The sequence below is a fragment of the Triticum aestivum genome, chromosome 6D (genome assembly GCF_018294505.1).
Source record: "Triticum aestivum cultivar Chinese Spring chromosome 6D, IWGSC CS RefSeq v2.1, whole genome shotgun sequence".
Classification (NCBI taxonomy): domain Eukaryota; kingdom Viridiplantae; phylum Streptophyta; class Magnoliopsida; order Poales; family Poaceae; genus Triticum; species Triticum aestivum.
Window position 1 is genome coordinate 248,094,453 of NC_057811.1, and position 72,089 is coordinate 248,166,541.

Sequence of the window (72,089 nt, forward strand, 5' to 3'; positions counted from 1 at the left end):
AAGATTAGTTTCTTCACATCTCTGCAAAACTCAATCAAGGTTGCTCAAGCAATCATCAAAAGAAGTTCCATATACGGAGAAATCATCCATGAAAATCTCAACAATCTTTTCACAAAAATCAGAGAATATAGCCATAATGCATCTTTGAAAGGTAGCAGGTGCATTGCATAAACCAAAAGGCATACGTCTATAAGCAAAGGTACCGAAAGGGCAAGTAAAAGTGGTCTTTTTTTGATCCTCTTTTGACACAGGTATTTGAGAGAAACCAGAATAACCATCTAGAAAGCAAAAATGCGTATGTTTGGATAACCTTTCTAGCATTTGATCAATAAAAGGTAAAGGGTAATGATCATTTTTAGTAGCTTTATTTAGTTTGCGGAAATCAATTACCATTCTATAACCTGTAACGATTCTTTGTCGGATCAATTCATCTTTATCATTAGGGACAACAGTAATGCCTCCCTTCTTAGGGACACAATGGACAGGACTTACCCACTGACTATCAGCAACGGGATAAATTATACCTGCCTCCATAAGCTTTAGTATTTCTTTTCTTACCACTTCTTTCATCTTAGGATTTAACCGTCGTTCGTGATCCACAATCGGTTAGCGTCTTTCTCCAATTTTATTTTGTGCTGACATAGAGTGGGACTAATGCCCTTAAGATCATCAAGAGTATATCCAATGGCAGCACGGTGCTTCTTCAGAGTTTTCAATAATTTCTTTTCTTCATGCTCTGAAAGGTTAGCACTAATAATAACAGGATATATATTTTTCTCATCAAGATAAGCATATTTAAGAGTATCAGGTAATGGTTTAAGATCAAACATGGGATCACCCTTGGGTGGAGGAGGATCCCCTAGGATTTCAACAGGCAAGTTGTGTTTCAAAATAGGTCCCTATTTAAAAAATACTTCATCTATTTCCCTTCTTTCATTCATAAACATATCATTTTCATAGTCGAGCAGATATTGTTCTAGCGGATCATTAGGAGGCACGACAATATAAGCAAGACCAATAATTTCATCTGTACTAGGCAATTCTTTATCATGGGGTTGTCTGTGAAATTTAGCAAAATTAAACTCATGAGACATATCCCCCAAACCAATAGTAACAACATCCTTTTTACAGTCTATCCTAGCATTAACAGTATTCTAGAAGGGTCTACCAAATATAATGGGACAAAAATTATCCTGTGGGGAAGCAAGAACAAGAAAATCAGCAGGATATTTAACTTTCCCACACAAGACTCCAACATCTCTAACAATCCCAACTAGTGAAATAGTGTCTCTATTGGCAAGCTTAATTGTAACATCAATTTCCTCTATCTCAGCAGGTGCAATATCATGCATAATTTCTTTGTATAAGGAATGAGGTATTGCACTTGCACTAGCACCCATATCACACAAGCCATGATAACAATGATCTCCTATTTTAACAGAAATAACAGGCATGCCTACAATAGGTCTATGTTTATTTTTAGTATCAGGTCTAGTAATTCTAGCAGCTTCATCACAGAAGTAAATAACATGCCCATCAATATTATCGGCCAAGAGATCTTTAACCATAGCAATACTAGGTTCAACTTTAATTTGCTCAGGGGGTGTAGGTGTTCTAGTGTTACTCTTACGAACCACAGTTGAAGCTTTAGCATGATCCTTTATTCTAACAGGGAAAGGTGATTTCTCAATATAAGCAGTAGGAACAACAGGATCAACATTATAAGTGATAGTCTTTACTTCAATGGGAGGATTATATTTAAACCACTTCTCCTTAGGGAGATCAACATGAGTAGCAAAGGATTCACAGAAAGAAGCTACTATCTCAGAGTCAAGTCCATATTTAGTGCTAAATTCACGGAAAACATCGGTATCCATAAAAGATTTAACATAATCAAACTTAGGTGTTATACCTAACTCCTTACCTTCGTCGAGATCCCAATCTTCAGAGTTGCATTTAATTCTTTCCAATAAATCCCATTTGAATTCAATAGTCTTCATCATAAAAGAACCAGTACAAGAAGTATCGAGCATGAAGCGATTATTGAGAGAAAGTCGAGCATAAAAAAATTGAATAATAATTTCTCTTGAGTGCTCATGATTGGGGCATGAGTATAACATTGACTTAAGCCTCCCCCAAGCTTGAGCGATGCTTTCTCCTTCGCGAGGCCAAAAATTATATATATAATTACGATCACGATGAACCAGATGCATAGGATAAAACTTCTGATGAAATTCCAATTTCAATCAGTTGTAGTTCCATGATCCCATATCATCACATAGCCTAAACCATGTCAATGCCTTTCCCTTCAAAGATAAAGGGAATACCTTCTTCTTGATAACATCCTCGGGCATACCTACAAGCTTAAATAATCCACAAACTTCATCCACATAGATTAGGTGCAAATCGGGATGCAATGTTCCATCTCCTGTAAAAGGATTGGATAGCAGTTTCTCTATCATACCCGAAGGAATTTCAAAGTAAACATTTTCAGTAGGTTCAGTAGGTTGAGGAGCAACTCTTTGCTCTACTCGTCGGGGTGAAGATACCCCGAACAAGCCCCTCAAAGGATTACTTTCCATATTAACAAATGACAGTAAATTTCAGCACACTATATAAATTTTTCCTTACCAAAGGCGCTTCACTCCCCGGCAACGGAGCCAGAAACTGCTTGATATCTACTACACAACCTTCTTCTTGTAGACGTTGTTGGGCCTCCAAGTGCAGAGGTTTGTAGGACAGTAGCAAATTTCCCTCAAGTGGATGACCTAAGGTTTATCAATCCGTGGGAAGCGTAGGTTGAAGATGGTCTCTCTCAAACAACCCTGCAACCAAATAACAAAGAGTCTCTTGTGTCCCCAACACACCCAATACAATGGTAAATTGTATATGTGCACTAGTTCGGCGAAGATATGGTGATACAAGTGCAATATGGATGGTAGATATAGGTTTTTGTAATCTGAAAACATAAAAACAGCAAGGTAACTAATGATAAAAGTGAGCACAAACGGTATTGCAATGTGTTGAAACAAGGCCTAGGGTTCATACTTTCACTAGTGCAAGTTCTCTCAACAATAATAACATAATTGGATCATATAACTATCCCTCAACATGCAACAAAGAGTCACTCCAAAGTCACTAATAGCGGAGAACAAACGAAGAGATTATGGTAGGGTACGAAACCACCTCAAAGTTATCCTTTCTGATCGATCTATTCAAGAGTCCGTAGTAAAATAACATAAAGTTATTCTTTCCGTTCAATCTATCCTAGAGTTCGTACTAGAATAACACCTCAATACGCAAATCAACCAAAACCCTAATGTCACCTAGATACTCCAATGTCACCACAAGTATCCGTGGGTATTATTATACGATATGCATCACACAATCTCAGATTCATCTATTCAACCAACACAAAGAACTTCAAAGAGTGCCCCAAAGTTTCTAACGGAGAGTCAAGACGAAAACGTGTGCCAACCCCTATGTATAGTTCACAAGGTCACTGAACCCGCAAGTTGATCACCAAAACATACATCAAGTAGATCACGTGATATCGCATTGTCACCACAGATAAGCACATGCAAGACATACATCAAGTGTTCTCAAATCCTTAAAGACTCAATCCGATAAGATAACTTCGAAGGGAAAACTCAATCCATTACAAGAGAGTAGCGGGGGAGAAACATCATAAGATCCAACTATAATAGCAAAGCTCGCGATACATCAAGATCGTGCCGAATCAAGAACACGAGAGAGAGAGAGAGAGAGAGAGAGAGAGAGAGAGAGAAAGAGAGATCAAACACATAGCTACTAGCACATACCCTCAGCCCCGAGGGTGAACTACTCCCTCCTCGTCATGGAGAGCGCCGGGATGATGAAGATGGCCACCGGTGAGGGATCCCCCCCTCCGGCAGGGTGCCAGAACAGGGTCCCGATTGGTTTTTGGTGGCTACAGATGCTTGCGACGGCGGAACTCCCGATCTAGGTTATTTTCTGGAGGTTTCTGTATTTATAGGAATTTTGGTGTAGGTCTCACGTCAGGGGGGGTCTCCGAGCCATCCACGAGATAGGGGGCGCGGGTAGGGCGCGCCCCCCACCCTCGTGGGCAGCCCGGGACTCTTCTGGCCCAACTCTTTTACTCCGGGGGCTTCTTTTGGTCCATAAAAAATCATCAAAAATTGGCACGTCAATTGGACTCCGTTTGGTATTCCTTTTCTGTAAAACTCAAAAACAAGGAAAAACAGAAACTGGCACTGGGCTCTAGGTTAATAGGTTAGTCCCAAAAATCATATAAAATAGCATATAAATGCATATAAAACATCCAAGATTGATAATATAATAGCATGGAACAATCAAAAATTATAGATACGTTGGAGACGTATCATGTGTGTGTGTGTTGGAATCATTTTGCTTACATCAAAGAAATTTACAGATGTCTGTGTTGCTGGTAAACAGTACCGACTTGTTACTTTAATACATTGTCGAGAACTTGTTAGTTTTACTAGTTCATGTGTAATTAAATACGTTGCCAAAACTGGTTAGTTTTACTAGTTTGATGTTAGTTTCTTATGGCTCTTGCAACACTTTATTTATGATTGCTAACATTCAAGTTTGTAGGATCCAACTAAAACTCCGTTGGCACAATAGGTATGTTTTCAGAAACTTTCTTGTTTACCTGGTTTGCTGCTGTAACTTGTTGCTATAATCATCTTACCAACTTCAAGTTTTCAGGATCCAATTGGAAGTCCAGTTACATAGCAGGTACATTTTCAAAAAATATATTTTTGTAATAGGTTTGCTGTTGTAACTTGTTGCTCTAATCAAGTTGCTGACTACTCAACCTTTCAGGATCTAAGAGAAACTCCAATGCTACAACAGGTTCCTTTTGCAAAACTTGTTTGTTGAACTGCTTTGTTGCTGCAACCGGTTGCTCTAATCACGTTACTGGCTACTCAACTTTTCAGGATCCAAGAGAAACTCCAATGCCACAACAGTACCTTTTGCAAAACTTGTTTGTTTAACTGCTTTGCTGCTGCAACCGGTTACATGATGTTAATAACTACTTTTCAGCATCCAATTGAAACTCTTTAATTCCTTGTTTGTTTGACAGGTTTGCTGTTCTAACTCTCAGTTGAGATGTTTTGCTAACTTCAACTTTTCGGAATCCAATTGGAACTTTAATGGCAAAACAGGTTAGCCCAAGATCAAAGTCCCCATGGACGTTGTATCATCCCACAGCAGTGGCACCGGCCAATCGTGCATCATGAATTGCCAACTTCTGATGCTCTAGAAGCTAAACTATTGGTAGAAAGAGATTCTGCTTCTGCACTTAGAGATGAAGTTGACATGTTGAGGAAGCAAACAGCATAATCACAAGCAGTACTCAAGACAACCATTAAATATTTGGTGGATTTCAAAACGAAGCAAGCTGAGACTGACCGCATTGTTAAGGTCCTAAAGGAAAAAAGGAAATTAAATTCCCACTTGGTAAATCATAGGTGAAATGTTTTTGCATCGTTGAATAACCTTTGTGTTGTTTGTTCATGTAATCGATCAAACCATTTGTTTTAGAGATCATGTAATAAATGTTTTTTTGTTTTTTGGTTTGTAATTTTTAGCACAAGTCTGTATTAATTGATAAGACTCTAAGACATTTCATTTTGATTGCTCTGCCAAACCTACAAATATGCCAATTGGGCTAAATGTGCATTCAGCAATAATAGTAGTATAGATGGTCCTTAAATGCCACGCATCTGAAAGGGCCAAGATGTTGTACTAGCTTCACTAAAAAATGATGCTCTTCTAGCAAAAAAAAGTACCCGCCTGGCTTATGTATGTTAGTTGATATTATTGATCCATATACTCTATAAGTGTTTATATGTCTGTTAGTTTTGTACATTATTGGTTGATTGACTCAGTATTTTGAACCTTGAGACATCGCTTGTGTACATATCTAAATGGGAGTACACATTATGCTGCGTGTGACACTTGAGTTGGACATAAAGTGGTTTCAAATATTCGAATTTACCTTAAACTGGATTCTAGCTTCTGAATTCGAGTATCGGCATTTGTAAATCATATTCATATATGACAATGGAATACATCTTTGGCATGCTTTTGAAGATATATAAAAACACATAGAATGATTTATAAAGATTCGTATAAGAATACAAAATGGATTCGAATTTAATTGCCAGGGTAAACGTGGATGCTTATTGTCCCAAAATTAGAAATAAGCGGCAAAATGTCCACTCCCACGTCGGCTACCCGAAGCCAGTGTTTGGGAGATGGAAATTACTGTCTACCCCTTACACGGACAATCCATTGGCCCAATTTCCACTGCTCTCAATAGGGCTAGGTTAGTAGCTTGTCACTTACTCCTGCGCTTCACTTTTATCCTATGAGTAAATTGTTGAATAAATTGAATATAATGAAGCTGAAATTATATGTTCATATCATGCCAAGTGGTAGCTTCACATTGGGTTTAGAAAGTGAAATCTTTTGAAGCTTGACAATCACAATATTGGTCATACAAGCAAGTCGTGAACGATAAATAGAAGGAAGAGAACTTTCACATGCAAATACACTATCTTGGAAATCTTTTGTGATTGTGAGCCCCCATCAAAATATTATATGCCAAAATTGTTGACGTTGGACAAGGAAAACAACGTAATGATTTATGTTTGTTCATATTCACATAGAAGTTATATTGCCATGGATCCTTCAACATGTGGTGCTTGCCCCCCATCTTTGCTAGCCAAAAATTCCGCACCAAGTAGAGATACTACTTGTGCATCCAAAAACCCTTAAACCCAAATCTTATTTTCAAGAGTCCACCATACCTACCTAGGGATTGAGCAAGATCCCTCAAGTAAGTTGTCATCGGTGCAATAAGGCAATAAAAATTGCTTCTAAAAGTGTTAGATCATTTAGTGTAAGAGAAATTGAGTGTTGTACGAACTTGTGATAGCAAAGAATAAAAGCGACAGACTGCATAATATAGGTTGCTATCATAAGGGGCAATATAACATGACGTTCTTTTGCACTAAGGCCTTGATCATACAAACAAATAAGCGCATGGCAACCTCTGCTTCCCTCTGCGAAGGGCTTATCTTTTACTTTAATGTATTTACTTTCATGCAAGAGTCAAAGTTTTTCTCTCTATTCCTTTTTATTTTTCTCTTTTGGCAAGCATCATGTGGTGAGGAAAGATCTAGGCGCATATATCCAGTCGGATATGGGTAGCATGAGTTACTATTGTTGACATCACCCTTGAGGTGAATACGTTGGGAGGCAAAACAATAAGCCCCTATCTTTCTATGTGCCTGGTTGAAACGTTTTGCTCATGTGTATGTGGTGAGTGTTAGAAATCATAGAAGACTATATGATGGTTGAGTATGTGGAGCTCTTACTTAGACTCTATTGAATAAGTTGAATTGCAATTGCTTGGTGACTGAGAACATAGGTTGTTGAGTTTCAAGAGAATTCATTGTTTGAACCTTAACATGTGAATTGGTTGCCACTTTAACATGAGAAGTTTTATAAGAAAGAATTGTTGTTATGATGCTAGGAAAAGTGATTGAAATTGTCATTGGTCAAACCTGTGCACTTTGCTAGCATTCACACTTCATAAATTATTTCTTTTATCATTTACCTACTCGAGGACGAGTAGGAATTAAGCTTGGGGATGCTGATACATCTCCAACATATCTATAATTTATGAAGTATTCATGCTATTATATTATCATTATTGGATGTTTTCCAATCATTTTATAGCAACTTTATATCATTTTTTGGGACTAACCTATTGACCCAGTGCCGAGTGCCAGTTGCTGTTTTTTGCTTATTTTTTACATCGCAGGAAATCAATATCAAACGGAGCCCAAACACCGCGAAACTTTTTGTGGATTTTTTGTGGACCAGAAGACATCCAGTGGGCCAGAGAAGCACCTGGGGTGCCCCGAGGGGGGCACAACCCACCAGGGCGCGCCTTGGGGCCCAGGCGCGCCTTGGGGCCCAGGCGCGCCCAGGTGGGTTATGCCCACCTCGGTGGCCACCCGCACCCCCTCTTTACCCTATAAATTCCCAAATATTCCAAAAATCCTCAGGGTTAACCTAGATCGGAAGTTCCGCCGCTGCAGGCCTCTGTAGCCACCAAAAACCAATCTATACCCTGTTCCGGCACTCCGCCGGAGATCATCACCGATGGTCATCTTCATCATCCCGGCGGCCACCACGATGAGGAGGGAGTAGTCCACCCTCGGGGCTGAGGGTTTGTACCAGTAGCTATGCGTTTAATCTCTCTCTCTCTCGTGTTCTTGAGATGTCATGATCTTGATGTATCGCGAGCTTTGTTAATATAGTCGGATCATATGGTGTTTTCCCCTCTCCATCTTGTTGTGAATTGAGTTTTTCCTTTGAGATTTCATTTTATCGGATTGAATACTTTTATGGATTTGAGAGCACTTGATATATGCCTTGCATATGAATACTCATGGTGATAATGGGTTATCGTATTGACTCACTTGATATATGTTTTGGCACTCAACTCGCGAATTCCCGAGGTGACATTAGGGTAATCTACGCATAGGGGGTTGATGCACGTTCTTGTCTTTGTTTCTCCGGTAGAAATCTTGGGGCACTATTTGAGGTTCTTTCTGTTGGATTGAGTATTATGAATCTGAAATTATTTGGTGTTATTTTAGTATGAACTCTTGGATAGATCGATTGGAAAGAATGGCTTCGAGGTGATTTCATACCCTACAAACGATTTCTTCTTATGTTCTCCGCTAGATAGGAACTTTGGAGTGATTCTTCATCGCACGTTGAGGGATGGTTACATGATCCGATTATATTAGCATTGTTGAGAGATTGCACTAGCGAAAGTATGGAGCCTAGGCCTCATTTTCAAGCATTGCAATACCGTTTGTGCTTCGCTTTATCAATTGCTACCTTGCTGTTTTTTATTGTTCTTATTACAAAAATCAATATCTGCTACCATATTACACTTGTATCACCATCTCTTCGCCGAACTAGTGCACCTATACAAATTACCATTGTATTTGGTGTGTTGGGGACACAAGAGACTTTTTATTATTTGGTTGCAGGGTTGTTTGAGAGAGACTATCTTCATCCTACACCTCCCATGGATTGATAAACCTTAGGTCATCCACTTGAGGGAAAATTGATATTGTCCTACAAAACTCTGCGCTTGGAGGCCCAACACGTGTCTACAAGCATAAAGTTGCATAGTAGACATCACCTGTCAGCCCCGTTCATACACCGTGGGCGCCAAAACACCCTCTCCTCGCCCGAAATCCCTCTGGGCAAATATTGGGGAGATGCGAGATCACCGTCCTATCCCCAACCAACGAGACATCCAAATTTTAAACGGGGGCTAATTTCATAACTTTCCCATATTTCAGACAGGCGTGCCCCAAAAACATGGTTCCCCGTACCTCTCCCTCCATTTTCCCATTCATACACCGTCCGCGCTAGAACAACATCCCCACACCGGCCTCATCCGTTCACCACACCATCCATCACCGCCGTCCTCCACCCCGTCCATCGTCACCGTCCTCCACCATGTCGGAGCGCCTACTAAGACCGTGTCGCCCACTGCTAGAGATGGACGTTTCTCGTCCACGACGACGGACCAGGAGCCTTGCATCGCGTCCTCTCACTTCATCGGCATCGTCGTCCTCTTTGTCGGGGCTGCTCACACGACCTTCTCATCCACCGCAACGGGACTTATCCCCCGATGCACCCATCTACCATCGTAGATCTTCTTCAACGCCACCGACAGCCATCGCACCCCCGATGCCTACATGGCGCCGCAAGAGAGGTGGTACTTCATGTCTGCTCAACTTTTTGATCTCAACCAGAAAATAGATCGTAACTTGGTTACTGTACTTTCTTTTCAGCTCTTAGAATTTAGTTATTAGTTCAAAGCAAACAATGGTTGCTAAATAGCATTTCTGCGGTTTGCAACGTCAAATCTGCCATGGCACAGTCACAATAGGGTTTAATTGATCATGTTGGTTCCCTGGTGGTTTCTTTAATAGAAATCGGAGGGGAAACCCTCTTTTGCTAAAAAAATGCTTAGGGTTTTCCCCCTTTTATGATCATTCTACGATCAACATACGTGCTTCGTGTCATAATAGCACTGCTCCACCCATCAAGCTAAACAAGCTTAGTTGTTCAAGTACGAATATGATATTATTAAAACAGAGTCGTTTAATTGGTCAGCTAAATGTTCCTAATTTAGTTCCAAAAATGCATGTACGCCACTCGGGTGTGTATCTACAGGGTGCCCACGGTGCGCCACGGCCCACCCCGGGATTTTGGGTCGACCTAGGCCCCGATTCCCATCTGTTCTCCTGCGCTTCCGATCTCTACTCGCCCCCAGTCGCCTGCCTCGCCGGCGTCTTGTCATCCTCAGACATCATGACTCTAGGAGGAGACGCCAGACTAACAGGAGGTTAGGAGTCGCTCGCCCAACAGCGTCACCGCTGCCCGGGCACGCCGCCGTGCCTACCTTCCCAGTCCATTCAGGGCTCAGGCGTGCAACAGCCACTAAGCCAACCCGATTTATCCTGAGATACGTCCTCAACACTCAGCAGCCACTCCTCATCACCCATTTTCTAATTGATTCATTACTCATTAGGAAGGACTGTCATTAAGGTTTGTTGTGTACTGAGTGCTACCTACACTTAATGGTTCAGATGTATTTCAGTAATCTTTAGTACCTATAAAGTTCACATGGTTTCAAAATTCCGGCCCGAGGAACAGACACTAGTCATTTTGGATTATTGATCATAGTGATATTGACCCAGATTACTACTGCAGGCCAGGTTTGTTGACAACTTTACTTGTCTTTCTTACTCATTCGATATGATATCCAATTATTCACGTTGATTAGTTGCAAACAATAAGTGCTAGACCAACTTGTTCAAATTTTGGACGGTCTCTTACTGCAGTTACAATTCTGCATACTTGTCCTAGTAAGCTCACTAGTAATGTTTGATTCACTACCTCTATGCTTGCCTTGTCATATTTGTTGTCAATATTCTTTTAGGGTGGACCACCCTGTTTTAAAATACTGGAACCACAGACACGAGTGAATAGTATTTCTCTGTGTGATCTCTTCCATCATGTGTGGGCAATGAACACTGCATTGTATAGAAAGAAAGTGTCATATCCACCTTTTATATAGACTACGATCTTTTACATGGAATACAATCTGCCTACTTGCTTTGTGTCGCACTACCAGCACTCCACCCTTGAAGCTAAACATTATGCCACTCATAATTCCTTAGTTTATTTGTTCAAATACGAATTTGATATGATTCTAATGTTCCTACTTCAGTTTCGAAATGTGTGTCTGCCTATTATAGAGACATAAGCTGTTTGTATTTCTTTGTGTGTTCTGGTCAGCACGGTTGGGGGTGAACTTTGTAAACATAGGGGTTTGTAGGGAGACACTCTTCGAGTTGAATCCGCAATGCATTCCATAAATAATCTGACTACTTTTTATGTTTTCATGAATCTCAGATATTGAACAACATCATAATGATTATGAGCTTGTGTGCATGAAAAGAATAAAGCAAAACAATGCCATGGCTGTCAAACTTGGCATTAAGGGACTGAAATCAAGTCTGGATGCAATGCAATGCAAACGCTCTCCACCTACAGATTCATGCTCAGAATATGATCCTAACAATGATTCTAAGCTAGATATAGGGAGACCTAAGTCAATGTAGCTCCCTAGTGGAGGAGTCCGAGACAAATGCCTATCTTATTCACCCATCAAGGTGCTTCTCTAACTTTCCAAGGTTATATTGGTCACACATATCTTGCAACCGATGCTTTGCATTGCTTCTACTTTGTTAAACTGCCATTAGCTTAGTTTACACATCGTCTATGTGAATACGCCCTGCCTATCCATTTTCAGTACATATTCCATCTGTCATCATACCATATTTATCCATTCAAATGTTGTTACTGTGTATCAGACGTTCAAAAGGAAGAGGGTGATTGCTGATCGCGGAGGATCACGAACAAAGTATTTGGAAAAGGTAGTGACACCTGATAAATCAAATAGCCCATTAGGTGTAGTTGCAATTTCACCAGACCCAGAAAACACGGCCACAACTTTAGCAGACTCTTTGATGACCCAACTCAGCAGACCCCAACTGCAGCAAACAGTATGATGATGCCAGTTGACATAGCACCAGCTCTACGACACAAAACCCCCATTCCAGCAAAGAGTACATCAAATCCAGTTGCCAAATCCCTTTTTGAACGAGAGAGAGCCCCAATTGCAGCAAATAGGACTCATGTTCCACTTCTTCCCAGTTTAGGAGACGAAGCTTATATTGTCGTCAGGAACTTTGTGCGCATCTTTCCTTCATGGAAAGATTATACCACAGACAAAGAACAATTTCCAATCTTCCTCCGCAACTTACACGTAAGTAATGTACTAATGTTATTCATGGTAATTACCACATATGTTTCTGCTGACAGAAAACACAAGATTTCATTCTTTTAAATAGGCAAGGACCAAACTGGATAATCAAGACGAGCAAGGGTTGGTTGCGCTTTTCAAGCACTCATTGATGAAGTATCGTTCCTACCTGAGGCAAGTGCACTTCCATGGCAAGCCTCTAAACGAAATTTCTGTAAAGTCTCCGGTGCTACATTTATCAGACAGTGACTGGAATAATCTTGTTACACATTGGTCTCATCTGTAGCGTAAGGTATTGTCTATGATATCACATCACAATTTGAACTACATTTCTACATGTGCCTTAACGTCTCACTTGTACGAAAACTGTTTGCAGAAGAACATTCATTCTCAAGGGACCACAGAATCTCGCAACTATACTGCACACTGCATTGCTCTTGTGAGTACCTCTTGCCCTGTATGGCCATACTTACTTTCATAGCTAGTTGATTATGTAGCATCACTGCACATGTTAGCCTTGTTATCCTCCATTTGGTGAACATTATAAGATCTATATCGACTCTTACATAAATTTAGAATCAACCCAATGCTTTCGAAGAGGTTTAGCTCTGCAGTCCTCTTGTAAGGACTGAATGTTGTCTATCACTGTACTTACATTAACAGCTACTCCCTCCATCCCATAATATAACAGCGTTTTGTATAGTAAACCAGTGTTCAAAACACTCTGATATTATGGGAAGAGAGATTGGTTCATTGTGTAGCATTCTGCATCTTATCTCCCTCTCCCACCATTTACTAAAAAAATATCAGATCTATATTTAATCTTACCAAAAAGTTGAATACATAGGCAATGGCAGTGCAGAAGTGTAGCCCATTGCTCTTGTCAGTACATTTTGTCTTGTAACACTTGTACTTCCATGGATTGATAGTTGATTATGTAGCATCAATCTACATCTTATCTTCATTATCCTCTATCCCTTCCAGTATTACCATATCTATAATTACTCTCTACAAAATGTAGAGTACATCCAATGCTTATGAAGAAGATTCTATGCTGAAATTCTTGAGTTATCCTTCCCTTGACATGGAGAATGGCATTATAAAGCCGGTGTTAACTATTAATGTATGTCAGTCCTTCTAAAGCCTTTATCCTCAACTGTTGTTTAATTTCCTCATACTCCCTATCGTCAACTGCTGTTTAGTTTATTGTTTCTATCAAAATGCATGTTCGCAACAACTGTAAGATCCAAGTTTTACTTGTGAAACCAAATTCCTTATTCATACCATGCACATTACTCAATACTCCCTATATGTATGCTTATTTTTGTGGATCTATAATCCAGTTTGTGGTGAAGCAGCCCACGTTTGCACGTTGTCATCTCCTGTTTTATCTTACTGATGTGGCTGATGGTATGAACAACATGCCATGCACATTAACCAAAATAGATACAACGATTGTGTTTGCCCTTCAGCTATGCTTGTTTTGTTGACATGCTAATCCAGTAGTGTGGTGAATCTCACTGCATTATGAACAATGCCAAATTATGTTATTGATATTTTGAACTTACTCTTTATTTTCTAATTTGAAACTGGATGGAATTGATAGCACAGTTACCATCTTTGTTTATACACGTGCAAAACCTGTCATCTCTCTGTTTGTTTTAGGGTGATATGCCTGATGGCATGCACAAGTTTGCCGAAGGCTGTGAGACAAACCCAACATATACAGCAAAGAAGGCAAAACATCTTGAAGATAGCAAGACAACCCCAAAGTCTTGTCTTGATGCAGTGTTCAAGTTACTTGAGACTAGCAGTCAGACAAGCTCACAGAATTCGCTGTCTGAATCAGTTCGATTTCTTCAGTCCCAAGTTCTAGTAGAAAGGCATTCTGTAACTCAACTTCGACTTGATGTCCTATCTCTAAGAAAGATTGCGGAGAACACCAATGAGAACCTCATTGCTAAACAGCTACACCTAGAAGCTATGACCGACATGCTAGGTCAATCTCACAGCCTTGCTCAGCAGCTTGCGTAGCAGTTCCCGCGCAAGGCTAACCTTTCTTGAACTGTTTTGGAAGTGGTCTTGGTTCAGTATTATTTTGTTATGCTGCAATGGCGCCCAGTTTTTGTAATCTGCTTCTTCGTTGCGCTTTATGATCACTGGTGGCAAACTTCGATGCCCAGTGGATGTAATATATCATAAATCCTTTATTGTATAGTGTAGGTTTATTCTAAGTTATTATGCCATAATTTCTTTATGGTATAGAGTAGGTTTGTTCTTAATTCCTACTAGTTACCGTATATGCCATCATTCTCTATCTGAAAAAACGTCAAAAATATGATGTAGTCGCCGGGCCGAAACATTCGCCTCTAACGGGCCTGCATTTTAGCGGGCCACAATTGGGCCGGCCTGGAACTTTCTTGGGCCTGAAAGGCCATTGGGGCCTTCACACTTTGCGCCAGGCCCATAACTTACACGGGCCTATATTCGACCCAAAGTTTAGTTGGGCCTTTAGTGGACCCTGCGCTTAGTTGGGCCCATGTAGCTTTGGGCCATTAACAGGCTGAATATTCTGCTGGCCTGTTACGGCCCAGAAGAAACCATGGGCCTTTAGCAGGCCGAAATGCATGTTGGGCCTCAATTTTCACTAGTCGTCGACGGGCCTTCAGCAGGCTGAAATGTAGACTGAGCCATTACTGGCCCAGTTATATGACGGGCCATTACCAGGCCGAAACATATCTCGGGCCTTAGTTGGCCCACTGATATCATGGGCCTTTAAGAGGCCCAAAGCTTAGTAGAGGCATCAACGGGCCGAATTATACGACAGGCCTTTAACAGGCCCAAAGTCACGTTGGGCTGAATTGTTGCCACCTTTATCACGAGCCGTTAGTGGGCCGGATGTCGCATCGGACCATATATGGCCCATGGGTAGCATGGGCCATTCCCGGGCCGAAAGACACACCGGGCTGAAATGGGCCCATGTCTACATCGGACCTCTAACAGGCTGAAATGTCACTGGGCCGTAATTGGGCCCAAATATTCGGTGAATAATGAATGGGCCAGATCTGGCTTCGGGCCGTAAATGGGCCATGTTTAAACAGGCCGTTATTGGGCTGGCCCATTAGTACCTGAGTAAATACTATGGGCCTTTGATTGGCCGGCCTTTTTAACCTATATGGGCCTCTGTTGGGCCCTGCCACGTGTTGACGTATCATAGGCATGTCTCCTTCATTGGACGGACGACATCTGGCCCACCGAGGAGCCGACACGTGTTTCCTCCAGCCAATGATGATTTTACACGTGGAAAATCCCCATTGGTTCGGGCTGTTAACGGGTTATCGGATCCAAATCGGAACTTGATAGCTTAACGGCGACCCATTACGGTGGATGCCACGTGTCGGTTATCCTTGACGAAAGCACTTCCATGACGCGCCATTTATCGTCATCGAAGTGGACACTTACGTGATGATAATTTTGATATTGTCATGGAACACTTCTACGACAACACATGTATGACTATCTTGATTCTGTCATAAAATCGTCATGGATGTACATGCATGACAAAAACGTGACCTATTGTGACAAACACGTATCATCACGTAAGTTGTTTTTTTAGTGAGTAAAACTAAAGGATTACACGTACAAGTCTCACAAAATAGAGAAAAAAATATATGGAGTAAAAATGATCACAAAATGGAGAAAAAATATGTGGAGTAAAAATGATCATAAGATGGAGAAAAAATATATGGAGTAAAAATGATCACAAAATGGAGTATTACACATACGGAGTAATTTCACATGGGATACACTCTGCACAAGTCTCATCTCAAGGAACTACAGACACTCCACATCTGAACAAGCCTCATGTCAAGCATATGAACAAGCCTCATCACAAGTAGCACAGTCTCATCACACGCAACGCAACCTCATCACAAGCATTCGAGCCTCAATACTCTCATCTTCCATTACTGAACCCTCTCAATTAGCCCTAAGTTGTGTAGGGCATTTTGCGTACACCTCTTGAGGGCATGATAGTCTTGGAGGTAGCTGCCCAGATTTTTTGTCCAAAAGGACCACCTGACTAGATGAATTGACAAAAAGGACTACCTGTGGATCAATTTGACAAAAAAGACCCCCTCAGCGGTGGCGGCAGGCGCGGTAGCCGACACATGGCGCCTGCCGCCATGGTAGGAGGCGGCGGGCCCTACCGCCATGCTGCAAGGCGGCCAGCAGCCCAGAACGTGTTTCCGTGGCCGGGACGGAACGGGCCAGAGCGTGTGGGCCACGCCGCCACAGGACGAGGCGGCCGCCACTATTGCTGCCGCGCCCAGGCCGACAACGCGTGCTGCACGCTGGCCGAGATCGCGGGCCATGCCGCCGCTCCACGAGGCGGCAACCCTGTTGCCGCTGCATGCGGTGCGACAAACTTTGCTGTGGCAAACGGCGATGATTCCCACGCGGACGACGCTGATTTCCACGGGCGGGAATCTGATGCTGTGAGGTGATTCATATGCCCCCGGTAATCACTCACTCTGCTGGCTTTTGCTTCAGTGGATGCGACCGCATCAGTCACTCAGCACTGCTTTTCTTCGGAGGACGCGACGGCACTGTGGGAATTAACTCACTCGGTGCGGGAATCCGAGGCTGCAGTAGGATGGGTTTTAACCTGATCTGCCAACACTACAGGGATCCTCTTCTTTTTATATGCCATGCTTCTGCTCCGTGCGCAAGCATACTCTCTGTGGCCTCATTCCTCTCCTTTGCTCTCTAAGTATCTAAGTACAGAGAGAAAGAAAAGCTCAGTAGGCACTTTCACTCGTGATTTAGGGCGATTTAGAGTTCGATTTTGAAGATGGCGAAGTTGAAGAAAAGTTAGATTAAGGTAAGATGTATCCATTTTTGTTGGTTTCGTTCGCATGCATGATGTTTTTGTTCTGTTTTATTAGTTCCTAAGTGTGTATTCTATGTTGTTTTAGGCATTATTTCAGCACTTGGAGGATTCATTTGGAGTTTCTGGAGTAGGATTTGCCGTACAAAGGGAAGTATGAAGGGGGAGATCAAGGTATGAGCTTTGCAATACTTGGATTTTTTTGTGCATGCACGGTGGTAATTAGTTAGTCTTTTAGCTCGTCATTAGCTATGCGATGTTAGTGCTTAGAGGTTAGAAAAAATTTCAGACGACACATACAACATTTATAATATTTTTTTAGAAGAGTAGGTTGAAGATGTTGTATCAATGTTAGTTGCGTCCATTAGTATTGACATGCGAGAAGCTCTTAATACGGTAATTAAGAAAAAATTGCAATGTAATTGTTCATTGCATGTGGTATGTTATTTCATGTGGTATGTTTATTAATAAGTCTATGGTTAGGAAACCGTAGGTCTACTTTGTTATGTCGCAGTAATCTAAATTTTATATGTTAAGATTTGGTGCTAATGCACTTAATGATATATGTAATTAGGTAAAGTAATTCATCTTCGTAGCAAACAAGGAGGAGATGACGTGATTGAAGAAATTGTGTTTCCATCTTCGCTGTCCCTTTCGAGGTGATGACCACATACATGCAAGTTCTATTTTCATACTTTTGATAGCAGAAAGAAAAATCCGTGTGTAATATTGATGTTCATGTGATAATAGGTTGACTCCGTTCATATAGTATTGGTGACGGATATTTATTCGAAATATTTTGACGCTTAATTGCATTCGCAAGCACATCCATATTGGAGCTAAGGTATAAAATGACGTCGTAATTCTGTTAATATTTTTTATATTGATGTACTGTTGTGAATAATGTGCATGCCGCTGCAAATATTATTATTTGTAAATAAATGATTGTTATCGTATGATATGAAAAAATTATATAAAGCCGGAAGAAATTAAATGTTTTATTCATATGATATTAAAATGTTATTATCGTACTATTATGTTTAGTGGTTGTTTGGATAGCGAGTAATTACCCTCGGTTTTGTCATAACCTGTTGTCAGAAAATTTTGTAGAAAACCAGTTTTTACTAATAGTCGTTTTTCCAAAAGCTCAGTTTTTGCATGTTACGAGAACCAGTTTAGGATATTTTTTGGGTAGTTAGAGAAAAGCAAACAGATTTTTAGTTTGTTACGCTCGTAGACGAGTTTGAGAAAAAATAGATCCCTAAATACCCGTTAACCAAACAACCCCTTAAAGTCTAAGCAAATGGTTCTAAAAACAAACCGAATATTTGTAATGAAAATACGGTTATTATTTTAGTCGTATGATATGTAAATGATGTCATCGTACAACTACTAAATGTTCAGTTACTAATTATTTGAAATGTAAACATGTATGTTGGTTAGGTATTGTGGAAAATTTAGTAGTGTATTGTGGGAACGTCTTACACGACAGTCCTTTTGGGGTGGATGTGTCCTTGTGCGAGTCGACTATAGTTGTAGTGAGAGACATGGTCAACGTGGATTACGCAGCAGTCAGAAGGTGCATCCGAGCGGTGTTTGGCCCAGGGATGCAGGGGGAAAAATGACAATGGAGGCCTTCGTCGTTGACGGAGGAAATGATGGGACAGTTACCCGTTGGGGTTGCGGCCTGTCACAGGTGATCAGTCGTGGGGGGTCATACATGAGGTTTGCAAGCAATCCCAATAACTCAATGTATGGTCAGCCGATGGTGTACGTGGACTTCATTTCAGTCACTGATGTTGCTGGATGCAGTAGCAGGGGTGGTGAGGTCGAGTTGGCAATCACATCAGCCACTAGCGTCGGCCCATCGGAACCGACGGGCGGCCAGCCTATGTATGACACAGGATATTGGTATGCGGCCGTTGACCTAAGCGAACACGTGGAGGGATTGCCGGAGGCGCTAGACGATGATGATCATTCTTCCGCGTCTTCGGACTCAAGCGAAGAAGAAGATGTTCCTCCTCAGAGGGCGGTCGCGGTGGCACTGCAACCTGGGTTTTTACAGGATATGAGCATCACCAATGAATTTCACTCTGTTTCTGGCCTAGGAGCGGGGAGCCTGGGGGTTGGGCAGGTTTTCCCAGACAAGAAGTCTGCTTACCAGGCAATAGATAGCTATGCAATCGCCCTCCACCACCAGCATAGAGTGAAGCAATCTGATAAAAAAGAGTTGAAGGTCATATGCATCCACTCCGCGAATGGTTGCCGCGGAAGAGTTCTCGCTAGACTGAAGCCTGGGGTATGTCAGTCATGGCATATCACAAAAATAGTGGAGCATAGCTGTGATCAAACTGGGGCTCTTTCAAATCACTGCAATGTGATAGCAAGATATGTGGCACAGACGATGGAAACGATTGTGCAGGGAAGTCTCAACGGTGTTAGGGCTTTGCAAAAAGATGCAGAAGATCAAATTGGCTTCCCTGTCAGCTACAGCAAGGCTAGGCGTGCGAAGGAAAATATATTCAAGAACTTGTATGGAACCTATGAGGAGGCCTATTCTTATGCCCCCAGAATGCTTCATCAGATAGCAAGTGCTAATAGGGGGGCTCAAGTTTGGCGGAGAGAACGTCCAAACCCAATGAACCCGGGTGAGCTAATCCTGGACCGCTTATTCTGGGCATTCGCCCAGACTATACAAGCCTTCAGGCACTGTCGCCCAGTATTATCAGTTGATGGTACCTTTCTCACTGGAAAGTACAAGGGCACACTATTGGTGGCAATTGCAGTGGATGCAAATAATCAGCTTCTTCCTATTGCATATGCACTAGTCGAGAGCGAGAACAAAGATAGCTGGTTGTGGTTCCTGAGTTGCACGAAGATGGGCGTCGTGAAAGAGCGTGAAGGTGTTTGCATCATCTCTGATCGCAACACTGGATTATTAAGCGCTCTTGACATAATTAAGGCGTCGGAAGAAGAGTGGGGCTGGCCTGATCTAGAGGGAAGGTGGTGCATGAGGCATTTGGCAGCAAACTTTTACTCCAAATTCAAAAACAAGGATTGGTTCAAGTTATTCAAGAGGATGTGCATGCAAAAAACTGAAGCCAAAATGAATGCAATCTGGGCAGGTATCAATGGTGAGATCGACCGTGCGGCCTTGCCGTAGAGAGAAGACCGGACGGGTCGTAGGACGCCCATAAATTTGAGCCAGTGGATCGGCGAGAGTTGCCCTCATTTGTACAAGTGGGCGCAGGCTCACGACACCGGGGCTCAGTATGGAATAATGAGCAGCAACATGTCAGAGGTGTACAATGGTGTTCTTAAAGGGGTGCGAGCACTGCCTATCACAGCCCTAATTGAGGAAACTTGGAACCGGGCCCTGTCATACTTTGCAGACAGGGTCACCGTCGCCAATGCACAAGTTGAATTGAACAAGCCATGGTCTGAGAAGATGCAAAGACATCTGGACGAGAAAGCAAAGAAGTCCCAAAGTCATGGCTGCAGGAAAGTGGACGCACTTAGGAATAAGCGGGAGGTCAATGTGTGAGCCAAGTGCGTTAAGGGTCACCACAGAGGATCAAAAAAGCAAGTTGTCACCCTCAGCCCAACGTCCTATGAGTGCACTTGTAATAAGCCCAAGCTTGAGGGCTACCCTTACAGTCATGTGCTCCGGGCGGCTGCTGATAAAAAAAATCAGTGTCGAGCCATACATATCGCCGTACTTCAACATGTACAATCTGTACAACACTTGGAACGGTGAGTTCTGGGCTTGGGGCATTGATATGAACTACAAAATGTTATGGCCAGATGGGTCGAAATGGGTTCCGGACGCCGACTTGATGAGAACCGCAAAGGAACGACGTCAGTCTAGGCGTCATCGCAATGACATGGACCATAGCTAGATGGGAGAACCAAGGCGATGCCGCATTTGCAGGTGTCCTGGACATTCACGCAGAGAATGCCCGTATCGAGCCAACAACACTGCATGATGTTGATATATCTGTACTCGCTATGTCTATTTATATTTGTACTCGTTATGTGTACTTATATTAAATTTAAATTGAATCTCTTTGTATTATTGTACTCATGATGTTAACTTCAGATAATTAATGTAAATTGTATCTCTTTGTATTTTTTAAGTTAATTTTGATTTGCATTTGTATTTGTATCTTCCTCATAATTTATATTTGTATGTTTGTGTGCAGGTTATGGCTGAAGTGCCAGTGCTTTTGCAGGGGCCCCATGACGCCGGCCACCGTTGCCACCTATTTTTGAACCCAAATACTAAGCATGATTATCGGACTTTCAGACTTCGAACCATAAAGAAAACATGGCCAATACACAATTCTTTCCTTGCTCACCATGACGCTTATGGACTACAAGGTTTTGCTAGGCTCACATCATGCGACAACTAATTACGTTCGAACCCATCCCTTTTGACATCCCTCATTGACCGGTGGAGACCTGAAACCCACACCTTTCACTTTCGTTGTGGGGAGCTTGCACCTACACTGAAAGATGTTTCTATGATCACTGCTCTACCAATTAGAGGTGAGTCGTTAGTCTCTCCACGAGTGTCTCCATCTTGGACATTAGATATAGCAGCTCGTCTTGGGATGGCAATGCCAGAATCACAACGTTCTAGTGGCCCTCGGGGCATCCCACTCGCCTGGCTTCGTGATAGCTTTCGTATTTTATCTAGCTTCGCCGATGATGAGACGAGAAAAAGACACTGTTTGCGTATTTGTTGTGGCTCCTCGGGACTCCGTTTCCAAATTCACACGGGGACGTAATTCTCCCTGGTCTCATCTACATTGCAGAGAATATGGTAGATGAACCTTTACCCGAGCAGCCAAAATACAACTTCGGTTCTGCCATGCTATGTCATACATATAGAGGCTTGTGTGATGCCACACAAAAAAATTCTTTCGCACAAAAAGCTCCGTTACTTTGTGTCGCCTACGAGTTTCTACAGTTGTGGTCCTGCGAATACCTCCCTGTAGGACGACCTCATATACTAAATCCTGTACACCCATACGACTTTAGCGAGGGCAGCAGTGCAACTATGGCCACCAGGTGGACAAAGGCACGGAAACGTTGGTCTCCAGATATTACGAAAAATTGTTACCCTATGTACCACCAGCAGTTTGAGATACTTGATGAGGCAGAAGTCACATGGAACTCGTGGACTCAGGACCAGATACAAATGGTCTTTGATATTCGACCCATCACAACAGGCATGTTGAGCGATAGTACATTCTGGCTGACTCGCTGCAACTTATTGTTCCTGTGGTATGTTGAGCCTTACAACCCAGAGCATGTAATGAGACAGTTCGGTCTCTATCAAGAGATTCCACGACCTTTTCCAAGACATATTGATGAGGAAACTCATAAGTAAGATGTGACATCCATAAATAGTTAGTGTCTTTTTTAATTTACTAAACTCACACTTTGTTACATAATTTGCAGGCTAACCAATATGGGCAGGGGTTGGAGTTTATACGATTGGAGGGAACACAACATTCAATGGGTACACAAGTGGGAAAATGAAGCGCTAGCTGATATAGTGCATCAACTTAGGTACATTTTATTTACATTATTTTATTACGATGACCATACGATGCGTGAAGATGCTTTGCTTTCATCACAACGGTTTATGTAATTAATTAATTTTGCAGACCGTACGATGGAAGTACAGATCAAGCGTACAAGCAGTGGTACTGCGTCAACACACGTACTAGCCTGGCCAGTTAGCCAGCTACTATACCAACACATCTCACACAGGAGGAGCAGGCGGAGAGACATATTGAGCTGCATGCAGCTTACTATCATGACCAGATGGTAATCACTTGTAACTTTTTTAGGTCCATCATTTCAACCAAATAACATCCAAATATTGTTCAGCTTGAAAGTTGCAACGAAGTAGGGCAGATGGCTGCGGAAAGCATGCCGGCTCGGGGCCCAGCTCGCAAGTCATTCCAGAAATGTTTTCAAGAATACATGGCAACAAAGTTCAGATGCGGTAGAGGCGACAATGTTGTCACTGGAGCGTACAACATGCCGGTAGCGAGGTCAGCCAGACCGAGTGCGGCGCCGTCGTCCAGACCGAGCGAGGCGCGTACGAGCCATGGGCAGTGGGGCGAGGGTCCGAGTATTAGAACGACATTGCCATGACATGACTCATCTCTGCCACTGCATCGCTCTTCTTCGGTGCAGCTTCATCAGGGGCAGACATCTCAGGACCATGGCACGGGCTTGGATTCGATGCCCGAGCAGACTCTTTCCCCTAACCCATATGCGTACACAGGATATGACGCATACACCCAAGGTGAGGGATCTCAGTCATATCTCTCCACGCGAGGGATCTCCATGCCCGAGGAGACTCGTGTACCAGATTTAAACAAGTACCACGTACAATGGCCAGACAGTACAGGCAAGGGATCTGATCAGGTAGTCATGTTTACATTTTAATGCATTTACAATCATATCATATATTATCCTCTAACAGTTTGTTTACAATGTTTCTATGTGCAGGACATACCTGATGTTAATTGGGACGATGAGGACACCGAACGTGGCCTCAACACAGGCATCCGGGGAGCATCACATGATCATGGCGACATGGTTACATCATTAGTTACAGAGTTCTTCGGAGGGGACGTTATTGGCCCATCTTTTATCCCCGCGGAGTCACAACCATACGCCTACAATTACGCTTCTGGTTCGCAACAAGGATTCCCGATTCCACCACCTACGCAGGAGTCGCAGACACATGAAGCCGAAGTGGAGTATGGCCGTGGTCTTCGTGTAACTCGGCCACCTAATTGCTTGTCGCTTTCGGTCGTAAGGAAAGGCCAGGTGGCCGTCGTCGACTAGGGTGATTCATCTATCCACGTGTGCGACCCATTCTATCTACATATGTCAGTATCAGACTTTCCGATTTAAACATATATGTATGCTGAATTAAAAATGCACCAGTCAGAAACAATTTTTCCCACCTATATCTCCCGCCATACTATCCCGCTTCACTCTTCGGCTTAAGTTAGGCCGAAATGATTTTTTTTAATTTTGGCTGATGAATACTGTGCAACCATTGCCCATCTTAGACATTGAAAAAATATATTTTCGCGCAACCCTTTCCCCTCAATATTTTCCCGCCAACTCTTTCGCTCCATATGTTCCCGCCACCCGTTTCCCGCCAACCCCTTCCCGCCATATATTCCCGCAACCCTTTCCCGCCATACCGCAATCGTTCTTTCCCGCCATTTTCTCCTCTCTACCTATAAAACCCCCTTCAGATGGAGGTGGATAAGCATTCGAGTGTAGTGTAGTCGAGATGTCCCATTATCCTTTCGATCGTAGTTTTCACCCTGAGATGAGCAGGACTCTTCTGAGGCTAGCTACCGATTTCAGGATGGACAATAGGATAGTTCCATGGGACAAACTCAGCGGTAGAGACACCATAATGAATGAGTTGGCTCACGAATTACGTAGGTCTGGGTGCCCTGAAAGGACCTATGAGGAGGTACGTAAAGAACTTCTTAGGTTGCATGCAAGGTGGAAGAAGGTAGTGGAGCCGAAGAGTGAAACTTTCAGAAGGACTGCAGCAAAGCATCCATTTTTATGGACCGACGACAGCGAGGACGAAGATGATATCTTCATGCCGCCGCTTCCGGGTTCTGCATCGTCAAAGGGCAAGAGTTCTGCATCGTCCAAGGGCAAGAGTACTGCATCCTCGAAGGGCAAGAGTTCTGCATCATCCAAGGGTAAGAGTTCTGCATCCTCGAAGGGCAAGAGTTCTGCATCGACGGAGGATGACGATGATGCCTTCATGTAGTTTTTAAGTTGTATTCCAGTTCTACCGTTTAATTCAGATGTACTTGCATTATTAGTTTGTACTCTCTTATTGTATGAGATTATGTTCTATCTTAATTTCATTTTGTAGTTGTTGCAGGATGTTCGATAATTAGTGGAGGGGAAGAAAATGCCACTAATTTATTCTAAAACTATATATTTTTTCATTACGACACGGTCCAACTGAAAATAAGATACATCGTACTATTGAAATAAAGCTACATTTAGCTACTGAAATAAAGCTACATTAAACTGCAGAAATTAAGATACAAACCATTGTGAAATTTAAAATACTACCACACGAATCTACTGAGTCCAGCGTGGATATTTTCCTTTTCCATCGCCAGCTTCTTCTGCTGCCTTGGCCTCACGAGCCCTTTCTTTCTTTCTCTGTCTCTCCGTCACCTCCTTCACCTTGCAAAGATCGCCACACCAACAACGCAGGACTGCCACCCCCGGAGGCAAACTTGCATTCTTCATTTTCGTTGGCCTAATGCTTTGATCCGAGCAAGACAAACTCATACCGACTGAAAGAATGTGTTACACACTTTGCGCAATGGCGATTTCGAGGTTGGCTGGACGAAGCCTCGGTGTCTCCTTTTATAGGCTCAGACAACAAATGATGGCGAGAAAATAAGCGCGAACAGGCAAAATTAGGCGGGAAATTTTAGGATCCCTGTAGTGTCGGCACAACAGGTTCCCGCAGCATGGGATTCTCGCAGCGAGCGACTGATTACCGCAGTGCCGTCGCATCCGCTCAAGCAATAGCCAGAGTGATTCTCACAGTGCCGTCGCATCAGCTGAGGCAAAAGTAGCAAAAGCAGGACTGATTCCCGGGCAAAAGAACCAAAAGCAGGGCATCATCGTCCATATTCCCGCGCGAGGGAGTCGCCGCCGTCAGCGTCGGAATCAGGGTCATCTCCGTTGCGTCTACCAGAGATGCCGCCTGCCGCAGTGGCAGCATGGCCCACCGGCTGGGCCCGCGAACAGCAGGGCTTGTCGGCCAGGAGCGGCAGCCACAGCGCTGGCCGCCTCGCCCGGTGGCGGCATGGCCCACTGCGCCTGGCCCATTCCGTCCCGGCTGCTGGCACTGTAAAAAAATTGTTATACACCGCGCGGCCGCCTCCTGCTGTGGCGGCAGGGCTCGCCACCTCCTGACGTGGCGGCAGGTGCCACGTGTCACCTGCCGCGCCTGCCGCCACGGCCGAGGGGGTCCTTTTTGGCAAATTCATCTGCAGGTGGTCCTTTTTGGCAATTCGTTCGCGCAGGTGGTCTCTTTCGACAAAAAATCAGCTGCCCAAGACCCTCAAGCCTTTCCTTGTTCACATGGGGTGTTTTATACCCATTGCCCCTTGCATGGTTCAGGATCTCAATCATGCACGCCTGCAGAGTTAGGAAAATTATGTTGAGCTTGTAAACCTGATAGCCTTCAAATTCCTCCAAAGCACTTAACTGAATTTTTATGCACATAGGTGCATATTAATTCAGCAAAGTGGTTTAAAAAACACTTAACTGAATTTTTATGCACATAGATGCATATTAACTCAGCAAAGTGGTTTAAAAAGCACTTAACTGATTTTTTATGCACATAGGTGCATATTAATTCGGTAAAGTGCTTTAAAAGCCCATTTCTGAATTTTTATGCACATAGGTGCATATAAATTCAGAAATGTGCTTAAAGCACTTGGAATTTTTATGCACATAGGTGCATATAAATTCAGTAATTGTGTAACTTAAGTTGATTTAAAATTTTACTCCATCTGTTGTATTTGTTGTATCGACTAGTATTTTTTTGTACTGCAGAAACCCAACTTCCTTACAAGTCTTAATTTGGAGTACAAGAGTTGCCTTGCTGTCCTTAACTAAAAAGCAAAACCAGCCCTAGTAGTATTATGCTGCACCTCTTTTTGCACAGTTGCTACTCATGGAATTCTAGTAGTGCAAGCCATGCCACTATAAATCTCTCTTTTGAGTGTTGCATTGTGTCAGCAATTACACATGTACAGTAAAATCTTGCACAGGTACAGTAAAATCTTGCATTGTGTCAGATGCCACTAGAAAACTCACTTTGTCTGTTCTTTTTGACACATTGGTCGTTCATACATATTCTGACAGAAACTATAGAAGTACATATCAGCACTACTCCTTTGGCATTTATCTGTATTCTTTGGAGTACTCCCACCTAGGAGTACTCAACATGTTTATCTCCCACCTAGGAGTACTCAGCAAAGCACCTAACTAAATTTGTTGCTTAAATTTTTTGCAAAGCACCTCACTGACCATATAAATTCAGCAGAGCACCTTACTGAACATATAAGTTTGACAATACCGTGTCAGTTGCCTTAAAAATGTGTAACTGTGTCAGTTGTTTTAAAAATGGAGTAAATCAACCATTTTTATACTGACCATACATTGCCTGTTGTGAACATTTTTAAACTGCCCATATATATCAAGTTAACAGTAAATCAAGAAATGTCAAGTTAACAGTAAATCAAGTTAAATGGAAAGCAAGTCACTGTGACAACAATACTGTTACTGAAAATGGAGCAACGCACCTACTCTTAATTTGTCAATTGATCTTGTTGTTGTTGCAGTTCACACAATTGACCTTTGCTGTTGTTGCTATTCCTGTGATTGATTTTCTGCTGTGGAACATTCAGAGTAACCGTTTGCTCGAGTGTGATCTTCAGAATCCGACCACAATTTACTTGATGAACCAGACAAGAGGAACAACAACAGAGGATAAAGTTGAAGAACCAAGTACTTCAATCAGCAGACCACTCCAATCAAACTGAAGTACTCCCTCTGTAAACTAATATAAGAGCGTTTAGATTACTAAAATAGTGACCTAAACGCTTTTATATTAGTTTACGGAGGGAGTACTAAGTATCTGTTCCTCCAATCACCCCAAACCAAGGTATCGAGCAGTAGAACCTGCAACAGTTACTCTCTTTTTGCACTTATGAGGGACGTGAAAACTTCAGTTTAAAATCACTTCAATCTTGTGGGATTTTCACACAAAAATTCAGGTCTCGAACCAGGCGAAAGGGACACTACAGGCAACAAGTGACGAGCACCATGTGCCGACAGGAGCAGCGGCGGACTTCGGGCTCAAGGCGAACAACAGAGGACCAGAGCCAAAATCAAGCAGCGGAGTAGCAGAGGATTGGAGCTGTGGATCAACTCGAGAGGAGCAGGGGAGCAGCAGAGGATTGGAGCTGTGGATCAATTTGAGAAGGACACTGGAGCTGTGGCGGACGGCGTAGGAGCGGCTGACCTCGGGCTCTCAATTGGAGCGAAGGAAGGCGGCCGGCGGATAGTTCGGTACTTTTTCCCGTTTTCACCTGGTCGGAGAAAATTCCGAGCGACAAATATATCGGAAGAGGGAGTAGTATGTTCCTCGTGCAACCGCCGCCTTATCTTCTTCCTCCACTTCGATCTCCTTTCTTTCTCGATCTAGCTCCCACTCAACCCATGACCAACATCTCCCCTGTCACTACCGAGCAAGATCGAGAGGGGAGCCGCACGGCGTTGCGCCGCCTTTGGCCCCGCCTTCTCTGCGCCGCACCGAATCTACTCATCGCGGTAGCCTGCTGGTCGAGCGCACATTTTGGGCACCACCTCCACCCCGTCTCTTCTGACTTGCGCCGCCCGTCGCGACCAGCCTAGGATCCGCGTCGCATCATCTCCACGGATGCCTCCCCGGCGCTGCAGTGCCTTCATGCCTCTAAGCGGGCTTGGCAGCAGCGCTTGTGGCGGAAGAGGGCACCGGCGGCTGCGAGGAGGATTGAACAAGAGAAACCGGAGATCTGGGAGCGATGGCATGACGGTTGACCTTACCTGCTACCTCTTGTGCCAATCTCCCCCTACCAGCGCCGCCCGGTCGAATCCTCCACTTCTCGTCCCCTATTTCTCCCTTTAATTGACTCATCTCTCATGTTAATGTGTTTAGTATGTGATCTGATGCACTCAAAGATTCTATGTGTTTTCATGAAAGAATTCGTCATTTGTTTTCATTCTTGAATTGTGTTGTTTTCTGTCATTTGGAGAACCCATGGAAATTAACTTCCACATGAATCTAATTCTGCCATGTTCTCTCAACCGTTGCCTGATGGCCATCTTATGTTTGGTGGCTTGGAGGAGTAGGCTTAGTTTTCTTAATCAGTTTTGGATTTCTCAAATTTTGGTGTGTGCATTTGGGCTTATGGAGTTAGCCATTTTGGTTGGTCTATTTTGATTACTGCAGGACTGGTTGTTCTAGAGTTGGAGCGGAGGGGTTGAGCAACTACTGAGCTTATTGTAATCACAGCTGAGTGATAAGATTCTAGAATTGGCTCTCCTTTAGTCTGTAGTAGTTTTGTACTTCAAAGAAACATGGACGGCTTACTATGATAGGCAATACTAATAATATTTGTACAAAATATTGTACAACTCTGGTCATGCTTTTCTAAAATGTTTATATCTAACTTTACATTATAATCAGGTTAAAAAGAATTTTATGTACAAGCTAGAATTCTATCCATGTCATCCCTAATATTCTGTTGTCTCTTCCGGCTCAAATGCTTGGCATCCAAAAGAGTAATATAGCCACAATACTGCACACCCGTGGATCCTTCTCTGTATCTAAATATAAGCACTGCCATCCAGTTAAGAACAGTGTTATTCTCCTTCTTAAATGGAAATAAATAAATGGCACCTTCTAACGGTTGTGTTAAAGATTTTGTTCTCTGCCCTTCTAAATTAGTTGTTGAATTCTCTACCTAATTGTTATGCATCCCTGCATATGATATTTAGGATTGGACTGGCAAGCGGACGCAAGAAGATCCTCTCTGTGTTTACATTCTTATATCTATATTTTCTATGCGGCCAGTCTACTATTTCTTATGCGAATAAATTCTGTCAAACATACTATTAAAGCTTCTTAATTGGGTGCTAAAACTTCGCAAATGCTTGGTACTAAATTTTCTGGAACTGAAACTGCATAACAGTTTAGATATGGTTTCCCTCTTGCCTTTTCATTTGCCAATGAGTTGCAAGAGTCAACTTGGCTCCTACTTTCTGTCTTTGGATCACTTACTTCTAATTGTTTAGAAAAAGAAACTTGCATGTTGGATCTGAATGGAAATAAGTTTTTAAATATACACCGCAATTAAGCGGCAGACTAATTAGTCTGTGAGATACAATTTCTTTTTTGAAATTTTGTGAGATACTCCCTCCATCCGGGAAAAGTTGTCCCCAGCTCAGTTCATTTCTAATTTTGCAAAAAAAACCTTCTGATTTTAAATCTCGTGCTAATCCCCCCTCACCTCTGCTTCTTCCTCCTTCGACCACGGCTGGACCAAGCGGCCGTCGGCAGCCGCCGTAGAAACAGCGGGCGCCCACCTGTGCCGCCACCCACCTGCGCCGCCACCCACCTGCTCCCCTGCCCCGCCGGCCACCTGCGCCGCCGCCCACCTGTGCCGCCGCCCACCAGCGTCGCTGCCCCGCCGCCCACCTGCGGCTGCTCCTCCAAGGCGACCACTTCGACGGGCGCCTCCTCCTCATCGCCCTCCTCGCATCCCTGACTAGTTCCTCGCACTCGCGGCAACCCCAGCCGCCGCTGCCAACCCCGGCCGTGCTGCTCCTTCTCTGCTCGTGCGCCCGTGCGGCTGCTTCTCCCCTGCCGCCGGAGGAGCTCTGCCCGTGCTGCCGCTGCTGCTGCTCCTCTTCCCGTGCTGCTGATGTTCCTCTTCCTCTGATCCAAGTGACTGTGCTGTGCTGCTGCTGATCAGAACAATTTTGCTTCTCTGCACTCTGAAAGAAGGTACTCCGTCAGAGTACTGTTCCTGAAAATTAGTGAGGTTGATTTACTGTTAACTGAATCATGACAATGCCAATCATGGAGTAAATTCAGTTGTTAACTTAAAATTCATGGAGTACATTAATTTTAATACAAAAACTGCTGCTGATCATTGTCAAAAAAAATTCATGGATTGCTGTTAACTGAAATTTAGTGAAAGAAACTGCTGCTGATCATTGTCAAAAAAAAATCATGGATTGCTGTTAACTGAAATTTAGTGAAAGAAACTGCTGCTGATCATTGTCAAAAAAAAAATCATGGATTGCTGTTAACTGAAATTTAGTGAAAGAAACTGCTGCTGATCATTGTCAAAAAAAAATCATGGATTGCTGTTAACTGAAATTTAGTGAAAGAAACTGCTGCTGATCATGGATTACTGTTAATTAAAAATAGAGCATCTAGCTTGTCTTATCATGGTGACGAGAACTGCTGCTGATCAGTGATTGTTTATTTTTAGTAGATAAAGTTTATCTTCAGTAAACAATGCCCAACTTTCTTCTCGGTACATCAAGTTTGTTTTCAGTAAATGTAGAGCTATTGCTAAAGGAACAACCATTAGAAAGAAGAAATGTAGAGCTATTTTCAGTAAATGATCTGTTTTGTTACTAGGAGTAGTCCTTATCAGAATAATTGTGAGCAAAAATGGGAGTAGTGCTCTAGATGGACCAGCACCACTATCCTACAGTTTAGTCTATTCAGTCAATATCCAGTGGAGTAGCAACCAACAGAAGATCATGTCACACAAATTCAAGTTTGTACATGTACAGTGGAGTAAACAGTAGATGCACAAAATTTAAGTTGCTGTACAGTGAAGTTTAAGTGAACAATCTTAGTTACATTTTGATTTTTGCGGGCAATTCGATGGATGGCTCGCTCACCTATTTGGACCACAGGGAACAACTTCTATCTATACATGGTCATGCAACAGAACAACTGAGAGAGGGAGCTGAAATCAGTGCAAGAGCAGCATAGGTGAGTGCAAGAGTAACGAAGTCAGGACATGGTGATATACTCCCAGTCTCTAGATAAATACAGTAACAAAGTCAAGAATATATTGAGCCATCAGTCAGTCTATGTAAATGCATATTCCAGCATGGTCATATAGCAGCACCACTTTATATAGCAGCAGAACTTAAATGATTCCTAGATGCACTAGTAATCATTTTGTTTAAAACTTAACAAGGTTCAGTAACAATTGAAACAACAGCTTCTGAAAACGGAGAGACAAGATGTAGGGTTTTTAGCTGCTGCCGGAACACAAAGTCTACAAATGCTGAAGTTGTCAGTATAAATCATTCAGAGTAGATGATGCAAGCAATCAACATTCAGTTTTGACCAAAACCGAGATGTAAAAGATGTTACTCCACACATTCAGTGTCATACAATTACAGAGCTGTTACTCCAACACACATAGCAGCACCGCATGCCTACTCCAGTGCAAATTTGGGAAAATGGCATTTGTGACTACTCCAGTGCTACAATCAGATTACTTTTTTCAGTGGAGAACACAACAGACATCACACCAAAGACTATTTTTTCAGTAAACACAACAGACATCAACACTAACACTGTAATGGAATGGGGGAAACAGTAGTGTTAGACCGTGGACTCGGTCTCCTCCACCTTCCCACGATCGAGCACACGATCGGCTCCACGACTCCTGTCTCGTTGCGCTGGCAACCTATATGTACCCCCACCCTTTGTACTTGAGACTCAACGAAAGCATCGTATCAAATTTCAAGTAGAACTGAACTGACCACATGCAGGAGGGGATGGAGCTGCGCGGGGGAGCGGTGGAGATGGGCACTGTGCTGACCATCGGTGGGACAGCGGCGCCAGCAATGTGAATTGGTCGACGGCGTAACCTTTAGTTAACAACAACTACTGTCAAAAATAATTCAGTGAATACAGTAATCTTCTTCTACTCTTACTACTCCTGTCAATATTGGCATTGGGGGCATAACCTTTAGTCAACAACAACTACTCCCAACTCTGAATTTTGACAGTAAGAATAAGAATGAAAATTCAGTGAGTAATTTAGATTACAGAATAAGAATAAGAACAAGGGCTTGAGGATGTTCCTCTGAATTTTGCTGTGTCGTGTTTCTTTAAGGAATGGCCATGCAGCAGAAGAACTGAGAGAGGGAGTATATGACTTCTCTCAATAAAATTCAATTAAATTATGGAGCTGAATCTGACCTCCAGCTCTACAAACTGAAAATTATGGAGCTGAAAATTATAGAGGCTGTCTCATACAGTAAAATTCAGTGAAATTTTACAAACTGAAAATTATGGAACTGGTTCTGATTTCCAATTCAGACTCGAGACACCACAGGCACCAAAATTGAGCAGGGAGCAGCGAGACCATTAAATTTAGCTAGACAAGATTTCATAGGAGAGAGCCTGTAGGGGTGTGCTCTGCACGTACCCTATGAAGAGGAGAGAGCCGCCTTCATATCCGCCGGAAAAGGAAAGGTGAGATTTTGCTCTTCCCAATTTGAAATTTTGCCGGTGGCTCCAACACCTACATCGAGGCGCTGGTGGAGGCCGACGGCGCCTTCCGCGCCGCCCACGACTGCCTCTTCCTCAGGCTGTACGCCGCGCCGGGGATGCTGGAGTGGTACACATTCGGCCTCGTCGCGGGCAGTGATAGGGAAAGGTGAGTATTTTAGGGAACAAATCGACGGGCAGGGATGGAGGGAGCGGTGGAGCTGCGGGTCACGCTGGCGCGGCGTGGTGGAGCTGCGGGTCGCGGCGGAGGGGCGTGGTGGAGCTGCGGGTCGCGGCGGCGCGGCGTGGTGGAGCTGCGCGGTGTCGCGGGGGAGCGGTGGAGCTGCACGAGCGGAGCTGTCGAAGGGGATGATGGACTGCGGGTTCGGTCGGAGTTGCTTCGAGGGGTTTTTTGCAAAAACTTCATGGGGACAACTTTTCCCGGACGGAGGGAATACATTTTAACTTGCAGTGCTTCTTTATTTTTCTCACCTTCATTATTTGATGAAAAATTATGTTATTTTATTTTTGCCGGGCCATACATTAAGCTATATACTCCCTCTGTAAACTAATATAAGAGCGTTTACATCACTATTTTAGTAATCCAAATGCTCTTATATTAGATTATGAAGGGAGTAAATGTTTAGTTTCTTATTTTTGTTATTCCTTATGGGTGGTACAAATGGCAAAGTGGCGGCCTTTCTTTTACATGGGTTTCTAATACGACCAGTTCAGCAACGACTCAACTGGCATTTTGATGTTTGTGGCTATAATTTCCGAAATTAAAGTTTACAAACAAATATATTTCTACTGCATTTGTCAACAGGTTTGGGGAAGATGTGCGTGCAATGGTACTTATAGTTATTTCTACTTAAAGACCAATGCGGTCTCTTCCATGCACTTAGTCACTTTTTGTTTCCAATATATAAATCAAGTTTATAAACGAGTAACGATCAGGTTCGTGGAAAAGGTGTGTAGAATCCTCGCCTACAGCTTTGCCTGCTTAAGCAAATCTATATCAGATTTCCTTATGCCCAGTTTTCTTCTTATGTCCAGTATCTGGCTTCAGTGTACAACCATGAGCCTTTTCTTCTTATGCACAAAAGGAAAAAAATCATTGAAGATTTTACCATGAAAAAAATTGAGAGCTATGTATTCTTGCGCACTCATAGATCATATTTTCATCTGTTGTTTAATACTCCCTCCATTCCATAATGTAGTGCGTCCACGCTTTTCGTGATTTAACTTTGACCATACATTTAACCAACATGGGCGACTGCAGCAGGAGCATCACAGATACCTTTGAATTTGTATTAGGAAGAAGTTTTCAAAGGATAAGTCTTCAGTAAAATGATTTATGTATTATTGGTCTAATTTATGGTCAAGGTTAAATCTCGAAAAGCGTGAGCGCACTACATTATGGAATGGAGGGAGTACCTTATTTTGACACCCCCACCCAAGCCATCAGCACATGATCCAGGATTGTGATCGTATGATTGTAATTTTCACGTCTATGGCGGGGGATGCAGGTTCAATAGAGTTCTATTTCCAATGGTTATGAGCATATCCTAATTAATCAGATATATCTTTTGGCTGCATCAGATTGGAGCTTTGGTTTTGTAATCCACCTTCCTTCCATTATGAAGGCATAATATTTTCTTATCACGTCATACTGCACTACAAATGGTTAAAACCCGCTGCCGGTTAGAGAAACAAAAATAATGGTGCAAATTTCAGATAGGCATAGTTCTTCATCACTGTGCATTTTACTGGTCTAAGAGTTGGAGCAAAATTTAATGGCCTTGGTTTGGCTCGAATGCATACTTCTTTTGGCAAATGTCAAGTAGCAGTGTCTGTTCTCTAGCTATGCTGCACTATCTAAGACTTCTCTATCTGGCTAGACTTCTCTTTTCTTCTCAGGAAGTGAACTCAGGCTAGAGGCTTCGTTGGTGGTTGCACTCTTCGGAGCGTCTTCATGCACTTCATAGATGTGAAGAAGAATTTCAAAAGTTATAATATCCTCATAGGAACACAACTGTATGAAATAAACAGTTGGTTCACACTTCTTGAAACAGGGTAACTTCGGAATATGCAGATTGATCTTACATATTTAGAGATTACCATACTTTCAAGCAAGTTATATACGCTCGAGTAGTTGCTTATTTCGACCAAAGTAAAACTTATGATTATTTTATCATTCATGGTTCTGTCAAGTCTGTATCATTTATCTTGAACAAACTGAAGGAGCAAATTCTCATGGACAAAATCAGGGTAAATCCATTAACAGAACTACTACAAATAACGTAAGCAAATTACAAATACAGATGCCTGTGAGATGATAGGGAGGTGGAAATTGTGCTTGTGAAAGAGACTAAATGATGCCTCAGTCAATGAACCGTATGATGTTTTGAACATTATGAAGTTGGGGCTTTAAAATCCTTCAAATTTCTGAATAGCTTGTTTTTTAACTGGTAGCTTGTTACATTTTCATTTTTGATCTGTTATTTAGGGATGTTTGTTTTCTTTGCTACCTGGTCTCTTTTACTCATGTAGAGGTACTCCCTTAGATCTCATAGGTTTTCATGTTTTGTTAAGCTTGGATATGAATTGCAACAGGCCTCCTTTTCTGATGCTTGTGTTGTGGTCCTTTTTGTTTTATCAAGTGGGAACTTACAAGCATTTTAAACCTCAGTACAAGTAGAGTGATTCATGTAAAACAAATTGTTTTGTCTATCCGGATGGTTTGGGGGAGAAGCACGTCTGTTGTTGGTATTTTAATGAATGCGTGGTAATTCTCGCGTTAGATTCTACTCCCTCCGTTCTTAAATATAAATCCTTTTAAAGATTTTAATATGGACTGCATATGGACATATTTTAGAGTGTAGATTCACTCATTTTGCTCCGTAGGTAGTTGTTCATATTGAAATCTGTAAAAAGACTTGTATTTAGAAACGAAGGGAGGGAGTAGTATACTGTTATGCTGCATGGGCCATGACCATCCGGTTTGTCGGTACACACATGTTTTTTTCATCAATACAGCCCGGTGTACAAGGCAGGCTTTCCGAATCCTTCCAACTCTGCTACGTATTATATACATGGATCAAGGAAAGCCTGACTCTCGGGACGTGGCACCGTGCGGCGGCAGCAGCGAGCCCGAGCCCGAGCCCGCGTTGGAGATCCCTGCAGGTCGCCTATGGTGGAGGTGTTTCTGTGCACGCACGACAGGCTCGATCTGGCGGTGAGGATGGCATGTCATTTCCTACCGCTGGTCAGTAATGGTTGCGGTTGGTCCTCTCCTTGTCGACGCGCGCTTTGCGCACCGCCGCCTGGATCTGCCGCTCGTGCTCCTTGAGCATCTCGTCCATGTTCCCTCCCGGCGGCACCAGCGGGCCGGAGTAGTTCATCCTCCGGTTCCGCCCTCCGTAACCCTGATGAATCACAAACACACCATCAGCGCGTGTCAAAGAATGCGTCGCGCTGCAGCAGCAGCAGCAAAATTAGACAGATACTCACAGGCACAGCTGAAGGGGCGTCCCTCGTGGGCATGGCGGTGTCTTTGTTGGCAGGGACGGGCCTGTCAAGCGCATTGGCGGGCTCGGCGACGTCGAGGCGGTTGTACTTGGAGTTGGTGTTCCTGGCCGCCGACGAGCTCGGGTGCAGGTCGGTGCCCCGGGACGTGGCGTAGGACCTCTGCGACGTCAGGTGCGCGGCGTGGTTCGACACCCTGACGGAGCTGGTCGTTCGCTGGACCCCGCGGCCGCGCTGGTCGTCTTTCCTGTACCACGTCGACCCGAACTGCCCGGCGTTCTGCATCGTCGACAGCTGCCCGGCGACTGCCCGCGGCTCCATGCGGAATCCCGACACGCTGTCCTCCAGCGTGCTGTAGTGGTGGCTGCTGCTCTTCGGGTTGTTACGCACCCGCCTCCTCTGCAAACATAAATAAATTATTATTATGTTATTACTGTATTATGTAGTGTGTGTGTATGTATGTATGTATGGACATTGAGTTCGTGCCTGATGTGGTAAAGTGGTCATATTGAGGCCAGATTTACAACCTAGAGATTGAGTTTGAGGATGAGAGCCTGTTCGCCGAGGCAACTACCGTGACTGAGGTTGATATGCACGAGGGTGATGACGGCGCGGGAGCTAAGGAGAATCCGGTCGCTGATCCTGGACGAGAGTTGTCCAAGGGACTGGGGTCTGTTGCTCAGACGACCGGGGACGGGACGGCTCCACCCTCCTCGGTGCCTTTGACCACTCTGAGGTTTGGGTCTCTCGAGCCTGCTTCTGCACCTCCGAGACTGTGGAGTGAGCGGGTGGAGTCTTTTGAGGCTTTTGAGCACACGTTACCCACTTTGGATTTTGAGGATGCTTCGTGTCTCGTCCTTGGGACTTCGCCGACCTCAGTCAGGGGAGAGGAGGAGGAGGCTCCTACCCATGTTGTTGTTCCTTCTCAGACTGAGGGTCCGGCCGTGGAGGTTTTTCATTCGGGAGGGGGTCTGGGGATGGTGTTCTCGGCTCCCTCTTCTTCTGTTGCGAGGACGGAGCTGCAGGTGGTGGTTCCGAGTTCTGAAGGGGGCTCGGGGCAGGTGACCTCGGCGCCCTCTTCTCCTTTCGCGCCGGACGAGGTATCCGCGATGGAGGCTTTATCTTCGGGAGGGGGTCCGGGGCAGGTGGCCTCGGCACCCTCTTCTCCTTTCGCTAGGACGGACCTGCAGGCGGCAGGTCCGGTCCATGGAGGGGGCTCGGGGCAGGTGGTCTCGGGGCCCTCTTCTCCCTCGGTGTCTAGGGTGGCCGGCCCTCTGTTGGCGCCGGTGAGCACCTCTTGCCGGCGGGCTGGGGTGGATGGGGAGCTTGGGCAGGCGGCCCATGCTACCCCATCAACCGACTCGGTGCCGTTTCCCTGCCGTGGGGACCGGCTGAGTGTTCGGGGTGAGGCAGGAGGTCCCTCCCCGGGCAACTTCACTCGGGAGGAGGTGATAGCGTTTGGCGGGATTCCGGGCCCGGTTTCTGAGGGGCGACGGTTGAGCTGCCGTCTTCAAGACCATCCGGAGGTGGACGATATGCAGCAGCGGTGCGCCATGAGGGTGACCAAGCTTCGTGACGTTGAAGTCACTACTGGTATGTCGATTAATACTTCTAAGTCCATCTTGCATTTTTCGAACGATGAGATTGTTGATAATGCAAACCAATTAGGGATTTCACTAGGTAGTAATGATGGTAAAATTTCAAATTCCGTTAATGATTTACTGGATTTAGAGGCCGAGAGGGCTTTAGATATGATTCGTAACTTAGCAGCCATCAAACCCATGAATGATTCCGATATTGATGCTTTGGGGGTCCGGGTGCTGGATAATTTTTGTGCGAATCTTGCTAATCCCCTCTCTGAACCTGAGGAGGAGGATGAGAGTGTCGAGATTGCTGTAGTAAGACCTCCTGAGCCTGGTTGTGAGGACCGGCTGGAGAGTAAGATCAGTCCTAATCGCAAATGGAAGCGGAAGATCTACCCGACGTCCGCAGTGCGTAGGAGTGCCAGGATCCGTACGGCTAAAAAATTCCATGACGAGATATGGAAGGAATCTTTTGGAATAGCAGAGGTCTCAAGGACTTGGCTAAAAAAAGGTTTCTTGCAGAAGCGTCTATCGAGCATAGATTGGACTTTATTGCTTTATCGGAAACTGGTAGAGATAATTTCTCGCTACAATTTCTCAATACTTTATCGGGTGGTATTGATTTCGACTGGCACTGTCTGCCGCCGCGAGGAAGATCGGGTGGGATCTTACTCGGTGTTAGATGCGAGTCTCTCGAAGTCCGAAGTGTGGTCATGGGAGATTTTGCTGTTAAGTTTAGGGTGCGGTCGAAGGCTGATGGATTTGATTGGGCTCTGGTGGCGGTTTATGGTGCTGCACAGCCAGAATTCAAACCGGATTTCTTGGCTGATCTAGTTAGGGTTTGCGGATCTGAGCAGCTCCCAATCCTGGTAGGGGGGACGTTAACATCATTAGGAGGCGTGTTGAGAAGAATAATGATAACTTTGACGGGAGATGGTCGTTCATGTTTAACACTATCATTGAAAGCTTGGATCTGAGAGAGATTGAGCTTTCGGGTAGGAAGTTCACATGGGCTAACGTAATGCCAAATCCAACGTTTGAAAAGTTGGATCGTGTACTGGCAAGTGTCGAATGGGAACAGAAGTTTCCCTTTGTAACAGTTCAGGCTCTCTCTCGTGGTATTTCTGACCACACGCCTTTATTTCCTGACTCTGGTGAGGCCTCCCACCTGGGCAACAAAAACTTATTCTCGTTCGAGCTTGCTTGGTTTGAAAGAGAAGGCTTCCTTGATCTCGTAGCCAGAGAGTGGGCTAAGGATGCAGGAGGTAGGACTGCGCTTGAGCGCTGGCAGAATAAGATTAGGCACCTGAGAAGTTTCCTACGTGGGTGGGCTAAGCATCTTAGTGGGATTTATAAGGTTGAAAAGGAACGGCTCCTTACCCTTATTCAGTCCTTAGATGTAAAAGCAGAAACCACGGTTCTGTCAGCCGCAGAGCTTCATGCCAAGCTTGACGCAGAGATGAGGCTGAAAGAACTTCTTCGTGAAGAAGAATTAAAGTGGGCTCTGCGGGCCAAGGTACGAAGAGTTGTCTAGGGGGACGCGAACAATCAATTCTTCCACATGATCGCCAATGGCAAACACAGGAAGAAGAGGATCTTTCAGCTTGAACAAGATGAGGGAACGATTATCGGCCAGGAGAACCTAAAGTTATACATTACTGAGTATTACAAGCAGTTGTTTGGACCCCCAGAGGATAACTGTGTGTCTCTGGATGAGTTTAGGGTTGAGGATGTGCCTCAACTTACTGCTGTTGAGAATGATATTTTAGCGCTCCTTTTTCTGAAAAGGAGGTGTTCGAGGCCATTTCGCAGATGAAAAATAATAAGGCTCCCGGCCCGGATGGATTCCCGGCTGAGTTTTATAAGAAGTGCTGGCATATTATTAAAGGGGACCTGTTGCCGATGTTCCATGATTTGTTCTCGGGACAACTTCAGCTTTTTCAGCTAAATTTTGGTACGATAACCCTGCTTCCTAAGAAAACAGAGGCTGTGAGAATCGAGCAATTCAGGCCCATCTGTCTTCTCAATGTTAGTTTCAAAATTTTTACCAAGGTCGGGACGATTAGGCTCACACAGATTGCGCATGCTGTGGTGCAGCCTACTCAAACTGCTTCCATGTCGGACAGGAACATCCTTGAAGGGGTTGTGGTCCTTCATGAAACACTCTATGAGATTCACACGAAAAAACTTGACGGAGTTATTTTCAAGGTGGATTTCGAGAAGGCGTACGATAAAGTCAAATGGCCGTTCCTTCAACAGGCCTTACACATGAAGAGTTTTGATGAAGCTTGGCGACGCCAGGTAGAATCTTTCACGTAAAAAGGGAGTGTTGGAATTAAAGTGAATGACGATATAGGTCATTATTTCCAGACACACAAAGGCCTGAGACAAGGTGATCCCATGTCTCCCATCTTGTTCAACATTGTGGTTGATATGTTGGCGATCCTGATAGGTAGGGCAAAGGAGGCCGGTCAGGTGGGTGGCTTGGTGCCTCATCTAGTTGATGGTGGTGTGTCCATCCTGCAGTACGCTGATGATACAATCTTCTTTATGGAGCACGACTTGGCAAAAGCGAGAAATATGAAGTTGGTGTTATGCTTATTTGAACAATTGACTGGATTGAAGATTAACTTTCATAAAAGCGAGTTGTTCTGCTTTGGTAGAGCCAAGGACGAACAAGAGGCTTATAGGCAATTGTTTGGATGTGAATTGGGGGCTTTACCTTTTACGTACCTAGGTATACCCATTCACCATCGTAAGCTAACAAACAGAGAGTGAAAGTGCATCGAGAATCGGTTTGAAAAGAAACTGAGTTGCTGGAAAGGAAAACTCATGTCTTATGGAGGCCGATTGATTCTTATTAATTCGGTGCTCACGAGTATGCCTATGTTTCTCTTATTCTTTTTTGAAGTCCCAGTTGGGGTTAGGAAAAGGCTGGACTTCTATCGATCCCGATTCTTCTGGCAGAGTGATGAACTTAAGAGAAAATACCGACTCGTCAAATGGGATATCATCTGTCGACCAAAGGACCAGGGGGCCTTGGTATTGAGAATCTTGAAGTCAAGAACAGATGTCTTCTCAGTAAGTGGCTGTATAAGTTGTCAGTTGAGACTGAGGCAACGTGGACGCAGATTCTCCGTAGTAAGTATCTGCAGTCCAAGACTTTGTCCCAGGTGACAGTGAGACCAATTGATTCGCCGTTTTGGAAGGGGCTTATGAGAGTCAAAACTGCCTTCTTTAATCGAACAAAGTTTATTCTCGGTAATGGCAACACCACTCGCTTCTGGGAGGATACGTGGCTTGGTGAAACGCCGTTGGCGCTCCAGTATCCGTCCATGTATCGTATTGTTCAGCGTCGTGATTCTCTTGTTGCAACGATTATGCAGTCCATTCCCCTTAATATTCAGTTTCGGAGGGTGCTTGTGGGCGAACGATGGGAAGCATGGCTTCATTTGGTGAGTAGACTGATGGAGGTTCAGCTAGCTCATCAGCCCGATCAGTTGTGTTGGAAGCTTACTAGGTCTGGAGAGTTCACAGTCAAGTCGATGTATATCGATGTCATTAACTCTAGTATTATTCCTAGTTCCAAACATGTTTGGAAAGTCAAAGTTCCTTTGAAGATTAAAGTGTTTATGTGGTTTGTGCATAAACAAGTAATTTTAACAAAGGATAATTTGGTTAAGCGCAACTGGACAGGATCTACTAGGTGTAGTTTTTGTGATCGGGACGAGACTATCAAGCACCTCTTTTTTTATTGCCCGTTGGCGGGAGTTTTGTGGCGCACTGTGCAAATTGCCTTTAATATTACTCCTCTGAATTTGCTCAGTGCATTATTTGGAACGTGGCTTGTTGGGATAGAGTCCGAAACAGTTAGACACATTCGTGTAGGAGCATGCGCGTTGTTATGGGCAATTTGGAACTGCAGAAATGATTTGGCTTTTAACAGAACAACAACTATTCATTTTTTGCAGGTTTTATTCCGGGCTACCGCGCTGATCCGTATGTGGTCCTTACTCACTTCGACGGAGGCCAGGGAGCGTTTGGTTACTGGATCTGTCCGGTGGGAGATGGTAGCGCGGGATATCTTCAACCGGTTTGGATGGCGGTCATGTAATAGGATAGGCGATTAGTTTACCTATCTTTTGTTTTGCCAGCCGGTTGTGGCTTTTTGGGCCTTTTGTTCTTGGCGTTGTGGCTCTGTATGAGCCTGCCGTTTTTTATTTGTTTCAAGACATTAAGACCTTGTTGAACCTCTTTTATCTATAAATGTGGCCGTATACATCGTTCTGATGCAGAGGCCGGAGAGTCTTTTTTCAAAAAAAATAATAATAATTTGAGTTCCTTTGACGCGCGCGCACGTCGTGAGACATGAGGGATGGGATGAGATGAGAAGAAATGAAATGAAGTACTAGTACGTACCTGGCTGCCTGCTCCAACGGCGTCTACTGGCTTGGGTTCGTCGTTTCTTCCCGGCTTCACGGACAGGGAGCCCTTACCTGCTATGGTTGCCGCCGCGTTTTGCCTTTCAACAACCAAAAAAAAAAAGTCAAAGTCACGTCGTAATTAAGGGCGGGAACCGTGGCGATCAATGCGAGTACCTCATGGCCTCCTTGCCGCGGAGCTTGGCGTCGTACTCTTTGCTTGGCGGGTACTTGGGCAAGCTCGACGGGTCACACGCCAACGGCTTGGTTCTGAAGAACTGATGAGATCCCATTTGCATTGCAGCAATGTGTCTGTCAGTCGCTGCAAAATCAGAGTATATAGCATAAAACTACCGGTTTTCAGGCAAGAGTGGGTTCTGTAGAATTTGGGGTTTTTTTCAAAGAAAAACCAAACCTAATTTGTGATAGGTACTCTATTCATGTAAAAAAGAAAGATAAAATGGTTGGTTCTACGGAGCCTTGCCTGAAAACCGGTACAAGTTGATGCTGCTGTGAGCGCGACGCTGGAAGAGAGAGGCTACTTACTTGGCTCTCGAGTGCCGAAGCTGCGGTGCCCCGGTCGGAGGGTTCGATGGCCAGCAGCGTGTCCACGAGGTCCAGCGCCGTGGGAGGGAAGTCCCTGAAGGTCTCGGCCGTCCGGCGCCTGTAGGGTCGCTGCGGCTTAAAGAGGGTCACGTCCGGCAGCTTCGCCTTGGCCCAGTACTCCTCGGACGGCGACCCGCAGAGTTTGAAGATCTTGTGCAGCTGCTCAATCTGCGCACTCACACAAGTGAGATCGAGTTTCATACTACACCACTAGAGAGTAAGTAGAGACCAAAATCAAATTACTACTAAGACGAGCTTAGCTAGGAACCTCGGTCTGTCCGGGCATGATGGGCTTTCCGGCGAGCAGCTCGGCGAGGATGCAGCCGGTGCTCCACAGGTCGACCGCGACCCCGTACTCGGTGGCTCCGAGCAGGAGCTCCGGCGGGCGGTACCACAGCGTGACGACCCTGCTCGTGAGGTGCTGCGTCTTGGCCGGGTCGAAGAAGGTGGCCAGCCCGAAGTCGGCGATCTTGAGCACGCCGTTGTCGTCGATGAGCAAGTTGGACCCCTTGATGTCCCTGTGGAGTACCCCGCGGCCGTGGCAATGGTGGAGCCCGGCCAGGATCTGCCTCATGAAGCACTTGACCTGCGGCTCGGTGAAGCGGAGGCCTGGGGTGGCGGCGAGGCCGGCGAGGTCGTGCTCCATGTACTCGAAGACGAGGTAGAGGCTGTGGGAGAGGCGTGACGTGACGATGCCCTCCAGCTTGATCACGTTGGGGTGGTCAAGCCGGCGCAGGATGTGGATCTCCCTCGCCATGAACCGCACGCTCTCCGGGTCCATGTTGACGAAGCGCACCCGCTTCAGCGCCACGATCTTGCCGCTCTGCAGGTCGCGCGCCATGTACACGTTGCTGTACGTGCCCTGCCCGATCTTGTCCAACCTCTCGAAGGTGTCGGCACGGCGGGGCAGCCACCCGTGGACCACCTCCCCGGCCACGGAGGTTAGCCAGGACGGCCAGCCGGCGATCACGTGCTCGCCGGAGAACCCCTGGGGCACGCCCTGCGGGATGGGGTCCGCTGCATCATGGTCGCCGGTGTCCACGGTGGGCCGCCGGTGGTGCGTGAGCCCGGCTGTGCTGTACGACTTGTTGAGAGAGGCGACGACGAGCACCGGAGCCTTCTTCTCGGGCGCGGTGGTAGGCTGCGCCTTGGGCTTGACGCTGGACTCGGACCTGCTGATGACGGCGTGCACGACCGGCGCGACGACCGCAGAATCCTCCTTGGCGGTGAGAGTGATGAGCTGCTTCAGGGATTGGCTGGGCGCCTTCTGCAGCCGCAACCTGTCCGGCACCGGCACCGGCACGTGTTCCTCCTCGACAACCTGCTCCTTGGAGCAAAGGCTGCCCATGATTGAGACGCCGTTCCGCCGGCCGGAGCCGGCTCCCCGTTTCTCCCCGACCGCCGGAACGCGCCTCAACAGCCGAGAGGACCGCGCGCGGCGGGGAAGACAGGCACGCGCCCGCAACAACCAGAGGTGTAGCTAGCTAGGCGGGGTACGGTCCTCCAAGAAGCGGTGGTCGTGGGAGCACGAATTTTGTAACGTGCATGCCACCCATCTCTACTACCCAACCCATACTTTTGATTTTCAAATTACAACATGTTTGAAACAGACAATCATATTTATTTTTTATTTTCATCTGGTTGACATGCCGTCCACTATATCAAATACTTCTTCGGTCCCAAAATAAGTGACTCTTATTGCAATACTACGGGGATTGTTAAGGTCGCCAGAGGGGAGGTCTCTGAGACGCAGATCGTGCAGAGGCTTCGGGAGCTTGCCCCTGGGGACTTCCAGTGGGACCTCGTCAGTCTCGCTGATAAGATGTTCAGAGTTGAGTTTCCTTCGGTTGAGGACCTGCAGAGATTGCTGAGTTTTGGGATGTGTAATGTACCGGGAACTGATGGCATCCTTGAGTTCCACGAGTGGAAGCTGGTGGAGCCTCAGGGTACGCCGCTTACTCAGGCGTGGTTGCGTTTCTCCGGGGCCTCATCCAAGCCTTTGCAGGATGCTCGGGTTGTGGCCAGCTTGGGTATTTTGATTGGGAAGCCTGAGCGAGTGGATATGGCGTTCACCAGAGCTCACGGGACTGCTCGGGTTTTGGTTAGTATTCTGAACATTGAGTATGTGCCGGAAGTGGTTAAGTGGGCTTATCGAGGCAGGATCTATGATCTGGTTATTGAGCTTGAGGATGAGAGCCTTTTGGTTGCGGCGGCTCACGGGTCCGATGTGGATATGCACGAGGGTGACGGCAGCGCAGGAGCGATGGAGCCGCCGGTCGAGGATTCTGGACGACAGATGTCCAAGGGCCCGGGGTCCGAGACTGCGATGACCGAGGAGGGAGCGGATCCACCCTCCTCGCTGCCTGTGACGTCACTGAGATTTGGGTCCTTCGAACCCGCTTCTGCACCCCCGAGGCTGTGGAGTGATCGGGTTGAGTTCGACGAGGCTTTTGAGCTCGCGTTGCCTGCTTTGGGGTTTGAGGATACAGACTGTTCTATGCCTGTGGTTACTGAGGTTTCGTCGATCTCGGGTAGCGGAGAGGTGGAGGTGAGTCGGCAGGTGGCCACTCTCTCTCCTGCTCAGCACGTTGTCCATCCTCAGGGCGTGGCGCCAGTGTTTGTGGATGGGTTGTCGGGAGGGACCCCGGGGCAGGCGGCCTCGGGTCGCTCTTCTCCGGCTGAGGTAGGGGACTCGGGGCAGGTGGCTCCCTTGTCCTTCTCTGCGTTGGGAGGGGGTCTGGGGCAGGTGGCCACGGATACCTCCTCTCCCGTCGCCTGTTCCTCTCTGCTGGTGGCGTCGGTGCCTTTGGGGGGGGGGCTCGGGGCAGGTGGCCTCGGGGCCTCCTTCTCCTAAGGCGCCCATGTTGGTGGCCTCTGCGGTGCTGGGGGGGGGGGAGTTAGGGCAGGCGACCCTTGCACTCCCTTCCCCCCGTTCGCCACCGGTGCCGTCCTGTGGGGAGAGCCAGTCCGTGCAGACGGACCGGCCTGGCGGTTGGGGTGAGGCAGGAGGCCTTACCCCGACCAGGATCTCTCGGGAGGAGGTGATTGCGTTTGGTGGGATCCCGGATCTGATGTCTGAGGGGCGGTGTGTGGCCGTCTCCAGACACAGCCGGATGTGGACGACATTAAGCAGCGGTGCGCCATGAGGGCGGCTAAGCTCCGTGACATTGAGGTCACTACCGGTATGTCGGTTAACACTTCTAATTCTATTCTGCATTTTTCTAATGATGAGATTATTGAAAATGCGAACCAATTAGGAGTTTCACTGGGTAGTAATGTTACTGAGATCTCTAATTCTGTTAATGATCTTCTCGATCTAGAGGCTGAGCGGGCCTTAGAGATGATTCGTAATTTAGCGGCCGTTAAACCCATGAGTGATTCTGAGGTTGATGCGTTGGGGGTCAAGGCTCTTGACAACTTTTGTGCGGATCTTATTCCCACCATTCCTGAGGCGGAAGAAGAGGATGATTCTTCTGAGCTGGTTATGGCTGGACCTTCTGAGACTGGTTGTGACGACCGGTTGCAGAGTCAAAATGTCTCTAAACGCAAGTGGAAACGGAAGGTGTACCCTGTGTCCGCAGTGCGTAGGAGTGCTAGGATGCGCACTGCTAAAAAATTCCATGATGATCTATGAAAGGCATCTTTTGGAATAGTAGAGGTCTAAAGGACTTGGCTAAAAGACGGTTTCTTGCTGAGGCGTCTATCGAGCATCGATTAGACTTTATCGCTCTATCGGAGACAGGTAGAGATAATTTTGCGCCTCAATTTCTAAATACGTTGTCAGGAGGTATTGATTTTGACTGGCATTGCTTGCCTCCGAGAGGAAGATCGGGTGGGATCTTACTCGGCGTTCGATGCGATGCGCTTGAGGTTCGAAGTGTGGTTATGGGTGATTTTGCAGTCAAGTTTCGGGTGCGTTCGAAGGATGATGGGTTTAATTGGGCTTTGGTTGCGGTATATGGTGCTGCACAGCCCGAACTCAAGCCCGAGTTTTTGGCTGATCTTGTTAGGATCTGCGGGTCCGAGCAGCTCCCTATCCTGGTGGGGGGTGATTTCAATATCATTAGGAGGCGTGAGGATAAGAATAATGATAATTTTGACGGCAGATGGTCGTTCATGTTTAATACCATCATTGAAAGTCTTGACCTGAGAGAAATTGAGCTCTCGGGTAGAAAATTCACATGGGCTAATGCGCTGCCAAATCCGACATATGAGAAGTTGGATCGAGTGTTGGCTTCTGTTGATTGGGAACAGAAGTTTCCGCTAGTCACAGTTCAGGCTTTGTCACGTGGAATTTCTGATCACACACCGTTACTCGTGGACTCTGGTGAGGCCACCCATCTGGGTAACAAAAACTCTTTCTCCTTTGAGCTGGCTTGGTTTGAGCGAGAAGGTTTCTTTGATCTCATAGCCAGAGAATGGGCTAAGGATGCAGGAGGGAAGACTGCGCTTCAGCGCTGGCAGAATAAGATTAGACATTTGCGAAGTTTTCTGCGTGGGTGGGCTAAGCATCTTAGCGGGATTTATAAGGTCGAAAAGGAAAGGCTCCTTTCCCTTATTCAGTCCCTAGATGTAAAAGCAGAAACCACGGTGCTGCCGGCCGCGGAGCTTCATGCCAAGCTTGACGCGGAGATGAGGCTGAAAGAACTTCTTCGAGAAGAGGAATTGAAGTGGGCGTCGCGGGCCAAGGTCCGGCGAGTAGTCCAGGGGGATGCGAACACCCAATTCTTTCATATGATTGCTAATGGTAAACATAGAAAGAAGAGGATCTTTCAGCTTGAGCAAGATGAAGGAGCAATCTTAGGACAGGAAAACCTAAAGTTGTATATTACAGAGTATTACAAGCAGTTATTTGGTCCTCCAGAGGATAACTATGTGTCTCTGGATGAGTCCCGGGTTGAGGATGTTCCTCAACTCACTGAGGTGGAGAATGATATTCTTGCGGCTCCTTTTTCTGAGAAAGAGGTTTTTGAGGCCATTTCGCAAATGAAAAATAACAAGGCGCCGGGACCCGATGGTTTTCCTGCCGAGTTTTATAAGAAGTGCTGGCATATTATTAAAGGGGATCTGTTGCCTATGTTCAATGATCTCTTTTCTGGGCAGCTTCAGCTTTTTCAGCTGAATTTTGGAACGATAACCCTTCTTCCTAAGAAAACAGAGGCTGTGAGAATTGAGCAATTCAGGCCCATCTGTCTTCTTAATGTAAGTTTCAAAATCTTTACCAAGGTCGGGACTAATAGGCTCACACAGATTGCGCATGCTGTGGTGCAGCCTACCCAATCTGCTTTCATGCCGGACAGGAACATCCTTGAAGGGGTTGTGGTCCTTCATGAAACGCTCCATGAGATCCACACGAAAAAGTTGGATGGGGTTGTTTTCAAAGTGGATTTCGAGAAAGCGTACGACAAGGTCAAATGGCCCTTCCTGCAACAGGCTTTACGCATGAAGGGTTTTGATGAAGCTTGGCGGCGCCAGGTAGAATCCTTCACGCAAAAAGGGAGTGTTGGAATTAAAGTGAATGACGATATAGGTCATTATTTCCAGACACACAAAGGTCTGAGGCAAGGTGATCCAATGTCCCCTATTTTGTTCAATATTGTGGTTGACATGTTGGCAATTCTCATAGGTAGGGCAAAGGAGACCGGCCAGGTGGGTGGCTTGGTGCCCCACCTAGTCGATGGGGGTATATCCATTTTACAGTACGCTGATGATACAATTATCTTCATGGAGCATGACTTGGCAAAGGCGAGAAATATGAAGCTGCTGCTATGCTTATTCGAACAATTGTCAGGATTAAAGATTAACTTTCATAAAAGCGAGCTGTTCTGCTTTGGTAGAGCCAAGGAGGAACAAGAGGCTTATAGGCAATTGTTTGGATGTGAATTAGGGGCCTTACCTTTTACTTACCTTGGTATACCCATTCACCATCGCAAGCTCTCAAACAAAGAGTGGAAATGCATCGAGGATCGGTTTGAGAAGAAACTTAGTTGCTGGAAGGGCAAACTTATGTCTTATGGAGGCCGATTGATCCTTATCAATTCGGTGCTCACGAGTATGCCGATGTTCCTACTATCTTTCTTTGAAGTTCCAGTTGGGGTTAGGAAAAGGCTGGACTTCTACCGATCAAGATTTTTTTGGCAGAGTGATGAACTAAAGAGAAAGTACCGACTAGCCAAGTGGGATGTAATCTGTAGACCAAAGGACCAAGGGGGTCTGGGTATTGAGAATCTTGAGGTCAAGAACAGATGCCTTCTCAGTAAGTGGCTGTATAAGTTATCTGTTGAGACTGACGCAACTTGGGCGCAGATTCTCCGTAACAAGTATCTGCAGTCCAAAACTTTGTCTCAGGTGACAGTGAGGCCAACTGATTCGCCATTTTGGAAGGGTCTTATGAGAGTTAAGACAGCCTTCTTTAATAGAACAAAGTTTATTGTCGGTGATGGCAACAATACCCGTTTCTGGGAGGATACTTGGCTTGGTGATACGCCACTGGCCCTCCAGTACCCGTCCCTGTACCGTATTGTTCAACGACGTGAAGCGTTAGTTGCAACGATTATGCAGTCCATTCCCCTTAATATCCAGTTTCGGAGGGTGCTTGTTGGTGATCGATGGGAAGCTTGGCTCCATTTGGTGAGTAGACTGATGGAGGTTCAGTTAGCTCATCAGCCCGATCAGTTGTGTTGGAAAATTACTAGGTCTGGAGAATTTACGGTCAAGTCGATGTACATCGACGTCATTAACTCCAGTGTCATTCCTAGTTCCAAATATGTTTGGAAAGTAAAAGTTCCTTTGAAGATCAAAGTGTTTATGTGGTTTGTACATAAACAAGTCATTTTAACAAAGGACAACTTGGTTAAGCGCAATTGGACAGGATCTACTAGGTGTAGTTTCTGTGATCGGGACGAGACCATTAAGCACCTCTTCTTTGAGTGCCCGCTGGCAAGAGTTTTGTGGCGCACCGTGCAAATTGCCTTTAACATCACTCCTCCGAATTCGGTGGGTACGTTATTTGGAACGTGGCTTGACGGGATTGAGCCCGACACAGCTAGACATATTCGTGTAGGAGTATGTGCGTTGTTATGGGCAATTTGGAACTGCAGAAATGATTTGACTTTTAACAGAACAACAACTATTCATATTTTGCAGGTTTTATTCTGAGCTACGGTGCTGCTCCGTATGTGGTCCTTACTCACTCCGATGGAGGCCAGGGAGCGTTTGGTTACTGGATCTGTCCGGTGGGAGATGGTAGCGCGGGATATCTTCAACCGGTTTGGATGGCGGCCATGTAATAGGATAGGCGATTAGTTTACCTATCTTTGTTTTGCCAGCCGGTTGTGGCTCTATGGCCTTTTTTGCAGCGTTGAGGCTCTTTGTGAGTTCGCCTTTATTTTGTTTTGTTTCCAGACTTTAAGATCTTGTTGAACCTTTTTACTTATTTATTAATGTGGCCGTATGCATCGTTCTGATGCGGAGGCCGGGGAATCCCCCCTTTTCGAAAAAAACTTATTATTGCAATACAACTGTCACCTACTCTAAAACTAATTGGTTTTGCACGACCGTGATAAACAAATTTTGCTTGTGGATCCATTTGAGCTAACAGTCCCATTACACGTCTTAGGGCACCCCCTTGAAATTATATTTGAAAGTAATTTTTCTTATTTTGTGAAATTAGACCCCTTCTAGCATATCCCCAATATAGTATTTTCTCATGTTATCATCTAGCTCAGATCACCAGCCCCTTATCCGAGATCCGCCGGTTTAAGCATTGACATTGATGGCCCACGCAGGTCCCACTGTTTGATCACGAGAGCTCGATGTCGAATTTTCGGATCAACGATAGCATCGTGTAGCACCCAATATGCGGTCCTATCATCAAGAAACTTGAAAGTCCCGCAAATGACAAAAGCGCATATCAAAGACGCTTCGCAAGGTGAATATCATTACAACATACCATGTACTGAATAGATGAGAATACCAGATAAAGGCTTACACTCGCCACAAGCTACAACATGAATACATCACTATTGCAGGATGGTCCTAACGCGAACATGTATCGGAGACCAATCGATGAAACTGTGTGTGATGCATGAATCACAAACGGTATGGTATTAAAACCGTCACCAATAAGACGAATTGTGTGCAATGGCGGATCCATCAAATAAGATTCAAAAAAGAGTTGCATGTGGGATACGTGGCATACAATTGATACATACAAACTGTTTGCGATGAGCCAAAACAATAGAAACATCAAGGTGTGTGCGATAGACGACATACATGCCAGTTGGATAAACTGTTTGTGATGAGCGGAAACAACACAAACGATTACCCCGGACAAGATGTGTGCGATAGAGGATATACATGTCACTTGGATGAACTGTTTGCGATGATCCAGAAGAACACAAACGATTCGGCTTAACAAGATGGGTCAGATGCGGCAAACATGTGAGTAATAAGAATTGTGTGCAAAAACCGATAATAACACAGACTATTCCTCCTAATAAGTTACGTGTGTTGTGGGGAAACGGTTGCTGGTAAAAAGTTGTCAGCAATTGAAGAAATCGTCACCAACGGGTTTTGTAGTTTAATTCGTACGCGATGTGATTTGCATAGTCTGCACAACATTTATGCTCTGTCTACAGAATAACAACATTTATACTTATAACAACATGATTGCATAACCAAATTAAACACCCAATTACATAAGTGACTACACACATAACAACATTCTAATTTTCAGGGTTTAGGGTTTGGATGCTCTTATCAAAATCCATTCATTATATTTGCGTGCGTGCTCTCATTGTAGTGAACTATGAGAGCATGAACGGGAAAATATGATCACATAGAAATATACTGCATTATGTACGAGTTAATCTTAAATGTCTTCAAGCCGATAGGTGGTCAACAAGAAAGTTCGTTTCGTACAAATGAATAACTTTGCCTTTTGGATCATCTCAATCCCATGTCATGCGGACGTCGTTCGCTTGCATCCGTAGTCAGACAGTACTCCACATGTATAACAACATGACATTTCAAAGAAAAAAGAACACAATGCCATTTCAAACATTGTATGAGAAATACCAGAAATATTGCACGGTTCAAATTCCAGCATTACAAGGCCCAAATTCAAAGATTACAAGGTTCAAACCGTTCTTAAAAATTAAATTCATCTTCCTTAGAATCCGAGTCATGCATTATTTCTCTGAAAGGATTAGCCACCGAGAAGTCATATATCGGCTCGATCATATGAAGTTCCAAACTGAAATTCAGCTTCTGCAGAGCCTTTTCCATTCAACTGTAGATGCCTGTGCTGATTAGCAAACCATTCACTTATGCGCACTAAATATAGGGCAAACCTAATTACCTCAAGCACACATGCTTTCTGAACATAGAACCTAGCGAATTTAATCTCTGGTGTGGTGCCTCGGTACTCGTTCAAATTAATTTGTGTGATATGAAGATCAAGGCATTCAATGGGATTGTTATATTGCGCCACATTTTCACTTTCGGCCCTGCTTGTATCTGCAAACGAAGACAACATATTGGTGCATAGCTACAGTTTTGAACACCACGGGCCTCTTTGATTTGCAGGATTTCTAAAATACACGAATATAGTGACATGCCATCTTCAATCGTTCATGATTAACATCTAAAAATGTATTGAAATCCTACAAATTTCCTTTAGAAATGATACTACATTTGTCATTGTAATCATGGGTAAAAGTAACAACAAATTGAACTCAATTTATAGCTTCTCCGTTTATGAAAAGCACCTAAGAAATATAACAACTTCATCCAGATCGGTGATAATCCACAAGTATAGGGGATCGTTTGTAACCTTTTTCGATACATAAGAGTGTCGAACCCAATGAGGAGCTAAAGGTAGAATTAATATTCTCTCAAATTCTATCGACCACCGATACAAATCTACGCACACCAATGTTTGCTTTACCTAGAAACAAGTAATAAAAGTAGAAGTACTTTGTAGTTCTAAAGGGATAGGTTTGTAAGATAATAAAGAGCGTGAAAATAAAAGTTACATGCTGTTTTACTAAAAGAACAATTTAGGTTAGTATAACGAGTGTGGAAAAGTGGTGGTAGGATTTGCGGAATTGTCCGTGGCCATGGATTTTGGAGGAGGGTTAGGATTAGTGGAACTGCTGTAATGTGAAAGGACGGGACGACTGGGAGTGAGCTACTATAATGTTAAAGGACGGGGATGGGTAGGAGCGAACTGCTAGCGGTTTTCTGATTGTAAAAATGTTGTGTGGGGTGTGCAAACGGCGGGGTAATGGCTTGCCCGATGGATAAATGGCTGCATGCATAGTACTATGGGGGCCCAATTAGATGTCATGTCTACTAGACCCACTTTGTAGGTCTGACAGTATAGCATCTGCGTGTTCACATGTCAACCGTCGGGAAAATTTCAGGTGATACGAAGCTTTCCATGATCGCATGATACAGGCTTCCGAGAGCCCTTGGATCTAAGATCAAACGGTTGCATGCAGTGATTCTAGACCTATGGGTGAATATCACAACCTGGAGGGCCTTTCTGCAAATGTTCAGCAACTTAGCATGCGACCGTTTGATCTCAGATCCAAGGGCTCTCAACAGCCCGTATCATGGACGCGCCTACCACGACCGTCGCCTCGCTCGAGTGGTCGCGCCCTTTGTGATTTCAGACGGCTATAAATGAGCAATTTTTTTGCCTACTTCACATGCATGAAACTACTTCCTCCGTCCAGGTGCATTAGGCTATTTGATGTTGGCATGTCATATATAGTCATCACTTATAGTCACTCATACAACAAGGTTAGCTATAAGGTTGGCTACAAGAGTGTTTTTTTACTTCTCTCTATCTCTTTATTCATAGTATTTATTGTATTTGCCAAGGAGTACGTAGTAAGTTGCTAGGGCCTTGCGTGAGAGCCCACTCCCACCATTTTTCCATGTCTCCCTCCTCCATATAAGCAAAAGTGCCATGCAAGCGGGTATAAGCCCATTATTGTAGAGTACTTTCTCTTAGCACCTGTATACCATGGAGGGGAAGTACAACCAACTGATGGCTATATGATATTGCCATGTCATCTATAGTCAAGGATATAGATGGTACGTACAATAGTTAGATGTAAAGATGTGCTACTTTATTAATACATGGCCCATGTCTCACTCTCACATAGTGCCTAGGAGAACGTGTTGCAGTTGGCTCTTATTCTGTAGCTGGCTCCTCTTCTCTTCCCTCCATGTGAACAGAAATATAATATTTTAACTCTCTTAATATTGTACTTGTTCTCAGCCGATCAGGGGAGACTCACCCCAGTCGTACCTCCTAAGTAATAATGATAATGGCCAGTCAAATCACAGGGTCCCAGCTGTCCAACAGTAACGAGCCATAAAATCACACAACCCTACATTTCCAGCAGTAAGTTGAATCCACTACTCCCTCATCTTCTCGCCTCTCTGTCGAACCGACTAGCCGAAACTGCCTCGCCAACCGCGCGGGAAAAGCCCCGCCCTCGAATTCTAAATATAATTTTGTATCCTTGGATTGCGTCGTGGAGAAAAGCTAGAAGAAAACGGTGGTACATGTATACAACACCCCTGTCGCATTCTCGTTGCACCCTAGACGGTCGGTCGGTCGGTCTGGCACTCCGCTCACCGAATGGAACGCGCACCATCATGCGTTTGCACACACATGTGGGACCTCAATCGAGCAACCGACCATAGGCACACTCCCCTGTCCCCGCAAGTCGGTTGAGTTAATAGAAGAGAGAGAGAGAGACGAGCGATAGTATTGGAGCAGTGTTGTACACACGCTGTTGCCTGGACGATCCCTACAAGACATAGGAGACCCAGTTTGTCCATGCATGTGACCAGACTCTAGCAGACGGCTGGATTGGCTATCGTCTACATATCGAGCAGGCTGTGTTGTACGAGGTTGTAGTTCTGATGAGAAATCTAAAAAAGGAGCACTAGGTATATTACATTACCAATAAAATTTGAATCCATTTTGGGTATAAATGCGAATCTAGTCCAGTCACCATAGGCGGCTAGGGCAACCTCTCCCCTCCATGCTTCACCGGTGAGCCCGTGGATTCACACCTCCCCTCTTCCCACCTCTCCATCGGCTGGCGGTGGGGAGGGGAATCCTGGTCCCTCCGCTCTGGTTATTAGTTTGTGTTAGGGTTTTTAGTCCTGGCACGCGCAGAGCTCATGTAGATGTCGGCGCTTCTTCTTCGAGTTTCTCTTTGGGATTTGATCGTCCTTGAGCTTGTTTGTCTACACATAGTCGATGGAACTCCCACATAGATTCTTGTCGTCTCCTTTGGGGCGGTTAGGTTAAGGTTTCTTGTCATCTTGCACGATTAGGTGTTATGTGCTTCGGATCACTGCGAGGGTTAAACAGCGACAACGGCGTTCCTCGAGGGCGTTGGTAATTGGGGGCACATGCATGAAGACTACTTGGCTGCCATCAAGGTCAACCCGGCTATGTTAATTAGGACATCGGTAACATTGATTGACGCCTTTTCTACGAGTTTTTCTTTAATTTGAGCTTCGATCCTTGTCTACTTTGTCCGTCGGGACGTACACTACTGCAGGATGCTGCTAACGCGACACTACGATCAGAGACCCTTCGACGAAACTGTGTGCGATGCAATAATCGCAGACGGTGGTGTAAAAGAACTATAAAAAAAGGTGCAAAACGTTTGTGATGGCGGAGCCATCAAACATGGTTCAGATTTTAGTTGCATGTGCGATCCAGGGCATACGGTTCAGTCCAATGAACTGTTTGCGATGAGCCGGAACAAAAGAAACGGGCAGCGTGATGAAGGCATGTGCAATATAGAGCATACGGTTCACTCGGATGAACTGTTTGTGATTAGGCAACACAAAAGAAACGGTCAGCCAGATCAAGGTGTGTGTGATTGAGGGCATATGCTTCAGAAGGATTAACTGTTTGTGATTAGGCAACAGAACAGAAATGGGTCAGCCAGATCAAAGTGTCTGCGATTGATGGCATACACTTCACATGGATGAACTGTCTGCGATTAGCCACAACAAACTGACATAGTTAGATAGATCAACGTGTGTGCGCTAGACGGGCACACACATTCTAATTAAAAGAAGCGTGCGCGATGGTAATAACGAGCGCGCACGGTTGTGCGTCCGCCAGGGCCAGCGTGAGTTCTGGGTCGAGAGATTGCCACCAGGGAGAGGCGAGCCTGGAAGAGGAAGCACGAGAGATGTCCCGCCTCGCCGCGAAAGCAGCCAACATGTCCCGCCGCACGGCCGTAGCAGCAGAGAGGTCCCGCCGCGCCGTTGAAGTAGCACGGAGGTCCCGCCATGCCGTCGATGCAGCAGACTGGTCCGGCCATGCCGCAGAAGCAGAAGAGATGTCTCGTCGTGCTGCGAATGCAGCAGAGGTGTCCTCCCGCGCCGCGGCGGCCTGGGAAAATGTCTCGCGAGCAGGCGAGGACTCTTACAGGCGCATGCGTGCCCTCGTCCTTAGGCAGATGGATTAGATCTCCAGGTGGGCGAGGTTGCAGGATGACCTGAAAGCCTCGTTTGAATAGTCTACTGGCGTCATCCGGCAACTAAATGAGAGCAATGCGAAGCTCCAGGCGGAGCGCGACCTGCTGAGGGCGAAGATCGTCGGAAGTGCGGAGTAGCAGGAGCGGACCACTGCCTTGTTGAAGAGGACCGGCGTCATCATCGAGAAACTTATGGACCAGAATGCCATGCTGCGCATCGAGCGTAGAAGGCTGGTGGAGGAATCCATGGATGCTCTCAACAAGCATCTTGAGGACAAGAAAGAGCTCATCGCCGCTCGCAGCGGAGACTAGTTCCCGCGGCCTGCAGCAACGCATCAACAAAGTAGAGATCAGCGAGCCAGATCGTTGTCTTCCTTCTTCTTTTGCCCTTGTGTATTTCGGGCGTTGCCGCATGTGGCTTTTTTAATTATGTTCCTAAATATGTAAGACAATTATTATACACTGTCATCGTCCTTATATTCATCATGCTTGCTATAAGTCGCAGTCAATGCTATATAGGTCCATCGGATCTTACATCAAGATCCGTGCAGAACTTTCTTTTCAGATTTTCATTTTTCTCTCTTAAATCTCAGTCCAGTGAGACATATAGCCACGCCGTAGAACATGTGCTCGGGCGCCATTAATGGGGACGTTGGGAGGGAGGTGCGCGGCGGGTAGCGGTCAAAGGGCTCTCCTCCCGATGAGCACGCGCAGGGGTCTGATCACACGCCTCCCGTACTCAAATAGCTACCCCGCACGACACCTCCTAGCCAATAAAAAAGGGGATGCGTGGCGACACGTAATTGGTAAGTAGAACACCCACGGTTTCAATAATACTTGTGTTTTCGATTTGTAACTTGACAACACTTGTTCCAAAAGACTTTGTTGATTGTTAATGTGTGCGCCTTGGCAAATCGGACAGAAAAATCACTACAGCGTGTTAGTGCCATGTCAAGACACCATGCCAAGTTTCTTGATTTCCAGGCGTGTTTTGGATTTACAGGACTTAAAAAACCAAGTTTCTCAATCTTTCCGGCCGAGCCACGACGCCCAAATGTTTGAATTTCATTCCCATCTCTTGCATAGGACCTAGAAATTCACCCAAGGACACACATGTGGTTTTTCAAAAAACTTTGGTGCACTAGAGCCTGTGCTTGTAGTTCAAATTTGAATTATGCACATTAAATGCGCAGAAACTCAAATAATGCATAAAAATGCCAAACGAACCCGGAATAATTCCAAAATTTAGCACGATACTTCTATTTGGTCTAATCTGCCCGTGTAAAAAATTAAGGCGGGAGAATACAGTGTACGTATGTCGTTTCGCACACGGAGGTGACACGTTCCCTCTCGGAACCACGAGTCTTCTTGAGGGAAGCTCCGGTTTGCAAGAAGCTTACACCAAAGCTTGTCCCAATTCGGCCAAAAAAATTACTGCAGCATGTTGGTGCCATGTCATGACACCATGCCAAGTTTCATGATTTTCAGGCGTGTTTTGGATTTACAGGAATTAAAAAACCAAGTTTCTCAATCTTTCCGGGCGAGCCACGACGCCTAGATGTTTGAATTTCATTCCCATATCTTGCATAGGACCTACAAATTCACCCAAGGACACACATGCGGGTTTTCAAACAACTTTGGTGCACTGGAGCCTGTGCTTGTAGTTCAAATTTGAATTATGCACATTAAAAGCGCAGAAACTCAATTAATGCATAAAAATGCCAAACAAACCCAGAATAATTTGAAAATTTAGCACGATACTTCTATTTGGTCTAATCTACCTGTGTAAAAAAATTAAGGCGGGAGAAGGCAGTGTACGCATGTCGTTTCGCACACGGAGGTGGCACGTTCCCTCTCGGAACCACGAGCCTTCTTGAGGGAAGCTCCGGTTTGCAAGAAGCTTACACCAAAGTTTGTCCCAATTCAGCCAAAAAAATTACCGCAGCATGTTGGTGCCATGTCATGACACCATGCCAAGTTTCATGATTTTCAAGCGTGTTTTGGATTTACAGGAATTAAAAAACCAAGTTTCTCAATCTTTCCAAGCGAGCCATGACGCCCAGATGTTTGAATTTCATTCCCATATCTTGCATGGGACCTACAAATTCACCCAAGGACACACATGTGATTTTTCAAACAACTTCAGTGCACTGGAGCCTGTGCTTGTAGTTCAAATTTGAATTATGCACATTAAATGCCCAGAAACTCAATTAATGCATAAAAATGCCAAACGAACCCGGAATAATTCCAAAATTTAGCACGATACTTCTATTTGGTCTAATCTGCATGTGTAAAAAAATTAAGGCGGGAGAAGGCAGTGTACGTATCTCGTTTCACACATGGAGGTGACACGTTCCCTCTCGGAACCACGAGCCTTCTTGAGGGAAGATCCGGTTTGCAAGAAGCTTACACCAAAGTTTGTCCCAATTCGGCCAAAAAAATTACCGCAGCATGTTGGTGCCATGTCATGACACCATGCGAAGTTTCATGATTTTCACGCGTGTTTTGGATTTACAGGAATTAAAAAACCAAGTTTCTCAATCTTTCCAAGCGAGCCACGATGCCCAGATGTTTGAATTTCATCCCCATATCTTGTATGGGACCTACAAATTCACCCAAGGACACACATGTGATTTTTCAAACAACTTCGGTGCACTGGAGCCTGTGCTTGTAGTTCAAATTTGAATTATGCACATTAAATGCCCAGAAACTCAATTAATGCATAAAAATGCCAAACGAACCCGGAATAATTCCAAAATTTAGCACGATACTTCTATTTGGTCTAATCTGCACGTGTAAAAAAGTTAAGGCGGGAGAAGGCAGTGTACGTATCTCATTTCGCACGCGGAGGTGACACGTTCCCTCTTGGAACCACGAGTCTTCTTGAGGGAAGCTCCGGTTTGCAAGAAGGTTACACCAAAGCTTGTCCCAATTCGGCCAAAAAATTTACCCCAGCATGTTGGTGCCATGTCATGACACCATGCCAAGTTTCATGATTTTCATGCGTGTTTTGGATTTACAGGAATTAAAAAACCAAGTTTCTCAATCTTTCCGGCTGAGCCACGACGCCCAGATGTTTGAATTTCACTCCCATCTCTTGCATGAGACCTAGAAATTCACCCAAGGACACACATGTGATTTTTCAAACAACTTTGGTGCACTGGAGCCTGTGCTTGTAGTTCAAATTTGAATTATGCACATTAAATGCACATAAACTCAATTAATGTATAAAAAGGCCAAACGAACACAGAATCATTCCAAAATTTAGCACAGTAATTCTATTTGGTCTAATCTGCCTGTGTAAAAAAATTAAGGCGGGAGAATGCAGTGTACGTATGTCGTTTCGCACACGGAGGTGGCACGTTCCCTCTCGGAACTACGAGCCTTCTTGGGGGGAGCTCCCGTTTGCAAGAAGCTTACACCAAAGCTTGTCCCAATTCAGCCAAAAAAATTACCGCAACATGTTGGTGCCGTGTCATGACACCATGCCAAGTTTCATGATTTTCAGGCTTCTTTTGGATTTACAGGAATTAAAAAACCAAGTTTCTCAATCTTTCCGGCCGATCCACGACGCCAGATGTTTGAATTTCACTCCCATCTCTTGCATGGGACCTAGAAATTCATCCAAGGACGCACATGTGATTTTTCAAACAACTTTGGTGCACAGGAGCATGTGCTTGTAGTTCAAATTTGAATTATGCACATTAAATGCGTAGAAACTCAATTAATGTATAAAAAAGGCCAAATGAACACGGAATAATTCCAAAATTTAGCCCAATACTTCTATTTGGTCTAATCTGCCAGTGTACAAAAATTAAGGCGGGAGAAGGTAGTGTACGTATGTCGTTTCGCACACGGAGGTGACACGTGCCCTCTCGGAACCAAGAGCCTTCTTGAGGGAAGCTCCGGTTTGCAAGAAGCTTACACCAAAGCTTGTCCCAATTCGGCCAAAAAATTTACTGCAGCATGTTGGTGCCATGTCATGACACCATGCCAAGTTTCATGATTTTCGGCCGTGTTCTGGATTTACAGGAATTAAAAAACCAAGTTTCTCAATCATTCCGGCCGAGCCACGACACCCAGATGTTTGAATTTTATTCCCATTTCTTGCATGGGACCTATAAATTCACCCAAAGACACACATGTGATTTTTCAGCAAACTTTGGTGCATTGGAGCATGTGCCTGTAGTTCAAATTCTAATTATGCACATTAAATGCCCAGAAACTCAATTAGTGCATAAAATGCCAAACGAACCCGGAATAATTCCAAATTTAAACACGACACTCATGTAATAGTTGCATGTTCACTGTACGTAAATGTTCTAGCAATTCAAACACCATCCCTTCCCTCCGTAACACCATTTTGTCTTTCAAAACATAATAAAAAATCAGGTATACCACAAACAGTTTACTAGAAAGAATCGTGTGGGATGCGATTGATGACCCACAAGTATAGGGGATCTATCGTAGTCCTTTCAATAAGTAAGAGTGTCGAACCCAACGAGGAGCAGAAGGAAATGATAAGCGGTTTTCAGCAAGGTATTCTCTGCAAGCACTGAAATTATCGGTAACAGATAGTTTTGTGATAAGGGAATTTGTAACGGGTAACAAGTAACAAGTGTAAATAAAGTGCAGCAAGATGGCCCAATCCTTTTTGTAGCAAAGGACAAGCCTGGACAAACTCTTATATAAAGAAAAGCGCTCCCGTGGACACATGGGAATTATCGTCAAGCTAGTTTTCATCACATTCATATGATTCGCGTTCGGTACTTTGATAATTTGATATGTGGGTGGACCGGTGCTTGGGTGCTGTCCTTAATTGGACAAGCATCCCACTTATGATTAACTCCTATTGCAAGCATCCACAACTACAAAAAAAGTATTAAGGTAAACCTAACCATAACATGAAACATATGGATCCAAATCAGCCCCTTACGAAGCAACACATAAACTAGGATTTAAGCTTCTGTCACTCTAGCAACCCATCATCTACTTATTACTTCCCAATGCCTTCCTCTAGGCCCAAATAATGGTGAAGTGTCATGTAGTCGACGTTCACATAACACCACTAGATGAGAGACAACATACATCTCATCAAAATATCGAACGAATACCAAATTCACATGACTACTAATAGCAAGACTTCTCCCATGTCCTCAGGAACAAACGTAACTACTCACAAAGCATATTCATGTTCATAATCAGAGGGGTATTAATATGCATAATGGATCTGAACATATGATCTTCCACCAAATAAACCAACTAGCATCAACTACAAGGAGTAATCAACACTACTAGCAACCCACAGGTACCAATCTGAGGCTTTGGGACAAAGATTGGATACAAGAGATGAACTAGGGTTTGAGAGGAGATGGTGCTGGTGAAGATGTTGATGGAGATTGGCCCCCTCCCGATGAGAGGAGAGTTGGTGATGATGATGGCGATGATTTCCCCCTCCAGGAGGGAAGTTTCCCCGGCAGAACAGCTCCACCGGAGCCCTAGATTGGTTCCGCCAAGGTTCCGCCTCGTGGCGGCGGAGTTTCTTCCTGAAAGCTTGCTTATGATTTTTTCTTGGACGAAAGACTTCATATAGCAGAAGATGAGCACCGGAGGGCCACCAGGGGGCCCACGAGGCAGGGGCGCGCCCAGGGGGTAGGGCGCGCCTCCCACCCTCGTGGCCAGGGTGTGGCCCCCCTCTGGTATTTTCTTCATCCAGTATTTTTTATTATTTCCAAAAATGACTTCCGTGAAGTTTCAGGACTTTTGGAGCTGTGCAGAATAGGTCTCTAATATTTTCTCCTTTTCCAGCCCAGAATTCCAGCTGCCGGCATTCTCCCTCTTCATGTAAACCTTGTAAAATAAGAGAGAATAGGCATAAGTATTGTGACATAATGTGTAATAACAGCCCATAATGCAATAAATATCAATATAAAAGCTTGATGCAAAATGGACGTATCAACTCCCCCAAGCTTAGACCTCGCTTGTCCTCAAGCGGAAGCCGATAACGATAAATATGTCCACATGTTTAGAGGTAGAGGTGTTGATAAAATAAAATACGGACATGAGAGCATCATGATCATTCTTATAACAGCAACATATATGGATATTGTCATATGATTTCTTATGCTCAAGTAATCGTCTATTCACAATGTCAAGTATGAATCAGAAACTTCATTGAGAACCAACAAACTATAATCTCAGTCATTGAAGCAATTGCAATTTATCATAACATCGGAAAGAGTCTATGTAAGAGCTTTTCAGCAAGTCCACATACTCAACTATCATTTAGTCTTTCACAATTGCTAACACTCATGCAATACTTGTGGTTACGGAGTTTTAATCGGACACAGAGAAAGATAGGGGCTTATAGTTTCGCCTCCCAACCTTTTACCTCAAGGGTAATGTCAACAATAATAGTTCATGCTAACTTACAACCAATTGGATATATGTATCAGGATCTTTCCAACACAGTGTGCTTGCCAGAGGATAAAATGTAAAAAGGAAAGGTGAAGATCACCATGACTCTTGCATAAGGGTAAGAGATAAAAGTAAAAGATAGGCCCTTCGCAGAGGGAAGCAGAGGTTGTCATGCGCTTTCATGGTTGGATGCACGAAATCTTATGCAAAAGAACGTCACTTTATATTGCCACTTGTGATATGGACCTTTATTATGCAGTCCGTCGCTTTTATTTCTTCCACATCAAAAGATCGTATAAAGCTTATTTCCCCCACACTAATAAATCATACATATTTAGAGAGAAATTTTTATTGCTTGCACCGATGACAACTTACTTGAAGGATCTTACTCAATCCATAGGTAGATATGGTGGACTCTCATGGCAAAACTGGGTTTAAGGGTATTTGGAAGCACAAGTAGTATCTCTACTTGTTGCAAAGAATTTGGCTAGCATGAGGGAGAAAGGCAAGCTCAACATGTTGGATGATCCATGACAATATACTTTATTTTAGATATAAGAAAACATAATCCATTACGTTGTCTTCCTTGTCCAACATCAACTCTTTAGCATGTCATATATTAATGAGTGCTCACAATCATAAAAGATGTCCAAGATGGTATATTTATATGTGAAACCTCTCTTTCTTTATTACTTCCTATTAATTGCAACGATGACCAAAGTTATGTTTGTCAACTCTCAACAACTTTTAATCATCATACTCTTTCTATGTGAAGTCATTACTCTCCATAAGATCAATATGATCTCTTTATTTCTTTTTATTCTTTCTCTTTTCTTTTATTCCCTCAAGATCATGGCAAAATAATCAAGCCCTTGACTCAACACTAATCTTTATTATATATAGCTCACGAACTCAATTACATAGAGGGATCATAAAGCAAAACTCAAAACTAGATCATACCAAAAACTTTATTCTACTAGAGCAAGATATTACTAAAAGGATCGAACTAAGAAAAACGGTAAAGATAGGAGTGTGATGGTGATACGATACCGGGGCACCTCCCCCAAGCTTGGCAGTTGCCAAGGGGAGTGCCCATACCCATGTGATTATATCTCCTTTGCTGGTGAAGAGGATGGTGGAGTTGTTGATGATGTGGGCTTGTCGTCCATCTTCCAAGGCATAGGCTCACCATCATAGAAGGATGATCGAGTCTCCGGGATCCTCAAATCTGCAGCCAAACCCATCCTCTTGAATCTATATTCATACTCACAATTTTGGTTTTGCAGGTCATAGATTTGGGCTTGGAGATGCTCGATCTTCTCGTGAAGCTTGAAGATGGTTTCCCCAATGTTATTGGCATCCAGCTTGTGGTTGTTGGTGAACTCCGCGATCATCATGTGGTTGGCGTTGAGTTCACGTTCCACCATCCCCTGGCACTTGAAAACTTGTTGTTCCATTGCTTCGAGCCTCGTCTCCACGCTTCCAGTCCTCCTTGGTCCCTCAACATCGTAGATGTGCAGCAACCCATCACGCATCTCAATGGTTTGAGGGTGTTGCAGCACCTCCGCGAGGTAGGGGTTGATGACCTTCTCGAAGAACTTGTCCTTGGGGGCGCTTGGAGACGTCATGGTGATCTAGATTTGTTAGAAAAACAACTCAAAACGAAAACAGAGGAGAATTGCGTGATATGGTGGTCAAAACCTTTGGGAGATTATATAATGCATTTTTACCGACCGAAAGAAGTAGCATGCAAGAAAACGGAGTCCGGAGAGCACACGAGGTGCCCACGAGGTAGGGGGGCGCGCCCAGGGGGTAGGGCGCGTCTCCCATCCTTGTGGAAGCCTCGTGTCCTTCCCGGACTGCTTCTTGTTTTCCTAATTTCTTGAATATTCCAAAATGGAGAAGAATTGCCATTAGAACTGTTTTGGAGTCGGTTTACTTACCGTACCACATACCTATTCCTTTTCGGAGTCTGAAACGTTCTGGAAAGTGTCTCTTATGTATTCCTCCGGCGTTACGGTTTCACTAACATTAGTTTCAACATTCATAGGATTACCTGAGATATAATGTTTGATTCTTTGACCGTTCACCACCTTCGGATTTGTGCCTTCGAAGTTGTTGATTTTTATGGCACCAGAACGATAGACCTCCTCGATAACGTAAGGACCTTCCCATTTAGAGAGAAGTTTTCCTGCAAAAAATCTTAAACAAGAGTTGAATAGCAACACATAATCACCTACATTAAACTCACGCTTTTGTATCCTTTTGTCATGCCATCTTTTAACTTTTTCTTTAAACAACTTGGCATTCTCATAGGCTTGGGTTCTCCATTCATCAAGTGAGCTAAGGTCAAATAACCTCTTCTCACCGGCAAGTTTGAAATCATAGTTGAGCTCTTTAATGGCCCAATATGCCTTATGTTCTAGTTCGAGAGGTAAGTGACATGCTTTTCCATAAACCATTTTATACGGAGACATACCCATAGGATTTTTATATGCAGTTCTATAGGCCCATAATGCATCATCAAGTTTCTTGGACCAATTCTTTCTAGATCTATTAACAGTCTTTTGCAAAATTAATTTGAGCTCTCTGTTACTCAATTCTACATGACCACTAGACTGTGGGTGATAAGGAGATGCAATTCTATGATTAATATCATACTTAGCAAGCATTTTACGAAAAGCACCATGAATAAAATGTGAACCACCATCAGTCATTAAATATCTAGGGACTCCAAACCTCGGAAAAATAACTTCTTTAAGCATCTTAATAGAGGTGTTATGATCAGCACTACTAGTTGGAATAGCTTCTACCCACTTAGTAACGGAATCAACAACAACTAAAATATGCGTATACCCATTAGAGGAAGGAAACGATCCCATCCAATCGAAGCCCCAAACATCAAATGGTTCAATAACAAGTGAATAATTCATAGGCATTTCTTGACGTCTACTAATATTACCAATTCTTTGACACTCATCACAAGACAAGACAAACTTACGAGCATCCTTGAAGAGAGTAGGCCAATAAAAACCGGATTGCAATACCTTATGTGCAGTTCTATCTCCAGCATGGTGCCCTCCATAGGCCTCAGAGTGACACTTGCGTAGGATCTATTCCTCTTCATGCTCAGGTATACAACGTCTAATAACACCATCTACTCCTTCTTTATAAAGATGTGGGTCATCCCAGAAGTAGTGTCTTAAATCATAGAAAACCTTTTTCTTTTGCTGGTATGTGAAACTAGGCGGTATAAATTTAGCAACAATGTAATTAGCATAATCAGCATACCATGGAGCAGTACGAGAAGCATTTATGACATTTAATTGTTCATCAGGAATGCTATCATCAATAGGTAGTGGGTCATCAAGAACATTCTCTAACCTAGACAAGTTGTATGCAACGGGGTTCTCAGCTCCCTTTCTATCAATAATATGCAAATCAAATTCTTGTAGCAAGAGAACCCATCTAATAAGTCTAGGTTTAGCATCTTTCTTTTCCATAAGATATTTAATAGCAGCATGATCAGTGTGAATAGTTACTTTAGAATCAACAATATAAGGTTTGAACTTATCACAAGCAAAAACAACTACTAAGAATTCTTTTTCAGTAGTAGCATAATTTCTCTGGGCATTGTCTAGAGTTTTACTAGCATATTGAATAACATTTAATTTATTATCAACTCTTTGCCCTAGAACAACACCTACAGCATAATCACTAGCATCACACATAATTTCAAAAGGTAAATTCCAATCAGGAGGTTGAACAATAGGTGCAGAAATCAATGCTTTCTTAAGTATTTCAAATGCTTCTACACAATCATCATCAAGACAAAAGGAATATCTTTTTGTAATAGATTAGTCAGAGGCCGAGAAATTTTTGAGAAGTCCTTAATGAACCTCCTATAAAAACCGGCATGACCAAGGAAACTTCTTATACCTTTGATGTCCTTGGGACACGGCATCTTTTCAATAACGTCAACTTTAGCTTTATCAACTTCAATACCTCTTACAGAAATTTTATGCCCCAAGACAATACCTTCATTAACCATAAAGTGGCACTTCTCCCAATTCAAGACAAGGTTAGTTTCTTCACATCTCTGCAAAACTCGATCAAGGTTGCTCAAGCAATCATCAAAAGAGGATCCATAAATGGAGAAATCATCCATGAAAACCTCACAAATCTTTTCACAAAAGTCAGAGAATATAGCCATCGTGCATCTTTGAAAGGTAGCAGGTGCATTACATAAACCAAAAGGCATACGTCTATAAGCAAAAGTACCGAAAGGGCAAGTAAAAGTGGTCTTTGCTTGATCATCAGCTGACACAGGTATTTGAGAGAAACCAGAATAACCATCTAGAAAGCAAAAATGTGTATGTTTGGATAATATTTCTAGCATTTTATCAATGAATGGCAAGGGGTAATGATCTTTTTTAGTAGCTTTATTTAATTTGCGGAAATCAATTACCATCCTATAACCTATAATAATTTTTTGCGGAATTAATTCATCTTTATCATTAGGAGCGACAGTAATACCTCCCTTCTTAGGGACACAATGGACATGACTTACCCACTGACTATCAGCAACGGGATAAATTATACCTGCCTCAAGAAGCTTTAATATTTCCTTTCTTACCACTTCTTTCATCTTAGGATTTAACCGTCGTTGATGATCAATAACTGGTTTAGTGTCTTTCTCCAAATTTATTTTGTGTTGACATAGAGTGGGACTAATGCCCTTAAGATCATCAAGAGTATATCCAATAGCAACACAGTGCTTCTTCAGAGTTTTCAATAAGTTTTCTTCCTCCTTCTCTGAAAGGTTAGCACTAATAATAACAGGATATATCTTCTTTTCGTCAAGATAAGCATATTTAAGAGTATCAGGCAATGGTTTAAGCTCAAACACGGGATCACCCTTGGGTGGAGGAGGATCCCCTAGGATTTCAACAGGCAAGTTGTGTTTCAGAATAGGTCCCTATTTAAAGAATACTTCATCTATTTCCCTTCTTTCATTCATAAACATATCATTTTCATGGTCTAGCAAATATTGTTCTAAAGGATCACTAGGAGGCACGGCAATAGAAGCAAGACCAATAATTTCATCCTTACTAGGCAATTCCTCATCACGGGGTTGTCTACGAAATTTAGAAAAATTAAACTCATGAGACATATCATCCAAATCAATAGTAACAGCATCCTTTTCGCAGTCTATCTTAGCATTAACAGTGTTCAAGAAGGGTCTACCAAATATAATGGGACAAAAGCTATCTTGTGGGGAACCTAGAACAAGAAAATCAGCAGGATATTTAAATTTCCCACACAAGACTTCAACATCTCTAACAATCCCAATTGGTGATATAGTATCTCTATTGGCAAGCTTAATTGTAACATCTATATCTTCTATCTCAGCAGGTGCAATATCATGCATAATTTCTTTGTATAAAGAAATAGGTATTGCACTAGCACTAGCAGCCATATCACACAAGCCATGATAACAATGATCTCCTATTTTAACAGAAATAACAGGCATGCCTACCATAGGTCCATGTTTATCTTTAGCACCAGGTTTAGCAATTCTAGCAGTCTCATCACAGAAGTAAATAACATGCCCATCAATGTTATCTGCCAAGAGATCTTTAACAATAGCAATATTAGGTTCAACTTTAACTTGCTTAGGAGGTGTATAGGTTCTAATATTGGTTTTACGAACCACAGTTGAAGCTTTAGCATGATCCTTTATCCTAACAGGGAAAGGTGGTTTCTCAACATAAGCAGTAGGAACAATAGGATCATTATAAGTGATAGTCTTTTCTTCAACTTTAATAGGTTCAACTACCTTTACTTCTATGGGAGGATGATATTTAAACCACTTCTCCTTAGGGAGATCAATATGAGCAGCAAAAGATTCACAAAAAGAAGCTACTATCTCAGAGTCAAGTCCATATTTAGTGCTAAATTTACGAAAAACATCGGTATCCATAAAAGATTTGACACAATCAAACTTAGGTGTTATACCTGACTCCTTACTTTCATCGAGATCCCAATCTTCAGAGTTGCGTTTAATTCTTTCCAATAGAACCCATTTGAATTCAATAGTCTTCATCATAAAAGAACCAGTACAAGAAGTATCGAGCATGGAGCGATTGTTGTCAGAAAGACGAGCATAAATTTTTTGAATAATCATTTCTCTTGAGAGCTCATGATTGGGGCATGAATATAACATTGACTTAAGCCTCCCCCAAGCTTGAGCGATGCTTTCTCCTTCGCGAGGCCAAAAATTATATATATAATTACGATCACGATGAACAAGATGCATAGGATAAAATTTCTGATGAAATTCTATACCATGTCAATGCATCTCCCTTCAAAGATAAGGGAAGACCTTCTTAATAACATCATCGGGCGTACTGATAACCCAAAAGTATAGGGGATCAATTGTAGCCTCTTTCGGTAAGTAAGAGTGTCGAACCCAACGAGGAGCTAAAGGTAGAACAAATATTCCCTCAAGTTCTATCGACCACCGATACAACTCTACGCACGCTTAACATTCGCTTTACCTAGAACAAGTATGAAACTAGAAGTACTTTGTAGGTGTTGTTGGATAGGTTTGCAAGAATAGTAAAGAGCACGTACATAAAAGCTAGGGGCTGATTAGATAAAGAAGCAATAAATTAAATATAGCGAGTGTAGAAAAGTGGTGGTAGGAGTTGCGGAATTGTCCCTAAGCAATTGACTACTTTACTAGACCGATAGCAAGTTTTATGTGGGAGAGGCCACTGCTAGCATGTCATCCCTGACTTGGAATTCTATGCACTTATGATTGGAACTATTAGCAAGCATCCACAACTACTAACGTTCATTAAGGTAAAACCCAACCATAGCATTAAGTTATATTGGTCCCCCTTCAATCCCGTATGCATCAATTTCTATGCTAGGTTGAAGCTTCTGTCACTCTTGCCCTCCAATACATAGTCCTATCAACATACAAATAACCCTATGGTGTGATCCACGCGCGCGCTCATATGATGGGCACCAAAGGACAGCAACATAACCACAAGCAAATTAAATCAATCATAGCAATTCATCAACCACCGATAGGACAACGAAAATCTACTCAGACATCATAGGATGGCAACACATCATTGGATAATAATATGAAGCATAAAGAACCATGTTCAAGTAGAGGGTACAGCGGGTTGCGGGAGAGTGGACCGCTATAGATAGAGGGGGGAAGGTGATGGAGATGTTGGTGAAGATGGCGGAGGTGTTGGTGAAGATCGCGGTGATGATGATGATGACCACGGCGGTGTTCCGGCGCCACCGGAAGAGAGGGGGAGAGGGGCCCCCTTCTTCTTCTTCTTCCTTGACCTCCTCCCTAGATGGGAGAAGGGTTTCCCCTCTGGTCCTTGGCCTCCATGGCATGGGAGGGGCGAGAGCCCCTCCGGGATTGGATCTGTCTCTCTGTCTCTCTCTGTTTCTGCGTTCTGGTGTTCTGCCCTTTCACTGTTTCGTATATATATGGAGATCCGTAACTCCGATTGGATTGAAACCTTCGCCGAGATTATTTTTTCTGAAAATTAGTTTTCTTGCGGCCGAAGAAGAGAAGCAACTGCCTTATGGGGGGCCCACGAGGGGGGCAGGCGCGCCCCCCTGCCTCGTGGCCCCCTCGGACACCGTCTCGTGTTGATTCTTCTTCCCATATTCTCCAAATATTCCAAAAATATTTTCCGTCCGTTTTTACCCCGTTTGGACTCCGTTTGATATGGGGTTTCTGCGAAACATAAAACATGCAACAAACAGGAACTGGCACTGGGCACTGGATCAATTTGTTAGTCCCAAAAATAGTATAAAAAGTTGCCAAAAGTGTATGAAAGTTGAATAATATTGGCATGGAACAATAAAAAATTATAGATACGACGGAGACGTATCAGCATCCCCAAGCTTAATTCCTGCTCGTCCTCGAGTAGGTAAATGATATAAAAGATAATTTTTGATGTGGAATGCTACCTAGCATAATCTTGATCATGTATTTAATCATGGCATGAATATTAAGACATGAGTGATTCAAGGCAATAGTCTATCATTTGACATAAAAACAATAATACTTCAAGCCTAATAATAAAGCAATCATGTCTTTTCAAAATAACATGGCCAAAGAAGTTATCCCTACAAAATCATATAGTCTGGCTATGCTCCATCTTCACCACACAAAATATTCACATCATGCACAACCCCGATGACAAGCCGAGCAATTGGTTCATACTTTTTAACGCGCTTCAGCTTTTTCATCCCTCACGCAATACATGAGTGCAAGCCATGGATATAGCACTATGGGTGGAATAGAATATGATGATGGAGGTTGTGTGGAGAAGACAAAAAAGGAGAAAGTCTCACATAGACGCGGCTAATCAACGGGCTATGGAGATGCCCATAAATTGATGTCAATATGAGGAGTAGGGATTTCCATG

General features: G+C 44.2%; 1 protein-coding gene across 7 annotated transcripts; it reads right to left on the bottom strand.

Moving 5' to 3' along the window:
* Nucleotides 1-27,274: 27,274 nt before the first annotated feature.
* Nucleotides 27,275-45,160, bottom strand: LOC123144554 (probable serine/threonine-protein kinase At1g54610). 7 transcript variants are annotated; one of them, XR_006471682.1, is made up of 7 exons: nt 43,941-45,160; nt 43,613-43,840; nt 43,244-43,344; nt 43,065-43,167; nt 32,802-32,909; nt 31,923-32,725; nt 30,962-31,030 (listed from the first exon to the last, which is right to left on the bottom strand). XR_006471682.1 is itself a non-coding variant. In XM_044563762.1 (6 exons), exons 1-6 carry the CDS (start codon nt 45,018-45,020, stop codon nt 30,285-30,287), a joined length of 2,334 nt encoding a protein of 777 aa, XP_044419697.1. In that variant the 5' UTR covers nt 45,021-45,160; the 3' UTR covers nt 27,275-30,284. The 7 variants fall into 7 exon arrangements, 4 of the variants coding, with proteins under 4 accessions (XP_044419697.1, XP_044419699.1, XP_044419700.1 ...); XM_044563762.1 differs by lacking the exon at nt 31,923-32,725 and having other exon boundaries at nt 27,275-30,998; XM_044563764.1 differs by lacking the exon at nt 31,923-32,725 and having other exon boundaries at nt 30,497-31,030.
* Nucleotides 45,161-72,089: the final 26,929 nt, after the last annotated feature.

What these genes read in the sequence shown, in the direction of transcription:
- LOC123144554 (XM_044563762.1), bottom strand. Translation starts at nt 45,020, where the DNA reads ATGGGCAGCCTTTGCTCCAAGGAGCAGGTTGTCGAGGAGGAACACGTG. An exon ending in CGCGGCAAGGAGGCCATGAG is followed by an intron (nt 43,168 to 43,243) that starts GTACTCGCATTG and finishes GGTTGTTGAAAG; the next exon opens with GCAAAACGCGGCGGCAACCA. An exon ending in TCCATCCCCTCCTGCATGTG is followed by an intron (nt 30,999 to 32,801) that starts GTCAGTTCAGTT and finishes ACCTTCTTTCAG; the next exon opens with AGTGCAGAGAAGCAAAATTG.